This window comes from Salvelinus sp. IW2-2015, linkage group LG26 (genome assembly GCF_002910315.2).
Source record: "Salvelinus sp. IW2-2015 linkage group LG26, ASM291031v2, whole genome shotgun sequence".
NCBI lineage: Eukaryota > Metazoa > Chordata > Actinopteri > Salmoniformes > Salmonidae > Salvelinus > Salvelinus sp. IW2-2015.
Window position 1 is genome coordinate 12,648,655 of NC_036866.1, and position 72,089 is coordinate 12,720,743.

General features: G+C 43.2%; 3 protein-coding genes and 1 pseudogene across 4 annotated transcripts; 1 reads left to right on the top strand and 3 right to left on the bottom strand.

Annotated features, from left to right (window-relative positions):
* Positions 1 to 3,438: 3,438 nt before the first annotated feature.
* On the bottom strand, positions 3,439 to 26,592 carry LOC111952275 (cortexin-1-like). Its single transcript, XM_023970827.2, has 3 exons — positions 26,480 to 26,592; positions 18,702 to 18,856; positions 3,439 to 4,996 (listed from the first exon to the last, which is right to left on the bottom strand). Exon 3 carries the CDS (start codon positions 3,991 to 3,993, stop codon positions 3,724 to 3,726), a length of 270 nt encoding a protein of 89 aa, XP_023826595.1. The 5' UTR covers positions 3,994 to 4,996; positions 18,702 to 18,856; positions 26,480 to 26,592; the 3' UTR covers positions 3,439 to 3,723.
* A 16,587-nt stretch (positions 26,593 to 43,179) lies between these two features.
* LOC111952988 (mitochondrial import inner membrane translocase subunit TIM44-like) lies at positions 43,180 to 57,443 on the bottom strand (annotated as a pseudogene).
* A 4,255-nt stretch (positions 57,444 to 61,698) lies between these two features.
* Positions 61,699 to 68,867, bottom strand: LOC111952973 (heterogeneous nuclear ribonucleoprotein M). Of its 2 annotated transcripts, XM_023972017.2 has the most exons (15): positions 68,632 to 68,867; positions 67,386 to 67,561; positions 65,705 to 65,757; positions 65,001 to 65,008; positions 64,816 to 64,909; positions 64,439 to 64,699; positions 64,113 to 64,316; positions 63,942 to 64,002; positions 63,676 to 63,780; positions 63,549 to 63,593; positions 63,350 to 63,418; positions 63,160 to 63,261; positions 62,490 to 63,055; positions 62,292 to 62,343; positions 61,838 to 62,083 (listed from the first exon to the last, which is right to left on the bottom strand). In XM_023972017.2, exons 1-15 carry the CDS (start codon positions 68,670 to 68,672, stop codon positions 61,920 to 61,922), a joined length of 2,001 nt encoding a protein of 666 aa, XP_023827785.1. In that variant the 5' UTR covers positions 68,673 to 68,867; the 3' UTR covers positions 61,838 to 61,919. The 2 variants fall into 2 exon arrangements, with proteins under 2 accessions (XP_070291236.1, XP_023827785.1); XM_070435135.1 differs by lacking the exons at positions 63,549 to 63,593; positions 65,705 to 65,757; positions 67,386 to 67,561; positions 68,632 to 68,867 and having other exon boundaries at positions 61,699 to 62,083; positions 65,001 to 65,565.
* A 514-nt stretch (positions 68,868 to 69,381) lies between these two features.
* On the top strand, positions 69,382 to 72,035 carry LOC111952974 (ras-related protein Rab-11B-like). Its single transcript, XM_023972021.2, has 5 exons — positions 69,382 to 69,555; positions 70,905 to 71,100; positions 71,277 to 71,470; positions 71,589 to 71,669; positions 71,782 to 72,035. The coding sequence occupies exons 1-5, from the start codon at positions 69,516 to 69,518 to the stop codon at positions 71,922 to 71,924; spliced, it is 654 nt and encodes a 217-aa protein (XP_023827789.1). The 5' UTR covers positions 69,382 to 69,515; the 3' UTR covers positions 71,925 to 72,035.
* Positions 72,036 to 72,089: the final 54 nt, after the last annotated feature.

Consider the following 72,089-nt stretch of genomic DNA (forward strand, 5'->3'; position numbering starts at 1 on the left):
ACATACTGTAACAACCTCAATGGTACATAACAACGTTACCACAACAGACAGGTAACGTTTGGGATTTTTACAGAACACACATAAATGCGGGCACAAACACACAGGTGAACACCAAAACTCACTGAAAACAAGCATCCATCAGCTCACAATTCTTTTTTTCTCAGAGAAAAAGGTGCTAAATAATTCCGTCTCTTACATGATGTACAAAAAAATAGCAAAAACTGTCATTCTTACTAGGTTTTATGTTTCATGTTTGTATGTCTTTTGTAATGTCTTAATGCTGAAAACCAATATTATCGAACTTGCTTCTTGAAAATGTAATTGTATATTTTTAAGTGAAATGTAGATGTTTTTTGTGTTGTTTTTAAAAGCGTCAAGGCTGCCCAAGATTGAATGCCTTAAAGTGCTGGTGGCTTTGTTTGCACAGAAAAGAAAAGATCAAATCAAATCCTAGAGTGGCATCCATTTTGTGATCATGCAGTAGATTAGAACACTGTACCTATCATTGTCCTTCTCAGCTCATACTGTAGTCTCTGAGCTCATAATGCTGTCGGTTAGTGGGTGCGGATTGCCAGTAGCCTGATCCCAGATCAGTTTGTGCAACAACCATAGCACAAACAGATCTGGGACCTGGTTGGATTGAGTGTCAGAGACCAAAACACACTGCTATAGTAGCATTCCCACTCTACAGTTTGTCTCTATCGTGATGTTGACACTGTAACAAGCCTATAGGATCAATGCAAACTCAACATGGCCATCTATCGCTCACTCTGGCAGTGAGTGTCCCTAGCCCTGTTTATACCTGCCGCTAACATACATCCTTAGTCCCGATCTCGTCCCGATCCTGTCCTGATCTTGTCCCGATCTTGTCCGTTTACACTTATAAGATCTGATTAAAATCAGTTCACAATGAGTCTTTTGAATCACCTGTCTAAAATGTGGGCCCAATCAGAATGAGGACAAGATCAGAACAAAGGACGCATGTTAGAACCAGGTATAAACGTGGCTTCTGTCTAGTAACCTATCTCTGATGCTCAACTATGATTTTGCTCTCTGAACATCCAAGGTTACTGCACTGTTCCCACAGCCTGGGCTATATTTATGCATAACCATTTTTCGAACATGGGAACATTGTATACTTTATCTTTTTTTTTTGTCTGTCCATTATTTTATTTGCCAATACATGTTAAGAAAATAATGTGCGTGTGCGTACTGTATCTCAGCTTCAGTGTCAAACTTGAACTTCACTGGTATCGCTCAATCGGTCAGTTCTGATTTGAATTTGAGGGAAAAAAGAACTTGAATGTCATTTCTTTAGAGGTGCTCAGGAGGGTGTAGAGAACACAGACAGACTCAACACCTGGAGCTCTCTCTGAAACCAGCTGATGGTTTCCATGACAATCATTGAGCCATACCATACCTCTAACTGGGGCAAAACTGAACATCCCTGACAAACTAGTGTTTTCTCATTTTCCAAACTCTTATTTTATGCTGGAACGAATCTAACATTAATTGGGTGTACACATGTGCGATCTGTCAAATCTGAGTGATTCTCATCATTTTGTAAACTTTTGTCAGTGACATTTAATGGCAATAAAAGTATTGTGGGTTATATTTTTAAAGGATTGTCTTGGAGTTTCATTTTCCAGCTCGGTGAATGTCCCATTAACGCATTGTTAAGGTGATTAAAGTGAGTTAATGTGCTGATATGTTTTATTGATTTTACAGGAAGAGTTATCGGTAACTGCCAAAATAAAGGAAACACCAACAAAGTGTCTTAATAGGGCATTGGGCCACCACAAGCTGCCAAAACAGCTTTAATGCATCTTGGCATAGATTCTACAAGTGTCTGACTGGGCATTTTTATACATGACCCTAAGCATGATGGCATATTAATTGCTTAATTAACTCAGGAATCACACCTGTGTGGAAGCACCTGATTTCAATATACCTTGTATCCCTCATTTACTCACCTGTTTCCTTTATTTTGTCAATTACCTGTATCTACCCACTCCAACCGTTCCCCCCCACACAGGAAATTGAAAAAACGAATTGAAGAACCCCATTTTATTTCACAGAATGAAACTGCGTAGCAAAAACAAAGCCGTTAGGAAATATATCTACTTACAAATCTTGAAAACGCAAGCAAAGCTGCCTGCTCTGCCTCCCCTCGTCCCAAGACCTGGCTACCTCAAGAATCACAGTCCAACGATAAGATTGAGAGAGCTACAAACCACAGAAAACACTAGCACAAGGAAACGCCAAACTTGAGTCGGAATACAAAAATAAAGTATTTCTGGTCTTTCTAAAAGTCGCAGTTGTAGAGTTAATGTTTTCACCAAGCTTGGCAGGGTGGCTAAAGCCAACAGGTCAACCAAACAATATGTAGATATAGATAGTAAATATATGGCTTTGTTTCAGTTATACAGACACAAAACCCACTAATAATATTTCTATGAAGAGAAAATCACCAGTTTGGTTTCTTAAAGAGGTGACTGCATCTGTAAACACAGTTGTAATATAATAATAATCTGTCAGAGAATAATATTGGTTAAAAAGGTCATAACTGCTGAATATACTGTAACAAATCATCAACTGGAGGTACAGAAACAGGTGAGATGTAAATACTGCAAGATACTATTATGTCTAGGTTTATTCTGTAGTTAAGAGATCTTGTTTGTAATCCCAGATCACAGGATGTTTGAAATGGCTTGGTAGCTCTCCCCTGCATTTTAGCCAGTCTACAGGGACTACAGCAGGGGGAGATGCAGCATAGGGTTTTAAGGCAGCAGTGCAGTATAACCCCTTTCTACCTCTTGGTCTGAGTTTCAAGGAGGCTGCTCTTGAGGGTTCTGATCTCGGTCTGGGTCTTGAGGGTTCTGAACTCGGTCTGGGTCTTGAGTGTTCTGATCTCGGTCTGGGTATTGAGGGATCTGAACTCGGTCTGGGTATTGAGGGTTCTGAACTCGGTCTGGGTATTGAGGGTTCTGAACTCGGTCTGCGTATTGAGGGTTCTGAACTCGGTCTGGGTATTGAGGGTTCTGAACTCGGTCTGCGTATTGAGGGTTCTGAACTCAGTCTGGGTCTTGAGGGTTCTGAACTCGGTCTGGGTCTTGAGGGTTCTGAACTCGGTGTGGGTCTTGAGGGTTCTGGTATGGGTATTGAGGGTTATGAACTCGGTCTGGGTATTGAGGGTTCTGAACTCGGTTTGGGTCTTGAGGGTTCTGATCTCGGTCTGAGTCTTGAGGGTTCTGATCTCGGTGTGGGCCTTGAGGGTTCTGATCTCGGTTTGGGTCTTGAGGGTTCTGATCTCGGTGTGGGCCTTGAGGGTTCTGATCTCGGTGTGGGCCTTGAGGGTTCTGATCTCGGTGTGGGCCTTGAGGGTTCTGATCTTTGTCTGGGTCTTGAGGGTTCTGATCTCGGTGTGGGCCTTGAGGGTTCTGATCTCGGTGTGGGTCTTAAGGGTTCTGATCTCGGTGTGGGCCTTGAGGGTTCTGATCTTTGTCTGGGTCTTGAGAGCTCCAGTCTGACTACTTGTATGTTTCTACAGCAGGGCCAGTCAAACTGCCCCCTTTAAACCCTACCAGGGTCGTTTTCATTAGGGAACACCGTAGCAAAACGTTGTGCAACAGAAAAAACAAAAACAAGCCTTCCTTATTGGACAAGTTCTGGTAGTCCCTCTCTGTTTCAGTCCGTTTGGTGCCTAATGAACACGACCCAGGTCTAGACCAGGGCGTAGTCAAACTGCCCCCTCTCTGCACCCTCTTTGTGTTCGGTCCAGGAGGACGATGGCATGCGGCTGTAGGGGTCCAGCAGGATGCGGAAGCAGCGCACCAGCAGGAAGACAAGGAAGAGCATGAGGAGCCCCACGAAGGCAAAGGCCGTCCTCTGCTCCGCGTCACCCCCCACCAGAGGAGGACTGCTGGGGGCCCCAGGGAGGGAGGGCCCAGGGGACAGCAGCAGCTCATAGTCCAGAGTGGGGACATCACTCATCCTCCAAGGGGTCCGGCGGCAGAACTGGCACACAAATTGGATGGTGGGGGATTGGGCCACAGGGGTACGGAGGGACGGAGGGACGGATGGACAGAGTGATATGTTCTATTCAGCCTTTGTTAATCCAGGTTAGTCTCTTTTTTGATGAAGTGTCTTCTTCAAGAGAGATTTGATCTTGATCCCTTCTAACAGGGTGACAGACAGACAGTATGAACAGTACCAGGACCCATAGGCAGTAGTAGACGACTACAGAACATGTGTTTATCAGAGCCCTGTCGTATCCACTCTCTCACACAGACATCCACCTTGACAGACCGGACATAGCACAGGCACCTGCCAGTGTGGATAAACACAGCAGTACAGCACAGGGCAACAGCGTACTGTACTAGTAGTACTACCCAGCTTCCTCAATGGGAGCTAATTGTGTACAGATGGGATATACCCAGGTGTTGTCTGTAGTGGATGCTAATCACAGCCAGACGAGACGTAGATGTGTAAACAAGCTGACAGCAGCATGCGCCTGTGTGTGTGTGTATATGCATAAACAATAAGAGAGGCTAAAAGGCTAATCAGATCAGAGGGGGGGTCAGTGGATCAATGATGCTGAATGTGAAAGCAACGCACAGCATTAGATGCTAAGTAAGCCTTTTCTCCAGGGAAGGGACAGTTAGTGGGTTTGAAAAGCAGAGCTCTGTCTATAGCCCAGTGTGGGTCTAACAAGTAAACACTCTCACCCTGCGGTCTCCCTATATAGTGTGTACTTTTAGGATTAAATACATGGTGAAAGATGTCCGTCTGTCTGTGAATGGGTTTGAGCAGTCACTGTCACAGTCAAAGGTCCTGAGTCCTCGGTAGGTTATTACTGTGTTGAAGAAAAGGATCCTCTAAGAGAAGAGTTGGTTTCCTCTGGTGTACTAAGCCAAGCATTACTCCAGGTCTTTAACCCAAGACTAACTGCTTTTCCTCCACGCGACTTCACTGCTTCCTCCCCTTAAAATACAACCTGGAAGCACAAGAAACACAGTCAACATTCCCATTATGATCACTCTGACTAACATCAATATAATGTTGTATGCATTATTTATATGCGTTATGGGGCTTGATTAGGTTGAATAATGATTAGGTTGAAGGTTGATGCTCACAACCATGAGCCTTAATAGATCATAGCCAGAACAGAGAACTTTAAAACCCTGCAAACTCCACTAAATACTCAAATCAAATCACATTTTATTAGTCACATGCGCCGAATTTCCCCTTACAGTGAAATGCTTACTTACAAGCCCCTAACCAACAGTGCAGTTTAAAAAAATACAGATAAGAATAAGAGATAAAAGTAACAAGTAATTAAAGAGCAGCAGTAAAAAAGAATACATACAGGGGGGTGCCAGTACAGAGTCGATGTGCAGGGGCACCGGTTAGTTGAGGTAGTATGTACATGTAGGTAGAGTTAATTAAAGTGACTATGCATAGATGACAACAGAGAGTGACAGTGGTGTGGGGAGGGGGGAGGCAATGCAAATAGTCTGGGTAGCCGTTTGACCAGATGTTCAAGAGTCTTATGGCTTAGAGGTAGAGGCTGTTTAGAAGCCTCTTGGATCTAGACTTGGCGCTCCGGTACCGCTTGCCGTGTGGTAGCAGAGAGAACAGTCTATGACTAGGGTGGCTGGAGTCTTTGACAATTTGTAGGGCCTTCCTCTGACTCCGCCTAGTATAGAGGTCCTGCATGGCAGGAAGCTTGGCCCCAGTGATATACTGGGCCGTTCGCACTACCCTAAGTAGTGCGTTGCGGTCGGAAGCCGAGCAGTTGCCATACCAGGCAGTGATGCAACCAATCAGGATGCTCTCAATGGTGCAGCTGTAGAACCTTTTGAGGATCTGAGGACCCATGCCAAATCTTTTCAGTCTCCTGAGGGGGAATAGGCTTTGTCGTGCCCTCTTCACGACTGTCATGGTGTGCTTAGGCCATGTTAGTTTGTTGGTGATGTGGACACCAAGGAACTTGAAGCTCTCAACCTGCTCCACTGCTGCCCCGTCGATGAGAATGGGGACGTGCTCGGTCCTCTTTTTCCTATAGTCCACAATCATCTCCTTTGTCTTGATCACATTGAGGGAGAGGTTGTTGTCCTGGCACCACACGGCCAGGTCTCTGACCTCCTCCCTATAGGATGTCTCGTAGTTGTCGGTGATCAGCCCTACCACTGTTGTGTCATCGGCAAATGTAATGGTGGTGTTGGAGTCGTGCCTGGCTGTGCAGTCATGAGTGTTAGACTCAGGTCAATAAGTAACAATAACATTCTGACATTTCCCAGCTGCTGTAGTGAGTATTACACTGACATTCTGCTTGATTACACTAATTTAGTGGATGATTATAGCAGCATTAGAAGAGCATTAGCTGTAATGAATACACGCTTATAAACAATGATGGGTCGTTCCACCAATCCGGTACCTTTTGCGAAGTGTAACTTGGTATCATTTATTTTTAATTTTTTACATTCTGTCATAAAGAGCACATGTTCAACTTCATAAAAAACATGTTTCCCATCTCAAAAGGTTAAATAAATGTTAAAAAGACTATAGTAAGTGCCAAACAAAATAACAGGGTTGACGGTTTCATCTTAAATCAGCCATAAATCTCCTCGTGACAGGGAGAATGGAAGCGTGTTGTGTGCAACGAGGAGTGGCAATTGAATGAAAAAATATATATATTCAAAAAACAAACAAACGCTAAAACAGTTCTAGCCTGACTATCTATGGGTTGACATGTTATGCTAGACGCACTCAGTTTTCCACCACAAAACACCAGGAAATGGCCAAAAAGAGTAGAACCAGCTCACCTGCTTTTACAGTATGGTTTGACTGTTAAATGTTCAATGTTTCATTTCCAAAATATATTTTATAGGGACTGGTTTCACCACATTAAAACATAACAGGGTTGACCTTAACATGAGGGACAGATGTAAATGAATCACTATTCACATGAAATTAATTATAATTAGAAATTACTTTTCAAAGCAACAAAATAACTAGGGCTTTATAATAATTGTGAAACTTGGAGAAATGTTGGGATTATTCCTATTAGTGACACAGGGTTGACGTAGGAACATGTTAAAATGCTGCATTTTGGCACGTTACCGTGTGGTCTATATTTCATTTAATATAACAGCCTTTTAAAATTCAGTATTGGTGCACAATTTCGACTTTAAATATCAAAAGGCACTCTTTTTGTGGAACAACCCTGATAATGCAAATGTCATTCATTCATCAGTGCATTGTTTCAGCAGCTCATTTGCTCATTGAAAGAAAAATGTGCAATCAAATGGCTTCTCATGAATTATATAAATCTCCCTGTCGACCGGAACGGGTTTCAAATCAAGAGGGAGTGAGAGTGAGAGTGAGAAAGAGAGAGAGACAGAGAGAAAGATAGGGGGAGATGGATGGACAGAGCAAAAGCGCCTGCAGTGAATGAGCATAGGTATGGAGAATCGAGTAGAGCGTTGGACAGAGCCAGGTTAAAGTACAGTTATAGCATCCTCTACCTCTCCTCTAGCTAGCCGACCTTGGCCATGATTCACACACAACGCTGACACATTCCTGTATCTAGAAAGAAGTATGTAACATTGTACAGTCGTGGCCAAAAGTTTTGAGAATGACAAATATTAATTTCCACAAAGTTTGCTGCTTCAGTGTCTTTAGATATTTTTGTCAGATGTTACTATGGAATACTGAAGTATAATTACAAGCATTTCATAAGTGTCAAAGGCTTTTATTGACAATTACATGAAGTTGATGCAAAGAGTCAAATTTGCAGTGTTGACCCTTCTTTTTCAAGACCTCTGCAATCGCCCTGGCATGCTGGGCCACATCCTAACTGATGGCAGCCCATTCTTGCATAATCAATGCTTGGAGTTTGTCAGAATTTGTGGGTTTTTGTTTGTCCACCCGCCTCTTAGGATTGACCACAAGTTCTCAATGGGATTAAGGTCTGGGGAGTTTCCTGGCCATGGACCCAAAATATCGATGTTTTGTTCCCCGACCACTTGGGTATCACTTTTGCCTTTTGGCAAGGTGCTCCATCATGTTGGAAAAGGCATTGTTCATCACCAAACTGTTCCTGGATGGTTGGAGAAGTTGTATCAGTCTTTCCACAGCCATCCCTATGTGTGTGGGTGCGTGTGCATGATAGTGATATGAAATATAGTCATAGTTTCCTTTCTCATGATCACAAATCTTGTGAATCCCGAACCCTCCAAGATCCCCACACAGTTCCCCAAAGCTGTCCCTCAACCATTCGAGACCGCTTCCACAGTCCCGTCCCCCCCCCCCCCCCCCCCCGGAAGAAAAAAAAATTCATTAAAACCATTCCCCACCCCCAATTACCCCAACGCACCAACAACCAAGAGAATGAACTAAAGAGAAAAAAGGAAAAGACAGAAGAAAACAGTAAACAACAATGCAATTTTTTTTAAACAAAATAATACATTTAAAACAAAAGACATCAAGGACAACTGAAATCATAACACCAATGCCAACTGTATATGTTTGTGTGCATGTCTGGCACTATTACATGTATGTGTGTGTTCTTGTATGTGTTTATTTGAATGAGAGTGTGTGTATATGCATGTGTACAAACACCTGCACGGCATCAGCCTCAGGCAAACCGGCATTAGTTGTAAAAACACTGCCACTTAGTGTCATTCAAATGTACTTTTATTATGTTTAATTTTGACTTTTTTTCCCCTTTATCTTTTGACCATCATTCTCTCTCTCACACAGCAACCACTCCCACTTGTCTCCAATTCCACATACCAACCCTCAGCTTCCCTCAGCCCATCCCATCTATCTCTGCTGGCCATCCACTTCGTGTTTCTACGCAACACATATCTTTCAACTATGCTATGATTTTTAACATACAATTTCAATCTACCTAATTGAATAGAATCTACAGATTGCGTGTTGAAGATAAATACTTTTACTAAGAGTATTAGTATATTAGTAATTGACTGACCTGGTCTCTCCAGATCTCCTAACAGTACTATTTCTAGGGTCAATTTTAGATCAATGCTATGCATTTTCAGCCATTCCTGAAACTGAGACCAGAAACAGGCTACCTGAGGGCAATACCAAAATAAATGGTCTATTGATTCTGTATCCTCACAACAAAATCTGCAGAGCTTCGATGATTTTATGCCCCAAATATTCAACATCTTGTTGGTGGCAAGAATTCTATATAATCATTTTAGCTGAAAAGCACAAAGTCTTGAATCTGGTGTTGTTTTATATATCAAATCATACACATACCATGGAATCGGTACATCAAAAATCTCTTCCCAACTATTTTGCAATCTGTATGGCACAGTTGTCAACATCCTGGTCCTCAAATGAAACTGGTATACTTTCCTATTTATGCTATTTTTATTCCTCCGCCAGTTTTGATCCTTTATATTGGACAGACAGACCAGTTCCCTACCTCCTCCCGCTGCCACCCGCCTCCTCCATTTTTGGGGCAATGCTTTAATCAATTGGTTGTACTCTTGGATTGAGCAGACCTTCCCATACAATTCTGATAACTCCATGAAGGACATAACTCTACCATTACGATTTACAATATAATTTAAGAACAAAATACCCTTTTCAAACATCTTTCCCATAAATACAGGTATTTTATCAACCGGCACATTTGAGTTCAGCCATAATATTTGTTGTAATATTTGTTCTATCTTTTCAGGGGGATGAAATTGAAATTGTAGCCAGCTCTGCAATGCTTGTTTAAAAAAGACAGATACTTTGAAAAAAGTATCATTTTCAATTAATTGAAAATGAGACATGGCAATCTGCACAAAAGCAAAAAGGCCATTTTTAAACAATGGATGAGCTTTTCTTAGTCATCTACTTGAGAAACATTTAGGGTTCAAATAAAACTTTTGAATGAGTAAAGCTTTTAGAGAGAGGTTTAGTGCTTTTATATTTAATAATCTCAACCCACCCAATTCATATTCATTATATAGATAGGCTCGTTTTATTTTGTCTGGATTAGCATCCTAGATAAAGCAAAATATTTTTTGCTCATATGATTTGAAAAACGAATCATCAGCAGTAGGCAGCGCCATAAGTAAGTGAGTAAACTGAGATATGACTAAGGAGTTAATCAGGGCAATTTTTCCATAAATAGACAGGTATTTACCTCTCCATGGTTGCAGGATCTTGTCTATTTTTACAAGTGTTCTATTGAAATTCATTGTGGATGTCACGACTTCCGCCGAAGTCGGTCCCTCTCCTTGTTCGGGCGGCGTTCGGCGGTCGACGTCACCGGTCTTCTAGCCATCGCCGATCCACCTTTAATTTTCCATTTGTTTTGTCTTGTTTTTCCACACACCTGGTATTCATTCCCTYATTACATGTCGTGTATTTAACCCTCTGTTCCCCCCATGTCTGTGTGTGTAATTGTTTATTGTCAGGTTGGCACTCTTCCGTTTGGTTTGCGCCGGGTTATATTTTACACCCATGCTTTTGACAGCCTGTACTTTGTACCTTGTTATTTTTGTACTTAGTGCTGCCTCACTTGTTCTGAGGGCATTTGTTTTTTTGTGACGCCGTTGCATTCTATTCATATATTGCCTCAGTAAAGTGCCTTGTCCACTCATCTCTGCTCTTCTGTGCCTGACTTCCAATGCACCAGCTACACCCACACCTTGACAGTGGAGAGCTTATTTATATATTTTGTGATATGAATACCGAGTATGTCTACTTCACCATCAGCCCATTTTATAGGTAAGCTGCAGGGTAATGTAAAAGTTGTATTTCTTAAGGATCCAATACGTAATATTGTACACTTATCATAATTAGGTTTTAGTCCAGAGAGTACAGAAAAGTTATCTAGATCTTTAATGAGACATTGCAGGGATCTAGCTTGCGGACTTAACATAAAACTTGAGTCATCGGCATACATGGACACCTTTGTTTTTAAGCCTTGGATTTCTAATCCTCTAATGTTGTTATTGGATCTGATTTTAATAGCTAGCATTTCGATGGCCATAACGAATAGATATGGTGACAGCGGACACCCTTGTTTAAATCCTCTTGACAATTCAAAACTCTGAGAAGTAGCCGTCATTTACTATTTTACACCTGGGGTTGCTATACATTATTTTTACCCATTTTATAAGAGAATTACCGAAATTGAAAGAATCCAGGCTTACTTTATCAAATGTCTTTTCAAAATCGGCTATAAATACCATTCCTGGCTTCTTATATGTTTCATGATGTTCTATTATTTTGCTAGTATCTTTGCATCACAACATTGAAGTGTAAGGGGCCTCCAGTTTTTTAGATAGACTGGGTCTTTATATTTGCCATCTGGGTCTTTTAATAATAGAGAAATCATACCTTCCTGCTGAGTACCTGACAGATGGTACCATTCTTTATTCATGGCTGTTCTTAGGCAAAATTGTGTTCTTAGGCAAAATTGTGAGTGAGCCCACTCCCTTGGCTGAGAAGCAACCCCACACAAGAATGGTCTCAGGATGCTTTACTGTTGGCATGACACAGGACTGATGGTAGCGCTCACCTTGTCTTCTCCGGAAAAGCTTTTTTTCCAGATGCCCCAAACAATCGGAAAGGGGATTCATCAGAGAAAATTACTTTACCCCAGTCCTCAGCAGTCCAATCCCTGTACCTTTTGCAGAATATCCGTCTGTCCCTGATGTTTTTCCTGGAGAGAAGTGGCTTCTTTGCTGTCCTTCTTGACACCAGGCCATCCTCCAAAAGTCTTTGCCTCACTGTGCGTGGAGATGCACTCACACCTGCCTGCTGCCATTCCTGAGCAAACTCTGTACTGGTGGTGCCCCGATCCCACAGCTGAATCAACTTTAGGAGACGGTCCTGGCGCTTGCTGGACTTTCTTKGGTTCCCTGAAGCCTTCTTCACAACAATTGAACCGCTCTCCTTGAAGTTCTTGGTGATCCGATAAATGGTTGATTTAGGTGCAATCTTACWGGCAGCAATATCCTTGCCTGTGAAGCCCTTTTTGTGCAAAGCAATGATGGCGGCACGTGTTTCCTTGCAGGTAACCGTGGTTGACAGAGGAAGACAAATGATTTCAAGCACCACCCTCCTTTTGAAGCTTCCAGTCTGTTATTCAAACTCAATCAGCATGACAGAGGGATCTCCAGCCTTGTCCTCNTTTAGGAGACGGTCCTGGCGCTTGCTGGACTTTCTTGGGTTCCCTGAAGCCTTCTTCACAACAATTGAACCGCTCTCCTTGAAGTTCTTGATGATCTGATAAATGGTTGATTTAGGTGCAATCTTACTGGCAGCAATATCCTTGCCTGTGAAGCCCTTTTTGTGCAAAGCAATGATGACGGCACGTGATTGACAGAGGAAGGACAATGATTCCAAGCACCACCCTCCTTTTGGAGCTTCCAGTCTGTTATTCGAACTCAGTCAGCATGACAACGTGATCTCCAGCCTTGTCCTCATCAACACTCACACCTGTGTTAACGAGAGAATCACTGACATGATGTCAGCTGGTCCTTTTGTGGCASGGCTGAAATGCAGTGGAAATTCAGTTCATTTGCATGGCAAAGAGGGACTTTGCTATTAATTGCAATTCATCTGATCGCTCTTCATAACATTCTGGAGTATATGCAAATTGCCAYCATACAAACTGAGGCAGCAGACTTTGAAAATTAATATTTGTGTCATTCTCAAAACTTTTGGCCACGACTGTACATTGTCATCCCTGCTAATACTATTGTCTACCTCGTAGACTTGCTCTCTCTTCCTCCCTCTCCTCTCGTCCTCAATCACCATCTCCCCAGTGGTCTCCACTTCTGACACACAGCTCCCTACAGACTCTGGCTGGCTGCCTCCCCAGCTGTAAGGACTGGCTACACGTATGATTACACACAGCACTGTGGTCTTTCATTAAAGTACTACAACTGAGAGCATGAGTGATGGAACTTTAATATAAAGTGAGAAAGGGCAAATTGTGTGTGCGCACCACAGCAACCAGAGACAGATGGCAGCACCACACCACACACAACTATTACATCACAAAACAGTACAGGCATGCAGACTAGCCTGACTAGCTGAGTGTCTGATGCTACAGAGCCATACATGTCCCTCAGCATGGCGGTTCATCACAGACACGTGCACACCAGGGTTTCTGTTAGGAAAACGTAGCGCCAGACATTTGACCTGCAGCATTTCAATTGACCGGACATTTGAGAAATTGACCTGATCCATATGCATTGGGTGYGTAACCTGATTAGGGCGTCCACCCACRGTGCTCAGAATGACAGAAATCACATGCAGATTATGGTAATTCATGCAGAACATACAGAACATGCAACTCGAGGATGTAACGCATATGTCCTTCTTACCGAATTCTGATGTGCACTTTGAGATGTTACAATAACGATCCACATTTACTTTCCCTCAGCCAACAAGACGAGTAACGAACAGCAAAATCACAAACCTATGTCAATCTTACTATCCTCCATAGTAGAAAAGTATACCTATTCTATTGGTCAGCTTGTCATTCTGTGCGAGAACGAAATAGCCTACCTAAAACAGACTCTGGGACAGTTGTGGGACAATAGATCCCAAACTCATACAACCAGTAGACCTAGGCATTACAACAAACATCTACAGATAAAGGCTGATGCAACAGAAGAGGAAGTTTAAACTAAAATAAACTATTATTTCTTCACATTATAAGCACAGCAATGCCCACTAGGCAGTAGGCTACACTCCAATGACAAGAGGAACACCTATGTGGGAATGCTGTTCATTGACTACAACTCAGCGTTCAACACCATAGTCCCCTCCAAGCTCATCACTAAGCTCAGGACCCTGGGACTGAACACCATTTTTGCAACTGGATCCTGTACTTCCGGACGGGCCGCCCCCAGGTGGTGAGGGTAGGCAACAATACATCCGCCACGCTGACCCTCAACACGAGGGCCCCTTAGGGGTGTGGGCTTAGTCCCCTCCTGTACGCTCTGTTTACCCATGACTGTGTGGCTGCACACGACTCCAACACCATCATTAAATTGGATGACGACACAACGCTGGTAGACCTGAACACTGACAACAATGAAACAGCACACCTGGCAGTGTGATGCCAGGACAACAACCTCTCCCTCAACATCAGCAAGACAAAGGAGCTGATCGTGGACTACAGGAAACGGAGGTGCGAGCACACCCCCATCCACATCAACGGGGCTGTAGTGGAGCAGGTCGAGAGCTTCATGTTCCTCGGTGTCCACATCACTAAGGAATTAACATGGTCCACACACACCTACACAGTCGTGAAGAAGGCACGCCAACGCCTTTTCCCCCTCAGGAGGCTGAAAAGATTTGTCATGGGCCCTCAGATCCTCAAAAAGTTATGCAGCTGCATCATTGAGAGCATCTTGACTGGCTGCATCACTGCTTGGTATGGCAACTGCTTGGCATCCGAACGCAAGGCGCTACAGAGGGTAGTGCGTACAGACCAGTACATCATACTGCCATCCAGGACCTCTATACCAGGCGGTGTCAGATGAAGGCCCTAAAAATTGTCAAAGACTCCAGCCACCCAAGTCATAGACTGTTCTCTCTGCAACCGCACAGCAAGTGGTAACGATGCACCATCTGGAACCAACAGGACCCTGAACAGCTTCTTCCCCCAAGACCCTGAACAGCTTCTACCCCCAAGCCATAATTAGCTACCCGGTATATCTGCATTGACCCCTTTTGAACTCGTTTGACTCATCACATATGCTGCTGCCACTGCTTATTATCTATCCTGTTGCATAGTCACTTTAATCGCTATCTATATGTACAAATCTACCTCAATTACCTCGTACCCCTGCACATTGACTCGATACTGGTACCCTGTGTATACAGCCAAGTTATCATTACTCATTGTGTATTTATTCCTTGTGTCATCCTTTTTATATTATGAAAGAAAGTGTCCCCTCTGCATTGTTGGGAAGTGCCCATAAGAAAGCATTTCTCTGTTAGTCTACACCTGTTGTATATGAAGCATGTGACAAATAAAATTTATTTTGATTTGTATGTTCGTTCCATAATGCTATTAGCGGGAATACAATAGTCAAAAGTGCACCGTAATGTGAGAGAGCTCATGTGACAAATATGAAAATATCCATTAGATATGTTGAAAGAGGGGATATCTAAATATGCAACAACTAGCATAATATGACTAGGATTGTGCCTTTGTGTCACGTGTGCTCCCTCTCCGGCCTCTAGGTCACCAGGCTGCTCGTTATGGCGCACAACCGTCACCATCGTTACGCGCTCTTGCGCGTCGTCAGACTCACCTGTACGCCATGCCATCACTTCCTTGATTACCTGCCCTATATATGTCACTCCCTTTGGTTCCTTCCCCAGGCGTCATTGTTTCTGATTCAGTTTCATGTCTGTGCGTTGTTCGTGGTTATTTTTTTGTATTATGTTTCGTTTATTGATTAAATCACTCACTCCCTGAACTTGCTTCCTGACTGTCAGCACACATCGTTACAGAATGATGCCTTACCAAAGGGAAGCATCAGGGAGTGTTTTTTGGTTGTTTTTTTGGTTAGGTGGGAATGACGTTGGGCCCGGAAGCCGCTACAGGCTCTCATGCCTCAGCCGGCTCATCGGGTTTTCATGCCTTCGCCGGATCGCCAGGCTCCCCTGCTTCCACTGGCTTGTCAGGCTCTCATGCCTCAGCCGGCGACAGGTTCCCGCGCATCAGCGGGGGTGACCAGTCCGCTCTTGATCCCCGGGATCGTCCCTTGGCTGGACCCGAACTTTCCGAGGAGGGGGTACCATCAGTTATGCTCTCTCTCTGGCGCCATGCTCCTGTGTCTCAGCCGGAGTGACGGGTTTCCTGCGCCTATGCAGAGGTGACCGGTCCGCTCCTGTTCTCCGGGATTGTCATTTTGGTCGGTGTCCTGCGGCTGGAGCTGCGGGTCAGGGAGGGGGTACTGTCACGTGTGCTCCCTCTCCGGCCTCTAGGTCACCAGGCTGCTCGTTATGGCGCACAACCGTCACCATTGTCACGCGCACCTGCGCGTCGTCAGACTCACCTGGACTCCATCACTTCCTTAATTACCTTCCCTATATATGTCTCTCCCTTTGCTTCCTTTCCCAGGCGTCATTGTTTCTGTTTCAGATTCATGTCTGTGCGTTGTTTCGTTTATTGATTAAATCACTCACTTCCCGACTCTCAGCGCACATCGTTACATTTTGGCTAATAGACAATGAAATAAATTTGATTTGAAAAACAATAGAACATGAGAGAATAGGCTACTAGTTTCAATGGAAGTCTTTATAAAATAATTGCCTCCACATTTCTATGGTGGGATTTTGGCTAGGCTACTTTGAAGCAAGGAAAGACATGCCTCATATGTAGTAAAACGTTCACGTTTCAAACAATTAAGTAAATGTTTTCAAATTGCATGCTGCCTCCAGCTCATTGCAGGCTGTCCCGTGACACACTGAAGCCTGTATACCATTGTCTATGCACTTGAACAGTGAATGGGAAGCGCACTTCAATTTCCAGCTCAGAAATAAAATAAATACAAAATTTGCATTTAGAATTGTTGCTCATTGATTGGGCTTCTAAAAGTAAGTTTCACTCCAGCAGCAACAGGAGCTGTAGCAGAAAGCTAGGTTATGTATCTGTATGCTGTGCATGTGTGAAAAATAAGATATATAATGACTAACGAAAATACACAAGCGCCAATTTAATTCCACAAAATTATGCAAATTACCTAAAGACCGATAAGCATGGCCAGTAAAATGTACAGTGGGGAGAACAAGTATTTGATACACTGCCGATTTTGCAGGTTTTCCTACTTACAAAGCATGTAGAGGTCTGTAATTTTTATCATAGTACCACTTCAACTGTGAGAGACGGAATCTAAAACAAAAATCCAGAAAATCACATTGTATGATTTTTAAGTAATTAATTAGCATTTTATTGCATGACATAAGTATTTGATACATCAGAAAAGCAGAACTTAATATTTAGTACAGAAACTTTTGTTTGCAATTACAGAGATCATACATTTCCTGTAGTTCTTGACCAGGTTTGCACGCACTGCCAGCAGGGATTTTGGCCCACTCCTCCATACAGACCTTCTCCAGATCCTTCACGTTTCGGGGCTGTCCTGGGGAATACGGACTTTCAGCTCCCTCCAAAAATGTTCTATTTGGTTCAGGTCTGGAGACTGGCTAGGCCACTCCAGGACCTTGAGATGCTTCTTACGGAGCCACTCCTTAGGTGCCATGGCTGTGTGTTTCGGTCGTTGTCATGCTGGAAGACCCAGCCACGACCCATCTTCAATGCTCTTACTGAGGGAAGGAGGTTGTTGGCCAAGATCTCACGATACATGGCCCCATCCATCCTCCCCCTCAATACGGTGCAGTCGTCCTGTCCCCTTTGCAGAAAAGCATCCCCAAAGAATGATGTTTCCACCTCCGTGCTTCACGGTTGGGATGGTGTTCTTGGGGTTGTACTCATCCTTCTTCTTCCTCCAAACACGGCGAGTGGAGTTTAGACCAAAAAGCTCTATTTTTGTCTCATCAGACCACATGACCTTCTCCCATTCCTCCTCTTGATCATCCAGATGGTCATTGGCAAACTTCAGACGGGCCTGGACATGCGCTGGCTTGAGCAGGGGGACCTTGTGTGCGCTGCAGGATTTTAATCCATGACGGCGTAGTGTGTTATTAATGGTTTTCTTTGAGACTGTGGTCCCAGCTCTCTTCAGGTCATTGACCAGGTCCTGCCATGTAGTTCTGGGCTGATCCCTCACCTTCCTCATGATCATGATGCCCCACGAGGTGAGATCTTGCAGGAGCCCAGACCGAGGGTGATTGACCGTGCATCTTGAACTCTTCCATTTTCTAATAATTGCGCCAACAGTTGTTGCCTTCTCACCAAGCTGCTTGCCTATTGTCCTGTAGCCCATCCCAGCCTTGTGCAGGTCTACAATTTTATCCCTGATGTCCTTACACAGCTCTCTGGTCTTGGCCATTGTGTGAGAGGTTGGAGTCTGTTTGATTGAGTGTGTGGACAGGTGTCTTTTATACAGGTAACGAGTTCAAACAGGTGCAGTTAATACAGGTAATGAGTGAGAACAGGAGGGCTTCTTAAAGAAAAACTAACAGGTTCTGTGTGAGCCGGAATTCTTACTGGTTGGTAGGTGATCAAATACTTATGTCATGCAATAAAATGCTAATTAATTACTTAAAAATCATACAATGTGATATTCAGGATTTTTGTTTTAGATTCCGTCTCTCACAGTTGAAGTGTACCTATGATAAAAATTACAGACCTCTACATGCTTTGTAAGTAGGAAAACCTGCAAAATCGGCAGTGTATCAAATACTTGTTCTCCCCACTGTATTTACATCGACTGGTATTTACATCAATTAAAAGGCTAAAAAGCATTCTTCACAATGGTATTATTTTTCTTCTTAATACCGGCTAACAAAAACCCTTGTGGACACACACAACAAGCTTGCACGCACACACATGCACACACACAGGCACCTCAATTATTTCCTCTGACACTTGGATGGTAGGAAGACCAGAAATAGAAAAAGGAGGTAGGGATGTAGAGAGGGAACAAAGTAAAGTAAGCAGAAGCAGAAACAGACTCCTGGCAGAGAATGTCCCTCTTTGGGGAATGACAAAGAAACAGGAAACACACCTCCCTCCTTGCTTCGTGCCTGTGGCTCCTTGCTTCGTGCCTGTGGCTCCTTGCTTCGTGCCTGTGGCTCCTTGCTTCGTGCCTGTGGCTCCTTGCTTCGTGCCTGTGGCTCCTTGCTTCATGCCTGTGGCTCCTTGCTTCGTGCCTGTGGCTCTCTGTGTGTGACAGAGACAGAGTACCTATGAAACCGACTACTGTTCAATAGGATCATATTCACCCTGAGACAAACATTTAACTAATCACCTGTCACATGTCCCATTGAGCACAGACTCACCTCCACACCAACAATGGCTATGGATTCAATCATCCAATCATAGGTGTGTTCTCAACAGTCTCTTTCCTTTTACACTACAGTAGGAAAACTAACTATTGATTTTACTTAGAAATTAAAGTTTGCAAGGAAAATTTGGCAATTTGGCAAAACTGTTTGGAGAAACCTTACACACTATCCATTTGTACATTTCTGATAACTCGTTGCTTTGTCCAAAACTCGTTACAACAGACCTTGATAGTGTGCTAGATAGAGGATAACACAAAGATAGACTCTCTCTCTCTCACTGAGGAGTCAAGGGAAAGCATTATTCAGTGGCTGTCAGTGTGTGTGTGTGTGTGTGTGCGTGCATGCCTGCCTGCCTGCATGCATTTGTGTGTGTACAGTCACTCAGCCAGTGGGAAGCGGGGGAGGGGAGGGGTGAGGGGAGATTGTTCAGCTTATTTTCCTCCTCGTTAGTCCTCCCTCCAACCATCATGATCCATCACGCTCGCTCACCCACTCCATTACTCCATGAGGACACTTCCTCTCAGCCCTGCTGCTGGAACAAGTCCTCTGAGWGGTGCAGAGGGGAGACCTGCCTTATCACTCTTCATAGAACACCCGCATCTTAACACACACACACTCCAGGTCAGCCTACACAGGGCCATTGGTCACACCGGTGGTGACAGAGCCCATCAGAGTAAATGAAGAAATAGCTAAATGACATTTAGTTACCTTACTGGGCTCTGCTCTACCCTTTCCCTGCTCTCCAAGTGTACACACACACACACACACGCACACATGCACACACACACAACCTGCATTAACATGGCAGGGCAATGTCTTTTCATTAGGTCCAACACCATTATTGTATTATCAAACCCCCTCTAACTGCAGCACCTAACTACAGCCAAGAGAGAGAGAAGGAAAGATAAAAGAAAGAGCGACAGAAAGAGAAAGAGAGATGGTACAGAGAGAGAGAGCGAGAGAGAGAGAGGAAAAGAAAGAGAGTGTGGAGGAGAAGAGAGAGAGCGAGAAAGAGAGAGAAGCAACCCCCTCCTCTAAAGATCTAAATGTCCTCCAGTCTCACAGGACTGCAGAGAATTGAATGAACCCCTTCCAATGTTGTATTTATAAAGATGAATTGGAAATCAAATCAAATCAAATCAAATTTTATTAGTCACATACACATGGTTAGCAGATGTTAATGCGAGTGTAGCGAAATGCTTGTGCTTCTAGTTCCGACAATGCAGTAATAACCAACAGTAATCTAACCTAACAATTCCACAACTACTACCTTACACACACACACAAGTGTAAAGGGATAAAGAATATGTACATAAAGATATATGAATGAGTGGTGGTACAGAACGGCATGGCAGATGCAGTAGATGGTATAGAGTACGGTATATACGTATGAGATGAGTACTGTAGGGTATGTAAACATAAAGTGGCATAGTTTAAAGAGGAGAGGAGAGAAGCCAGTCAACAAAACTCAGGTTATATCCAGACCCTAAAAAAACTATGTTATTTGTAGGAAAAACATATGCTGAGGAATAACAGAAGAGGCAACACAGTATGGTCCATAGGAAATCATATTGATGCCATCCATCATGGCCCTTATTGATGTGCTTCTTTGATTTTAGCCGTGTATAGATATATATAATAGTGTTTGTCCTCTACCATTCATCCCAGCACGAGGGGACTAATTAAGCAATAAGTCCCAAGGAGGTGTGGTATATGGCCAATATACCACGGCTAAGGGCTGCTCTTATGCACAACGCAACTTGGAGTGCCTGGATACAGCCCTTAGCTGTRGTATATTGGCCATATACCACAAACCCCTGAGGTGCCTTATTGCTATTATAAACTGGTTACCAATGTAATTCGTTTTTTTTTCATACCCGTGGTATTTGGTCTTATATACCACAACTTTCAGCCAATCAGCATTCAGGGCTCAAACTACCCAGTTTATAATGAGGAGTATAGCACCAGGTCACCTTGGGCTCCCAACAACAAACCAACCAAATTCCAACCGCATCCAAGCCTCTCAGCTCGTTAGCGCCAGTCTATATAAAAACACTATACGCTCACCCACCTCTGTTTATGAGGTATTTTTAGAGACAACCAAAGACAAATGGGCAAATTGGCATTTCCCTTTACAGTAAGCGTTCCTCTCAGTCTCAGGCCAGGCCCTGGTCTCTGATCCTCACTGTAGTTAATGATGCCTGCCGGTATTCAAACACTACTGTAGAGATCAAGTTGAGCAATTAAACATACAGCTGTTCCATCTTGAAGTGCCTGTTTAGCCCTTTGCCATCCCCTTCTAGTCGGCCTGCCACTTTAGTGAGAAGAGAAGCACAGTCTTCTTTTGCTGAGTGTGCATGTGTTGGTGCCGGGGCGAGCAGGGGGCGAAGGGGTGGAGCACTTTGAGACTGCTGACCTTTTAAAACAACGCAGCGAATAAAACGACAGCGAGATGAATTGTATATTCATACATTCTCCAGACATGTCGACTCACATATATAAATGTACTTTTCTCCTATTCACCCTCATAATGTTGAAGTATAAGCCATTCAGGCTATTCTAGTGAGGAAAGGGTGGCCTTTGGAGGTTATAAATTGTCTGTGGGTTCCCTGGAAGACATTCCTCACCGTGATACAGCCCAGGCAGAGAGAGGAGGACAAATCTGTTCTAGAAAGGAGCACAATGGCTAAGCGTTTTCCTTTTACAAAGTCCACTCTGTTATCCCACAGATGCATCATGCAGACTACTCGAAGCATAAACATGATCAGTCAATTCCAATTAGTGTTTGGATCAGTTATGAGACAAATGTATTACAACATGAACATATCCCGTGCTGGGCTGGTGTTGTGCTAGACTCAGGGTCATCTGGTGAGAGAGGACAGCAACACACTACAACCCAGCGGGGGAGATAATCTAGTTCAGAACGGCTGCTTCCACTCCAGGATGCTTATGTAATATTACTGATTGTCTGAGCCGTCAGTGTGTGTCGCACCGCAGGGAGCCTGTGGCCTTCCATAAAGAGCCCATGCTGCTGATGAAGTAATATTACACTCTTTGAGGTTACTCCATGCTGGCAGAGAAAACAGCCACCTCTAARAGGGTGGGATGCAGGCACTACAAATTTAGAAGTCTCTCATTGGCACACACACACAGCCTACAGTAAATCAACACACACACATAGACACTAACACTCAAATTCTTTCTTTCTCTCACTTCATCCATTCTGAGTTTCTATTCATCTCAATTTCACTGTGAAAAAGCAGAACAAGACCCAGAAAAGACTCTGTCACTCCAACCCTGCGTACCTACGAGACTGCCAGGGTGAAGGGCAGCCTTAGAACACCCACTCTCCCCAGCAGTCACAGAGAATAAGACTCAGTCCAGTCAAACCCACCTGGAATAAATCTTTAATTTACATCCCAAATCACACCATGAAATATTCAGTGAGACGAGGGCTTTCCAAAGTGGCAGTGAGTGAGGTAGCGTCCGACAGGGCTCCCTCTGCTGGGGCCCCCAGCCACTCATCACAGACCCCCCACGTCAGCGGAACTGCCAGACGTGTGTATGGAGCTGAGACACCACTGAGGAAGAGGCGGCCGGAGGCGGGGCGAAAGAAGAAGAGCTGAATGCTAATCCCTGTGATTCACGTCTGTATTCATGAAGGAAAGCGGACGATAGTCGGCCAGGCAGACGAACATCAATCAGAGGTATCTAGGAGGGAGCGGGTGGCAGGGTGGGCAGGAATATGAAGATGTCAGCACTCCCAAAGTCAGAGGACAGCACTTTCCTCTGTTCTGGTCCGCTGTGGGGATCAGGGAATATCAACACATATATTACACGCTCTGCAGAGCACCAACAATACAGAGTCCGCAAAGTCAAAACTAAAAATGTCCAAAGGAAAGGTTGGTAAAGGTTAGAGCAACTCTAAGACAGGATATCATACAATACATTTCAGTCTGTGATAAGAAGACGTGCTGACAGACTGGGACCGGAATGTCCCTCTTTTCTTATCTCTGGCCACAAAGTTACAAAGTCTTTGAAATGAAATTAAGTGAAAGGGCAGTTGAGGACTAAAAATGCTAATTGTCCGGTCAAACTGGTAGCTGGGCTATACAATACATGCTAACTGTCCAGATCCAATTCACAACAGAAGGCATAAATTGAGCACTATAGAATGGATTAAGCAAGGAAGTGAAGTCCCCAAACACAGGATGTTGGTAAAGTCAGAGAGTCAGTAAAACTGATCTCTGGGCTAGGGAAATCCTCAAGCATCTCCGAATAATATTTCTCAAAGAAAAGCAGCCCAAACACATTTAGAGAAGAAAGGGAGAGTTTAACAGAATATCTCCTAACTGTCAGCAGATTCTAGTCCAAGAAGGCATTGTGCCACAACACAAAGGCAAGTTTAATAGGTCCGGTTTGAGAGGTTAAAGGGCTATCTGTAATGGTACTCCACACGCTCAGATGAAGAGAGGAGATCATAAAACCTGTCCCAGTGTCAATTATCAAATGGCTCCAGAATATAGGGACGATGAATATTTGAAGAGCGATCTCGGCAGGAAATCGAAACCCTGTGTTTGTTTCCCAATCGAGGTTAGAGTTCCATGACCGACGGCTCTGTTCTCTTCCATTCAAATAACTGTAGATGCAGATACGGCTGATGGAAACAGTACGTGCAGCTGCTGGCAGCTACGGCCTTTTGGGAGATGCCAGCTTCTGTTCGAAGGAATAAAGGATGTTAGACATTCAAAACGCAGTGTGTGGCCACATCTGAACTGGCACTAAAATTGAATCCCACCACAGCGTGACATTTTCATCATGTTAGGGGCTAGCAAGCTACTGTAAGGCAGGTTTACTCTATAACACAGTTCCTATGTATACATAAGCATTGAGAGCAATAGTGAGAGATGATAAGGGCTATGAAGTGGATAATAGCAGGAGTTTGGTCACCCTGTAGCACTTGACAAGGACATGAGTGCTTTATTAGTGTTAATCCCACAGGTTTCCTCCTTGTCGCTCCTCAGATTACTGGTGTAGATCATCATTACCATATCAGACTAAAGAAAAGAAGCCTCTGATTACTCATTACAGTSAACCAGCTTCATAATAAGCCAGGAGGATGGTAATACAATGCAACACAATTCAGATAAAGCATTGGAGGCTGTAGGTCACTCACACCCAGCACAGATTTCCTCAACTCAAATCGCTCTTGGACTCCGGCAACACACTGAGGCAATAGATGTCCGTTCTGTATGCACAGCGGGGATAGCCAATAGCACTTCCCTGATACAGCTGGCCATGCTGTATACAATAAAACACAGAGGACAAAATGAAAGATACAGTATAAACATAAGCAGCTGCTCCTAGATCAGTGTTGGGGAGTAGTGAACTACATGTTATCAAACTAGAAATGTAACTACATGTTGCAATAGCTTGGATTAAAATCTAGGTAGTGTTTTGAGTAGTTAATTACTTGTTTTGCCATGTAGCGTTGTAGCTAACTATTGAAACTACACACTACTTTTTTGGCTAAAATAAAATATGGGTGAATTAGGCAATAATTTATTTTCATTTTCGACATCAGACCTGCTTAATTCTCACTTGAAACATAGTTTTTGTGTTTAATAGGCTAAATGACACATTCTGTTCACATCTGACTCCAGTGATCTGTTCTGAAATTTGGAGTTTATGACATTTCAGATATAGATCATTTATCACTAAGAAGTTTGGTTTAGCTGTAGTGTATCTTAACTTCTTCCAGTGTGAAGTAATTGGTAGCTTGGTAAACTGTATTTTCCGAGTAGCTTACCCAACACTGCTGCTAGTGTTTCCTATTAACATCAATTATGAACTGGGCAGAGAGCATCAAGCTGGACATAATGAGGTTCAAATGAAACACGTAGTCTTATTGCCAGTTCTAATCTGTTGGTTTTGATTGGTCAAACCACACCTAATAGCTCTTTGGGAGGTGGATTATCTTTATAGCACCATAGATATCTACAAATATTCATATCATTCAGGTTTTCTATTCTGGCTTGCCTGAAACAAAAAAGAACCTGGAAAAATGTCTAGTTGCTAACACACGCTGTCATACAATTTCCTGACATATTGGTCCACCTCATATGGGAAGCTGCAGGTAATTGCATGGTTTCAAATAACTCAAGGCTAACAGTGTTGGAAAACAGTGTGACTGTTGTTGTTTTTTGTTAGTGTGCTCACTGCTCCCTAACAGTCAAGTTATACACTTGTTACATGATGTATTACAGAAATATGACATTGTTGGACATTGTTATTCAGATGAAGTCTGTTATTCAGATGAAGTCTGTTCAATGTACCTGTGAATATCCAAATAGATCCCTGAATCTAGTGTTCTCTTTTTAAACTCGAAAATGAACCATGCTCATTACTCTGGTGTGATATTAAATCATGTTTAATCACCTTGACACAAAACAATGATGTACAGTTTGTTAGGTCCAAGAAAGCATACTGCTTTTACCATAATGAAAAAACATAATAATCCAAAAAGCAATGTATAAACAATTGCACATTATTATCATAATAAATAATAATGACTGAGAGTAACATTTTGTTTTGCTGAATAATATTGTGCCAAGACAGTAGGCTATTTCTAGGGAGTTTTTCCTAGCCACCGTGCTTCTACACCTGCATTGCTTGCTGTTTGGGGTTTTAGGCTGGGTTTCTGTACACCACTTCGAGATATTAGCTGATGTACGAAGGGCTATATAAAATAAACTTGATTGATTGATTGATTGCTATTCCCAATATTCTGCTCCAGTCAAGAGCATTCACAGAAATGTTTATTGCAGCACTTTGGCAAAGGTAGGCCTACTATGAGTAGCTAATGTGTCTTGGCATTTGGTTGAATTCACATTCTGTATTGACTATTGAGAACCACATTGACCGATTGACGAAACACGGTAGAAGCGATTTTTTTTTGCATTCGTTTTGTGGAGAGAAACAGCTGACTATATGGCGCGTAATCTATTGTAATCTATGCTTTCTTGGACCTAACAAACTGTACATCATTGTTTTGTGTCAAGGTGATTAAATATGATTTAATATCACACCAGAGTACTGAGCATGGATCATTTTCGAGTTTGATGCAACACGGCAGAAGCGAWTTTTTTTTGCATTCGTTTTGTAGAGAGAAACAGCTGACTATATGGCGCGTAATCTATAGTATCATATAAATCATTAAAAATACTGATACATTTTTTTGTTTTTTTATCTGTAAAATGTTCAGTATTATTTTACAAAAGATGGACACTTATTGACATGCAAATGCATTTATAACCCTGTGCCTTAACATTCATTTCCACATTACTACAGTATTTCCAAAGTCACTTCGGAAACACAGACTGACATGACCTGGTAAACTACTTTTACGCGCGCCTCAAAACCTTGCCTAAGCAAGCTGATAAGAAACAATGTCACGAAAATCATTCCTCAAAACTGTATGGTAATAGTGTTCACAAACCTGAGTTCTTGAGGGGTGACAACACGTCGTTCTCGTTAGAAGAGACAGGGTTGGTCAAACTTCGTGCTCTATGATGTGCGCTCTTGCTGGTAGCATGTGTTGCTCATGCGCTCTCCCGCCGGGGCGACTATTTGATGAGGGGTATTGCGCGAGTCTCTTAAAGCACCCCCACCCTCCTCTCTCTCTGGGAGACAGTCATCCAATCAGAAAAAAATACAACATCACACAATACAGTAACACAAGTAATGCCTATGATAGTACTGTAATTCGAGCATGTACTTTATGTGCACATCATTTTTTATACAATAAAAATAGGCAAACTATAAACAATGTTAAATCTGATTATTAATGTATAGGTCTACAGGTGACTTTGGATCTGATGATGATACATCATACTAAAGTGTGATGACAAATGCATGTTTTCCATTCCATGGAGCACACYAATGCCAGCAGCTGCGTTCCTTTGACACCTCATAAGGATTCAAAACATAGAGGTGTAATCAATGTACTTAACCCTAAGCCCCTTTAGCATCGAAAATATTCACATTACTCCAGCCCTCTATTTTTAGGACTCCCCCATGAGTCATTGTATAATTTGAACACTGCTTGCATCATTCCACTGCCCTGTAAAGCTGGTTGGATGCCCTGCCCCACCCCCTCCTCCCCCTAACTGTTCACTACTCACCTTTAACCTTTTTCAACTGCCTTTACTACAGGGAACAGCCCAATGCCCAGTCAAAAAAATGTACTGGACTTGGCTATTCCATAGGATGAGAGAGAGTAGTTAAAGTGAAGCAGATACTCAACTACAGTCTCTGCTGTGTCTCTGCCAGATCTCACCTCCTGCTTGCAACCTTCCACCATTTTGGCAGGCAAAAGAACCCAAAAGAACCCGATTTTTGTGAGTTTCCATGATCAGCTTGGTTCCCTGGATTCTAAACCCAGTCAGTTTAAATTAAATGGATGACAATAATTTGAGGACAAATTTCCCAACAATATCAAGTATTCCCTCCAGATTCATCACTGAGGAGAGCTATGAGGCCTACACGCTATTCCGTTCAAACCTTTGACAACCCAGCTGGATACACACAAATTACCAGGACTTCAATTCTGATGAAACCAAAAAAATGTGGGAGCCAAATGCAGCTTCCCTACTGTGCTAAAATGTCCTTGACCATTGGCGAGAGGAGAGAGAGAGAGGAAAGAGAGAGGAGAGAGAGAGGAGAGAGAGGAGAGAGAGAGAGTGCCTGCCTGTCTGCCTGCATGTGCATGCATGTGTATATGCTTGTTAAGCTCTGGGAACCAAGTGTGGTTCCCATCTCTCCCATGGCGTGTGTCTGTCTGACTGTCAGTGAGTGAATGAGTGAAAGTGTCACCCATGTGTCTGATGGGAGGTCTATGGAGGAGGAGGAGGAGGGGGAGAAGGAGGAGAGGAAGATGAGGTTGAAGTTGAGGAGGCTGGAGTGGCAGTCCCAGGGCGGCCCAGTTGGCTGACTGGCTGGCTGGCGGTCTGGCAGCTGTGAGCCTGTTAACCAGGGTGAGTAGCTGAGGCCAGAGAGGCAGGCAAAGACAGGGGGAGGTAGGTGGCCCAAGCCAATCAATAACCTGGATAATGAGAACTGAGGGGTGTCATTATGGTCGCCCCTCGGGCGGAGAACGCCTCCTCGTCCGTAAAGAGCACTGCCTTCTCCTCGGAACACAAACACACCTCATTAACCTTTAGAGCCTGCCAGTCACTGAGGATGCACTGCTTTGTTGTTTTTCCTCATAAGCAACATGGCTTTTTCCTCGTTTTAATGAAGAATGAAACATGTACAAATTCTCAACAAGCTCAAATGAAGCCCAGTGCTCATTTAATATTAGTGTGTGTTCACATACAGTATGCTGTGGTTTAGGGCAAATTTCCACTTCATATATGGCAATAGGCTACATTGTGAAAAGCAGCCCAATTCTGATATTTTTTCCACTAATTGGTCCCTTGACTCTTTTTCAGAGCTGATCTAATTGATCAAAAGATAAATTACTGAAAATAAATTATCAGAATTGGGCAGCCTGTGTAAACGCAGCCATACAGTGGAAATACAGAGTCCAGGGGCTTCATTTATCAATCATGCATAGGTACAAATCTGTGCATGGGATCATTTCCATGCAAAGTGTGAGATGTATCAACAGAAATGCCGGTTCAAATGCTAGTCGGAACTAGGAAACTCAGAAATGTCTGACTTGCTGATTCGTTGAACGCGGCACGTATATAACTACAACCAGTTAGCGAGTCGAAATGTCCGAGTTTCCTAGTTCCGATTAGCACATGAACGCGGCAATACGCGTGCTTGAGAGTGTACGTAAATGTACGCAGAGCCATGTCTACACAGTGCCAAGTGTTGGAATAATGAAACTAAATTCTTGTCAAGCATAGAATGGGGGAAAAATACATTATATGTTGAAATTGTCAGAAATTGTGAGAGTAATAACTAAATAATTTTTCGATTTCATTGTATTTCCATTGTGAATTCATGCAACATATCTTGACAGGCATATCATTTGACCACATCAGTGCATTTCTTACGATAATAATCCATATAAAGTACAGTAATGTTACACGTGTTGTTAAAATAATTGTTAAAATACTATAAAGACTGAGATAATGTGAAATCGAATGAGAGGCTGATCTTGCTCTGTTTGAAGATTTGGCATATGCTGAATTTCGCAGAAAGCGTTTTTAGAGACAGGTGGACCTTTTTTATGGGATAAATTACAGATTGGCTCATCAAATTTCATTTCCCAAAACGAATCTTATAGTATTTTTTGCAAGGACTTAAGGCCTACTTTAAAAAAGCAAACACTTGCCATTCCAGTGCAAATCCAAGTACTATCCAGCCTGGGTTTTTTGGCAGCGGGAGCTTGCCGATCGTTTTTAATGCAATCATCAACAAAACGAGCTGTTACATACAATTTCCATAAATCATCGCACAAAAGGTTGAAGTAAAGAGGGGTTTCTTTGCCATCAATGGGTTCCCAAATACGAACGGAGCAATAGACGGCACCCACATCGCCATAAAAGCACCGTCCCAAAACCAGTTAAACTATGTGAACAGAAAAGGTTTCCACTCTTAATGTGCAGGTGATAGGTTATGTGATCCGCAAAAGACCCTGCTGAATATGGTGGCAAGCTGGCCAGGTGGTAAGGCGCGTCTCATTCATTCTGCAGAGCATCAATGTTGGCCTATACGCCTACAGGAAGGAGCCGTTGAGGATGGATGGCTTATTGGTGAGTGTTCCCTACCCATTTAATGTATATTTGCCATTGCTATAGCAACTCATTGTCTTAATAGTCCTCTCTTTATAGCTATGTTATTTACATTTTTTCTTTATTTTTTAAATCATTTCCAAGTGATATTGATAAATGAGGCTCCAGGAATGTCTGATAAATCACACTTTTTCTATGCATATGAACATTCTAAATTCCATTCCTAAATAGTACTTTAGAATAGTTTCTATGCAATATTGATAAATGAGGCACCAGGGATTTACACTAACAGAGGGAAGTAGAAGTGTATTTTTCTAAATATCCTGTGAAAGCCAGATATTTTGTCCTGACAGCTCAAAACTGGAGCTCATACAATTAACCATTGCTCATATAGAGACAGGATTAGGTGTTACATAATGTGCACATGTACAGTACATGACAACAGAGACATATGTTTGAAGGCTTTTTTGTTGAGCTTAACAACTCTCCACTTCCCCAAGTCCAACATCCCTAGCCTAATCCTTTTCTAGCTCAACACCAGGCTGCACTTGAATAATTGTGGATTTGATTACTATAACAATAAGCACCAACTGAACAAACTCCCTCTTCAAAGTGATAAAACCACATGTCAAAGTCAGCATTACCATAAGGAATCATACAGTAATGTGTCCAATCTCCTTCAGAGGATTACAATATATGTCTTTCCTTATGTATGTTTCTCAGCTCATTAGTGTGTGTGTGTCTGTGCGTGTGATCAGTGATCAGTGATAATGGTTTAATTGTTCCTCCAGTGACCTACATGTTGTGGAGAAGCATACATCACGCTTTACATTACGGCCACTGACCAGTCCAAGCCCAAGCCTCTCCTGGCTGACCCACACTGCATTGACCATTAACTATTTCATTTTCATGTATACTGAACTAAAATATAAACGCAACATGTAAAGTGTTGGTCCCATGTTTCATGAGCTGAAATAAAAGATCCCAGAAATGTTCCATACACACAAAAAGCTTACTTCTCTCAAATGTTGTGGACAAATTTGTTTACATCCCTGTTAGTGAGCATTTCTCCATTGCCACGATAATCCATCCACATGACAGAAGCTGATTAAACAGCATGATCATTACACAGGTGTACCTTGTGCTGGGAACAATAAAAGGCCACTCACAAATGTGCAGTTTTGTCAAACAACACAATGCCACAGATGTCTCAACTTTTGAAGGAGTGTGCAATTGCCATGCAGGAATGCCCACCAGAGCTGTTGCCAGTTAATTTAATGTATATTTTTCTACCATAAGCCACCTCCAACGTAATTTTAGAGAATTTGGCATTACGTCCAACCGGCCTCACAACTACAGACCACGTGTATGGCATTGTGTGGGCGAGCGGTTTGCTGATTAACGTTAACGTTGTGAACAGAGTGCCCCATGGTGGAGGTGGGGTTATGGTTTGGGCAGGCATAAGCTACAGCAAACAAACACAACCGCAGTTCATCGATGGCAATTTGAATGCGCAGAGATACCATGACGAGATCCTGAGGCCCATTGTCGTGCCATTCATCCGCCGCCATCACCTCATGTTACAGCATGATAATGCACGGCCCCATGTCGCAAGGATCTGTACACAATTCCTGGAAGCTAAAAAAGTACTAGTTCTTCCATGGCCTGCATACTCACCAGACAACGTGTACGACAGGGTGTTCCAGTTCCCGCAAATATCCAGCAACTTTGCACAGGAGTGGGACAACATTCCACAGGCCACAATCAACAGCCTGATCAACTTGATGCGAAGAATATGTGTCGTGCTGCATCTGGCAAATCGTGGTCACACCAGATACTGACTGGTTTTCTGGTCCACTCCCCTACCTTTTTAAAAAGTTATCTGTGAGCAACAGATCCATATCTGTATTCCCAGTCATGTGAAATCCATAGATTAGGGCCTAATTCATGTATTTGAATTGACTGATTTCCTAATATGATCTGTAAGTCAGTAAAATCTTAGAGATGGTTGCATATTGCATTTATATTTTTGTTCAGTATAATTATCCCAAACTAGCTGGCCAGCTCTCAGGCTGCACACTTCTGGGTACACTCTGCCTCAGAGAGAGGCCTTCTCTGGTCCATGGACATTACCTAGCACTGTAACAACTCGAGTACAAGTACAAGGCCCAGGGTGCTAGGCATTCAGTACTATGCAGTCTATGTATGGGAATGATGACTGCCATTCACTATCCACTTCTAAAGAGCCAACAGGTACAGATCAATACAGTGAAGGCATTCATCCTGATATTCCAATGGGACAGCTCTCATGATGGCAGAATGAGAATGTGATGTGTGATGGGGGAATATAATGTCCCTAATGACCTTGGAAATTGGAGTTCTACAATTTATGTTACAGCCTGAGAACGCAAGGTGTGTTTACCGATAGAGTTAGGCAGAAATGCATTGTAGGCCATAGTGAGAATACTTTCATATTCATAAACTGTTAATTATGCATAGCTCTGTAATGGAAGGAAACAGTCTACACTGAGTGTACAAAACATTAGGAACACCTTCCTAATATTGAGTTGCACCCCATGTTGACTCCAATGCTTCCAACAGTTGTGTCAAGTTGGCTGGATGAAACCGGTGCGCCTGGCACCCACTACCATACCCTGTTCAATGACACTTACATATTTTGTCTTGCCCCTTCACCCTCTGAATAACACACATACACAATCCATGTCTCAATTGTCTCAATGCTTAAAAATCCTTCCTTGGGGCCTCCCGAGTGGTGCAGCGGTCTAAGGCACTGCATCGCGGTGCTAGTGGCGTTGCTACAGACCCGCGTTCGATCCCGGGCTGTATCACAACTGGCCGTGATCAGGAGTCCCATAGGGCGACACACAATTGGCCCAGCGTCGTCCAAGTTATGGGAGTGTTTGGCCAAGGGGGCTTTACTTGGCTCATCGCACTCTAGCGACTCCTTGTGGCAGGCCGGGCGCTTGCAGGCTGACCTCAGTCGTTAGTTGAACAGTGTTTCCTCCGACACATTGGTTGTTGGGTGTTAAGAAGTGTGGTTTGGCGGGTCATGTTTCGGAGGACGCATTATTCGGCCTTCGCCTCCCGATCCCGTTGGAGAGTTGCAGCGACGAGACAAGGAAAAGGGGGTAAAATACAACAACAAAAAATCCTTCCTTAACATGTCTCCTCCCCTTCATCTACACTGATTGAAGTGGATTTAACAGGTGACATCAATAAAGGATCATAGCATTCATCTGGTCAGTCTATGTCATGGAAAGAGCAGGTGTTCCTAATGTTTTGTACACTCAGTGTATATCAGTGTTTACAGAGGTTGTGTTGGTTGGCTGGTCGGAGATTTCTGGGGATGTCTGATTGATGTAGGCCTACTCCTTGTGTCATGAACTTGATCATGAGGAAAATGTGCCTGCAGTAACCCTTATACAGTATACTGTACAACTCTCTCAGCTTCTTCTACCATCAATGTTCTGATTCTCTCAATAACCTCTCTCAATAGCCTATCGCAGAACAAACTGCTTTTGCCTACAAGTCCAGCCTGAGGGTAGAGTCCCAAGTGGCATGGATACAAACCAGCACAGTCTTCCTCTTTTCTCACTTGAAGTTGCAGAATGAAATGAACCATCCCTCATTTAGCAAAGTAGCTACAAAATATAGTCTTTCCACATTACAATGATGGACAACGATAGGGTAGGTCCATAACATGCAGCATGATGGAGTCAATTGTACTACATAACCCCTCTTGACATAGAGTAGCTCTTTCTGTGCTGACTGCTCTGGCTGTCACTGAGGAGGGCTAGGTAGAGGAATGGACTGAGATGAGAGAGGACAGTTTGCACAGATAACTATGACCAGACCAGCTGACTGATGACGCCCAAGTTAAAAATTCTCCACCCGATTAGCATCACCAGATGATTCATTCTGGCTACATTTAAAATGATTGATAATTTTCATAAATTAATGAAAAAAAGAATTAATATATTAATAAGGAATGAGGGCCGAGTCACGTCAGAGGCAGCCAGCCGCGCCGATGCCATGAATCACTTTCAAATGTGTTATTTTCCCCAGTTGCCAGTGGAGAGAACCTATCCCAGTCCCTCATGCACGCTCGCTCAAACCCACCCACACACACAGGGCCTGGCTAAAGGTTGCTCTCGGAAAATGTGTTTTTAACCTCAAATGTATTAAATAAGGGTTAAAGGAAAGGACGTCTAACCAGGTTATGTCTCCAGTGGTTTGACTGGATGGCCTCTGCTCTGGATTTAACCCTTGATCACCCCCTCCAGTTTAATGAATCAATAGTCTATATAGTTGTCTATATACTGTGATTAACAGCAGACTGGGTTCAATATAGTTTAATCACAGGCTTGTCTGGTGTCATTAGAAAGCGGTGACAGGGAGCCTCCCTCAGATGAAGATATCAGCAGAGTGATTGAGGTCTTCAGTCCAACCACAGTCTGGATCTCCAGTGACCCAGGGAGGAAGGAGGTGAGGCTTCCCCAGGCAAGGTGAGACCAACCAGGCAGGAAATTACATGTTCAGGCCCCCGAACCAGCTCCCACCAGCTCCACCCAACCACTGATGAAACAAGTTGATGTCGATGCAAAATTAAAGCCCAGCAAAAAACAATTATTTGATAGAGCTTAAGATGACAGTTAACAAATTAAATTGAATTTTTTCATAATTACTGCCACTTTCAAATGAAGCGTTACCAGCCGAGGACATCAATAATGGAAAATGTTAATTATGAGTGAAGGAGTTCTGGAGGTAATTATGTTGGGCCAAATGGATTTCTGCAGCCAACTAAAGTGTGCTTTTTTATTGATGGGGACTCTCGTGATTGCATGGGGGAAGTCACTGAGTCGAGCAGAGTTTGTGGACCTTTAGTGATTTGTCTCTCGGAATTCACAGTTTCTTGGACAAAGTCTCAGGAAAGCCATAAGAGTTCTCCAACCAAAACAAGGGTAAAGTTCAGATGGACAGTTTTTTTTACATGATCAGGTTACATGGCAAAGGAAAACTCTTGGCCCTATTAATTATTTTACAATATGTGACCTGATCGGATTAAACATCTAGCCCTGGTTGTTTTTTGTGAATATTTGATCACAGTTGACTTGACCGAACACGGTGAATTAAGTTTAGTCGTGCTGAGGTTCGCATGTCAAGAGGAAAATCTCTTATTACCCCTGGGAACCGACCTGACCTGGATAGTGTTAACTGAAGCAACTGCCCAAGAAGCTTCAATGGAGCCATGAAGGTATTCACTAGACCAGGGTGGGGTGGAGAGAGGGGTGTGGTGAGAGAGGAAGAGAGGAGGGAGCGATTCAGTGCTCCCAAGTGGCGCAGCGGTCTAAGGCACTGCATCTCAGTGCAAGAGGCGTCACTCTCTCTTTATCAGTCACAAGGGAGGTGGGGGGAGAAGCTAGGCTGATTTTGATATATTTAATTTCCTCCTTTTACATATTTTATCAAAATCTTCCCCTGCTTCCTGAATCTCCTCCTCCTTCCCCCCGTCCTCTTTACCTCATCCTCCCCTCCGTCTGCTATCCATCATATGATCTGACTTTATTATGCTTTAGCGAGGAATATAAGCCATTCATCACACAGGTGAGGCCCAGGCACTGCCACACGGCACATTTCATAGGCCAGTAAGCGGCAGCGGAGGCCAGCTGTAGCTCCGCTAATGCTGCTATTTATTCCGGCAGGCAGAGCCGGATCCATCCGTCACTCCCAACCGTCTCACCAGACACCCCCGGCCACACCTTTTATGGAGCCATGAGCCGCTCCTTAGTTAACATCATTTTATCTCTTGATTGGCCTTTTGTATGGGAGAAAGGGAAGAGGGTAGAGAGAGAGACAGACAGATGTTATATACAAAGTACAGAAAGTACTGCAGTTTTTTAAAATAAAACCATCAAGGTTTTAACCTTCTTTCCTCCTTGAGGGAAATCAGGGCTGGGCTCTCCTATAGGGGTTCTGGCAGTATGACACTATGGGACCTCAATATTCCAGGAATAATAAGTCACTTATACCTCTGTGGTCGTCAAGGACAACAGTCCTTGCCCTGTGCTGAGCCAGGGCACTGTGGATCACTGGTGCACAGCAGTCTACGGGAATTAACTCACAACAGAAGGAAAGAGTAAATTATTTGTAGTTGTTAATGACTTCAATTACTCTTTGAAGTCTATTAGACCATATCGTCTTCACATGGGAACAGTGAGGTCAAAAAAGTTAAAAGTATATATTTTTTAATTAAATGAGGGAAAACCTGATGTAAAAAACATCTGGAATTAGCATGCATAATTATGTAAGTCACAGTGCAACTTAGTCATCTTTAATAAATGAAAAGACACCATGACTGTTAATTACTGTCCCATATTATTACAGTACTATGAATACAATGAATACAATTTTGGGTTCAGTTCTTTAAAGTCATTCCATATACAGTACTTCCCCATAACTGATTGTGTGTAGCAGATAATTGTTTTGTAACAAATAGACATGCTCAAAACCCCTGATCAGTAAAATGCAAATACTGTATGACCTTTGCATTAGTCCCCTTTTCTGAGCAAAGCCAGCTGTAGCTAATTGTGGTGAATGGTTGCCTTCCTAGTTCTTGTAAAGTCACTCAAATGGTCTATAACTGTGACTAAAGACCTGACTATCAGCAGTTGTTGTTCTACCCTATGGTTTGTCTCTATTTGATCCACAACCCTTTCCCTTTCCCCCCCTCCTCATACTTATTCTCCAGCTGTCAAATTCATCTGGCACACTGCTCACTATAACCCTGATCTCCATTACTATTGATGGGACCTCCATATTTTATCCCTCCGGTCATTTCACAGTCATGCTAATAGTGCAGTACAGTAAACCAACCATACTAAGGGGAAATGGCTTGAACCGCTGTAAATTGAATGAAAAGCAGAAAAAAATAAGTAAATAAGAGCTACAGGCTCGAAGTTCCAGCCCAACTGCTTCAACTTGTTCAATTGTATCCAGAACCATGATCGGGTTACCCTTCTATCTGCATCTCCCCATGGTTTCTCTATGGAGGGGATCCTCCTGACCCGAGTTACCCTTCTATCTGCATCTCCCCATGGTTTCTCTATGAGGGATCCTCCTGACCCGAGTTACCCTTCTATCTGCATCTCCCCATGGTTTCTCTATGGAGGGATCCTCCTGACCTGAGTTACCTTCTATCTGCATCTCCCATGGTTTTCTCTATGGAGGGGATCCTCCTGACCTGAGTTACCTTCTATCTGCATCTCCCCATGGTTTCTCTATGGAGGGGATCCTCCTGACCTGAGTTACCTTCTATCTGCATCTCCCCATGGTTTCTCTATGGAGGGGATCCTCCTGACCTGAGTTACCTTCTATCTGCATCTCCCCATGTTTCTCTATGGAGGGGATCCTCCTGACCTGAGTTACCTTCTATCTGCATCTCCCCATGGTTTCTCTATGGAGGGGATCCTCCTGACCTGAGTTACCTTCCATCTGCTTCCGCATGGTGATGAATGCCTGGTGGTGTCGATGGCCTACCCTGTTGCGATTTAGTGGGTTTTTGTAATAACTGATAGAATGTCTGGGTGGTGAGGAAACTTAGGGTCCATTCTCATTCACTAGAATTAAGGAGAATTACAAGAGAATCGAGAGGTATCGATTCTCAAGAGACATTACTGTAATGTAAACCTGTGTATTTCTCACGTCTTGAACACTACCTCCGGAAGTCGCGCACGAAACTCTCCCGACTGTTGCCCCCCTCTAAGCAGGACAATGTGAGCTAAATTGTCTCATTGAGCCCAACGATCATACAGTAAAAATACTAATAGCAGAACAATGTTTTTGAAACATCTGAAATGTAGACATTTTCAAGATATTTGAAATTTTAGTAACAGCTACAGTTTTGTTCTCCCCTTCGCTGTTCTGAGACACCATCCAGGCAAGAAGCATGCAGCAAGAAGCTAATCAACTCAAAATCCAATAGGACCTTCATCATCATTACGGTTATTGATAGGGCGTTGAAAGCAGGACTGCCCTGTGGCCCACTCCATGCTCTGATTTACTTTATGGATTAACTGTCGCTAGACCAGAGCAAACAATCGCTTGAGGGAAGGGGAGAGGGGCCTCCACCACGAGTCTAAGGTGAGTCTGTCAGAGCAGCAGCATAGGTGTTGGGAGGGGAGTGTATACTGTATATACACAGCTTGTGTATGGTTCTCTGTTATACCAATAATTTTTATACTATGGCAGCCCCCAACACAGACAGGGCTTCTCTTCTCTCAGTTCTTATCTTCCCTACTTCTCCTTTTACTCAAACTCAAAGACCATCCATTCCATTAGTCTGTGTGGTCGCTCACTTTTCAATGGGATTCAATTTCCATACTGAAAGAGAAATACAGCCTAACTGTTGGCACGTTAGTGATTTCAATCACTAACCCATCACTTTGTCAGTCATACACTAACTTATACAGACAGTATGCGGTGTGCAATATATATACTGTAATCCCAGGTACACTGTCTGGGGCCTCATTATGAAGCCATTGGTGACTGGTTGAGACAGGAAGTTGTATTTACAGCCCGGCCAATTTTGTACTTTTACAGAAATCATCCCTGTCTCCCTCCCTCCCGACAAAGGCAGATATGACTGGCCACTAAATCTTCTGACAAATGGCCGCCCTATACAGCACCAACGGAGGCTCAGGGGGGGAAGGAGAAGCACTACGATCGATACAAACAGGGTTTGCCATCATTTTCCTTTTACACAGCAGAATCATAGATTCCCGTAAAGAATCCACCCTTACAATTAGACGAGTGTGTGTGGAGGGTGATTACATTTGTGGAGAGTGAGCGCGAAAGGAGAGAGCRAGGAGAAGAAAGGTTGTGCCTCCTCTTGGCTCTTCTTGCCCTCCTCGTCGGCCTCAGGCGACCTGAATCAGTCTGTGTTTATAAGCCCATTGTATGCAGGCCCAAAGAGCGCCTGTCAGCGGGCACAAACTGTAAATACCCACAGATGTGACACTAATGTGCGGGCTGTGAGTTCCGGCACAGTCCCCTGTACCCTTCGCCTCTCCGTCGAGTTGTGCAGGGACAGAGAGGAGAGTGGTCAGAGCACAGTCCTAACACATTACTATGACACACCATCCCAGCCCCTCATCTCCAAAGCTAAACAAATAATCAGAACAAAAAAAAATGGCCTCTATTTGATTAGTGGTCGATATATTCATGACACGTGCCCACGTTGGTTTTTCCGCACATCTGATATCAACGGCTTATGTTGTGGGAGAGAAGAGGTATGAAAATGAGATATGGTTATGATTGGAGTGAATTTTATGAGGAAGAAATGTAGCGATCTAAGCTGGAAGGTCCTGGACATCATCACTCACTACAGCAATAACAACAGAAGCTTTCGGAAAAGATAGAAAGATAACCTTTAAGAAAAGGTCATTTTAAAATCAGAAGCAATATCCCCCCCAAAAATGTGAAAGTTGCAGAGGAACATTGATTATAATACTCTCAAGACCAAGATAATTCCACTGCATAGTAAAGTATTAAAAGATTGTGATTGAACCATGACGGTGTATTACAGAACAATACCCAGTAAGACCAGGGGATTAACGAGACACTGAACCTGGAGACTCTGGGGGATAACAAACACAGTGAGAGGAAGATAGAATGACTGAGTTAGTCTCTCAAGCCCAGACAGACACAACAACCATCGCAGTCCCATTATGGTAACTCTGGTGTACAGCACACTGCCTTGTTACTGTACTCCATTCCGCACACAGCCATCACCGCACTCACCCTCTCTCAGAAGCACTTCAGTTAGGCCCTGGTTCACTCAGAAGTGTGGTCCACTCGAGTCAGACAGATCAACAGCCCCGTCTCTAACACTCTCTCCCCTGGACACATCCTGACCTTTACCATGACTGTGACACACACACACTAATAATGGCACAGTGCCCCACTGCAACACACACACTAGAGAAAAATCCAATGAATTGGCAGAACTGATGCAATAAAGCCAAATAGAATGATACGTTTATAACAATGTGCACCACAGTTGTTTTTTATGACCCTTTAAAAACTACTACTACTGGTTTGATTGTAGCCATCCATTGTCCCATTAACAATCACCCATATTAGAAAACTTATTTCATTTCAAACTTCACATTTCTTTAGTATAGATACTTATCGTAATGATTGATATCAGCAAAATGCCTACAGTAAGTGGTCGGTATCGATCATTTTCGGTTATTGTCCTAGCTCTAGCACCCACACGTTGTGTGTTTAATGAACTGCCCGAATCAGAGGCTCTTTTCTAGAGCCAACATCAGATGATGACAACTGAGAAACATTCTCCTGGTACATACCCCAAGGGTAAGGGTTTCTTTTCACTGGTTCCCTCACCTCTGTCAATTCATCAATTAGAGACAGAGGGATTGAAGATGGGGTGATGCTGGATAGGGAGAGGGTGCTGGGGGAACTCAATGACAGCCAAGTCAATGGAGCATCAGAAAAAGAGGAAGAGGGTGATTAAATAAATAGAAAGACGACAGGCATGAAACACTTGACCTCTCACTCAACGTCAACAAAACAAAGGAGATGATCGTGGACTTCTGGAAACAGCAGAGGGAGCACCACCCCATCCACATCGACGGGACAGTAGTGGAGAAGGTGGAAAGTTAAGTTCCTCGGCATACACATCACGGACAAACTGAAATGGTCCACCCACATGGTGAAGAAAGTGCCTCTTCAACCTCAGGAGGCTGAAGAAATGTGGCTTGTCATCTAAAAAAAAAAAAAAACTCAAACTTTTACATAAGCACAATTGAGAGCATCCTGTCGGGCTGCATCACCGCTGGTACGGCAACTGCACCGCCCTCAACCGCAAGGCTCTCCAGAGGGTAGTGAGGTCTGCACAACGCATCACCGGGGGCAAACTACCTGCCCTCCAGGACACCTACACCATCCGATGTCACAGGAAGGCCAAAAAGATCATCAAGGACAACATTCACCCGAGCCACTGCCTGTTCACCCCCCTATCATCCAGAAGGCGAGGTCAGTACAGGTGCATCAAAGCTGGGACCGAGAGACTGAAAAACAGCTTCTATCTCAAGGCCATCAGACTGTTAAACAGCCAACACTAACATAGAGGCTGCTGCCAACATAGAGACTAAAAACTCTGGCCACTTAAATAAATGGACTTAATAAAGGTATCACTTGTCACTTTAAATAACGCCACTTTAATAATGTTTACATATCCTACATTACTCATCTCATATGTATATACTGTATTCTGTACCATCTACTGCATCTTGCCTATGCCGCACAGCCCCTGCTCCTGTCTCTTATACACATCTAGATGTGTATAAGAGACAGCTTCATATGTATATACTGTATTCTATACCATCTACTGCATCTTGCCTATGCCGCACAGCCCCTGCTCATCCATATATTTATGCACATATTCTTATTCATCGCTTTACATTTGTGTGTATAAGGTAGTTGTGAATTTGTTAGATTACGTGTTAGATATTACTGGAACTAGAAGCACAAGCATTTCACTACCCTCGCATTAACATATGCTAACCATGTGTATGTGACCAATAAAAATGTGATTTGAGGTGGCCATGTGTCAGAGAAGACCATTTTCCTGACTATAAACATTAATACTGAATATATCTATGAAATAATATAGCTTTGCTGACAAGAGGTAGTGAAATGAATACTAGTTTGATGGCACTCAACTAGGGAAGTTTACCGTAAGGGAAAATACCAGCCAACCTACACAATCTCAACAATTCAGTCATGCATGGCCTTCAGTGGAACCGTCATGTGTTCTCAGGGTACTTCACTGTACATGAGGGGAAAAACAAGGTTCCTTTATAAGGCCTTGGTAGAGGAAGTCTTTTAAAGCTCTAAAACATTTATTAAATGTGTGAGGTTTAGAGTGGTGTGTGTGTATGTATGTGTTTGTGTGTGTCACAGGTCAATAAATCCTCTAGGTAGGAGGGTTTCCTTATTACATTTACATTTTAGTCATTTAGCAGACGCTCTTATCCAGAGCGACTTACAGTAGAGTGCATACATTTTATTACATTTTTACATACTGAGACAAGGATATCCCTACCGGCCAAACCCTCCCTACCGGCCAAAACCTCCCTAACCCGGGCGACGCTATGCCAATTGTGAGTCGCCCCACGGATCTCCCGGTTGCGGCCGGCTGCGACAGAGCCTGGGCGCGAACCCAGCCCAGCCTGGGCGCGAACCCAGAGACTCTGGTGGCGCAGCTAGCACTGTGATGCAGTGCCCTAGACCACTGCGCCACCCGGGAGATTGAGCATGTCACTTAGTGCGTGTCACAGCCCACCTGCCAGCCAGCGTGTCGGGCTGATTGTGTGTTAGCACTTATCTGTCCAACGAGGGAGAACTCCCTCTCTCTGGGTCTTGGCAGGGCAATGTGTATGTGTGTGTGTTAAAGCAGACCTCAGCTGGCATGTAAAGGCTGCTTACATAGCAATGAGTAATAGTATTCATATGCATTTGTATGTCAGGTCCTCTCCAGGTCAGTGTGTTTGTGGCTGACTTCTCTGACAACCATGGTCTGTGGGGAATTCTCTGGGGTGGTCTGTGGGGAATTCTCTGGGGTGGTCTGTGGGGAATTCTCTGGGGTGGTCTGTGGGGAATTCTCTGGGGTGGTCTGTGGGGAATTCTCTGGGGTGGTCTGTGGGGAATTCTCTGGGGTGGTCTGTGGGGAATTCTCTGGGGTGGTCTGGATGCATTTTTGCCTCTTGGTGGACTGTGTGTGATAGACCCCCCCCCGGCTGTGTTGTGGAGGTGCAGTGTGACCGATGGGCAGCCCAGTAGGGAGCTGCAGCCTCCTCATATGCCACCAGCTAGGGGGATCCATTATCACAAACAGCCCTGGAATAGTGCGGGTGACTCAACAGGCAGGAGGTGGGCTTGTTCATCAGTCTTCCCTCACGTTCCAAAGGCCCGAGTAATCAATCCTGGTGCATCAGAGCTGGGAGCATCCACATGCACACAGTCATCATCAGGCCCTGCTTCTCTATATTCTACTCACTGTGCTGTCCGCCCTCACAGAGGTAATGGGTGACATCAGTCATGATAACGCCACCTGGCCACCTATCGTAGCGTGTAGTCAGTCAGGATCTCACCTTAGGACAGGAGAGGACAACTAGGGACACCAGTTTTTGGGAGAAAAACAAGAATACCGTTAGTGAATAAAATATACCTTAACCACAGCCTCAGTAGTGAAACTTTTACAATCTACCCATGTTGACACTCAATTTACTGAAGTAGAACCTTAAGACAAAACAAGAAGTTTGCCATTATGATTTGTTTTCTATGAACAAATACAAAATGGTTGGAATTCAGACATTTTTATTCTTAAGTTGACTCCTTTTGGCGAGTCTCAACTGTGGGGGGTAACAGAAAATCACCATAAAATGAGCTTGTCAGAATAGTGGAAGATCCACATGTACATAAACAGCTGCCTCTAGAGATCTGACTAGGCCTGTGTGTGTGGCACCACTGTGTTAGGACTGTTAAGCAGTATAGCGTAAATTTTTTCTTCATAATAAATAGATTAAATTCAACAATTAGACTGGGCTATCATACAAATGTGGGTTTATGACACGGGTGGTCAACTGGCGAGCCGCGGATACATTTGTAGTCCTGCAGATCAATTTCCAAACGATAGATAGAATATCTGAAATAAAATAAACGCAACATGTTGGTCATGTTGGCCAACATGTGTTGGTTTCATGACACAGGTGTACCTTGTGCTGTGGACAATAAAACGGCCACTCTAAAATGGGCAGTTTTCATACAACACAATACCACAGATGTATCACGTTTTAAGGGAACATGCAAATGGCATACTGACTGCAGGAATGTCCACCAGAGGTGTTCATTTTATGTACATTTCTCTGACATAAGCAGCCTCCAACTTCATTTAGAGAATTTGGCAGTACGTCCAACCGGCCTCACATGTAACCACGCCAGCCCAGGACCTCCACATCTGGCTTTTTCACCTGCGGGATCGTCTGTGACCAGCTACCCGGACAGCTGATGAAACTGAGGAGTATTTATGTTTGTAATTTAAAGCCCTTTTGTGGGGAAAAACTAATTCTGGTTAGCTGGGCCTGGCTCCCCAGTGGGTGGGCTATGCCCTCCCAGGCCCACCCATGGCTGCACCCCTGCCCAGTCATGTGAAATCCATAGATTAGGGCTTAATGAATTCATTTAAAATTGACTTATGAACTATAGCACAGTAAAATCGTCAGAATTATTGCATGTTGTGTTTACATTGATTTGATGTAAAGAGAAAAAAAAAGAAAAAATCACACACACCATTCAAAAGTTTGGACACCTACTCATTCAAGGGTTTTTCATTTTTACTATATTGTAGAATAATAGCGAAGACATCAAAACTATGAAATAATACATATGGAATCATGTAGTAACCAAGAAAGTGTTAAAGAAATCTAAATATATGTTATATTTGAGATTCTTCAAAGTAGCCACCCTATGCCTTGACAGCTTTGCACTCTTGGCATTCTGTCATACAACTTCATGGAGGTAGTGCCCTGGTATGCATTTCAATTAACAGGTGTGCCTTGTTAAGTGAATTTGTGGAATTTCTTTCCTTTCGTAATGCGTTAGAGCCAATCATTTTTGTTGTGACAAGGAAGGTGTGGTATACAAAAGATAGCCCTGTTTGGTAAAAGACCAAGTCCATATTATGGCAAGAAAGCTCAAATAAGCAAAGAGAAACGACAGTCCATCATTAATTTAAGACATGAAGGTCAGTCAATACAGAACATTTCAAGAACTTTGAAAGTTTCTTCAAGTGCAGTCGCAAAAACCATCAAGCGCTATGATGAGACTGGTTCTCATGAGGACCGCCACAGGAAAGACCCAGAGTTACCTCTGCTGCAGAGGATAAAATCATTAGTTACCAGCCTCAGAAATTGCAGCCCAAATAAATGCTTCACAGAGTTCAAGTAAAAGACATCTCAACATCAACTGTTCAGAGGAGACTGCACAAATCTGGCTGGTGTGTTTTGGGTCATTGTCCTGTTGAAAAACAGATGATTGTTTTTCAACAGGACAATGACCCAAAACACACCTCCGGGCTGTGTAAGGGCTATTTGACCAAGAAGGAGAGTGGAGTGCTGCATCAGATAACCTGGCCTGCACAATCACCTGACCTCAACCCAAATTAAATGGTTTGGGATGAGTTGGACAGCAGAGTGAAGGAAAATTAGCCAACAAAGGCTCAGTGTATGTGGGAACTCCTTCAAGAGTTTTGGAAAAGCATTCCAGATGAAGCTGGTTGAGAGAATGCCAAGAGTGTGCAAAGCTGTCAAGGCAAAGGGTGGCTACTTTGAAAAATCCTAAATATATTTATTTGGTTACTACAGGATTCCATGTGTGTTATTTCATAGTTTTACAATGTAGGAAATAATAAAAATAAAGAAAAACCCTTGAATGAGTAGATGTATAAATAAACACAATTTTTTTAAAGAATCTCAGTTGGGGGTCTCAATTTACTGTTGAGTTAGAATAGTACAATGCACAAAGTGCAATTTCAAAATTTTGTTGTGCAGCAGTTTCTCTTGCTATGTCAGACAGTAACTCAATTAGCCCATCTTACCTAACATTTTTTGGATTGGTAAATTTGTTTACATAGCTGGGTGATAGACTATCTACCGACCGGGGAGGCCCCCATTGATTTTGTTAGTCACTCAGATATCATTAAAAAATCTATTTTAAAAAATGTATCTCTGCCCAATGGCAAACTATGTAGAATTGCAGGAAATGAACTGGCTCTGACTTCTTGTGTGGGTATAGATGTGGGTACGTAGACTTGCATGAGGAGTTCAGATTTTCTGTGGCCCCCACCAAAGTTTCCCATCCCTGGTCTCGGGCATTGGCGGACCACATGGCATCCAAGATGTCCTCCCCAAACTGGGAAGGGATTCGACAAAGGCATTAAAGACACCCTTCACTTCATCCTCTCGTGAACATAATGAAGTCTAGGAGAGGAGGAGGACAGTATCAACTTGTCAAACCATGGTGTGAGACAGCCAGACACTGCTTGAGTGGTCTACTGCCTCCAGTGTCATCCTGGTGGAAACACAGGTTCATCCAGTCTGGGTCTCCTCTATCCTGGTCTGTGAACACCACCAGTCTGGTCCATGAGGGACAGCCAGACGAGGCAGTCCACAGCAGGCCACCCAAAGCCATGTTAGGGGAGGAGATCGCTGGGTTGCTGACAAAGCCAGCACTGCTTGTTCATGTCCCTGTGGTAATTCCATGTTCCCCTATCCAGCCTGCCTCCCCTCTCCTCCTCGGTCTTCCAGCCGTGTGTGTGGGCCTATCAGAGGACCTGTTCAGTGCTGGAGGCAGAGATGTCCAGGAGTCTCCAGGCTGCATAAAGGTTGAGCTCCTCCTGGTCTCGACACAGGGCCCATACGTACATCATCCTCAGCACCTTGTCCTGTTGGCAAACACAGACAGGCAAACACATAATTACGATCAGAGGGATTGGCAAATTGCACAAACGAAATCCATTTTCAATCCTTTGGAACGTGTGTTGAAAGTGTACACTGTACAACCCTGGCTAGCCTGTTCTCTCAGACCAGAGACAAAGTGTACAAACCTGGCTAGCAGCCTGTTCTTCAGACCAGAGACCAAAGTTGTACACTAGTACAACCCTGGCTAGCCTGTCTCTCTCAGACCCAGAGACAAAGTGGTAAACTGTACAACCCTGGCTAGCCTGTTCTCATCGACCAGAGACAAAGTGTACACTGTACAACCCTGCTAGCCTGTTTCTCTCAGACAGAGACAAAGTGTACACTGTACAACCTGGTCTAGCCTGTTCTGCGTCAGACAGAGACAAAGTGTAACTACTTGTACAACCCTGGCTAGCCTGTTCTCTCAGACCAGAGACAAAGTGTACACTGTACAACCCTGGCTAGCCTGTTCTCTCAGACCAGAGACAAAGGGCAACAAAAGTTGTCTCATCAACAGTACAGGACATAACAGCCCAGCCTCCATAAATCCCCTGGCAGTGCCCTGCACCAGACTGAGGGGTTGCCAGCTTCCTGCGGCTGCCCATCCATTATTAGGAAGATGTTCCTGATGTTTGGTATACTCGGTGTATAGAGACAAAATACAGACAGCCTACAAGTAGCAAAACAGAAAAATAGCTTGAACATTAAAATGTATTCCAATATGATTGAAATAGGCCTATAGCCTATACTGTTTATATTAATGCAGTCGTCTCGGTTTTCATTTGAAGCATCTTTATATATCGCTTGTTTGTATCAATTGCCAAGACATTGGTAACTTTGTATTTTCTAGTCAACTTTGTTCTGAGGTTATTGGTGGTCACAGAGAGACAGATGAACCATGTGTTTCTATGTTTAGCGGAGATCTTCTGTGTATAAAGTGATGCGGGAGGGCAAAAAAAAAGCATCGAACAACGCACTTAGCTGTTCTACGAGTGGTCTGGGGCAGGTGTTAGATTATGAACATATTCAAGTGCAGCGTTAATAGCGATGGTTTTGGGAAACAGCTCAGAAATTGAACGATGCTCCTACAATGGTTCTAACGGGCACTGGATGACAGTCAGCAGGGCTCCATTGAAAGACGAGGAAGCCACTTTAGACTATTGAAATGCACCCTGGGTCTGAAACATTGCCTTGTCTGATTGGACAAGCTAAGAGACAACAATATCCCTGTTTTAATACTTTTACAATGCAATCCTTATTTCCAGAGTAGAGATGGAGGGTGTATTCTACTCACAGGGTCTCCTATGACGTCGCCTTTAGTGTTGCGGATCACCATGACCAGCTGGGCCTSGAAGGTGATGATCAGCACTTGACCCTGCTCCATCACCTTCCCCATGGCCAGCTGAGAAAACACGATAAAAAGACACTATTAGAAAAGAACATCCCATAAACCAATAACAGGAAGTGTTTATTGCAAAGATTAACTCACATCAATGTTGTCTATGTCCAGGATCTTAGAGTGGAACTGCAGGCCCATAGCCTTGGCCTGTTGGATGGGGTGGGCCAGCTGGTTGTACGTCTATGAACAAGACAGAGGTGTGGCAAACAGCAACGGCAGGAAAAAAAATGTACAGGTCACCATTTACAGTACTTCAAAATAATCAATTAATCTTCTGCTGGTGTACAAATGACTAGCCGATCCATTGGTCAATAAAAGTGCTTACGGCTTCATAACACCAGTCCTTCAGCACCTCAAGCTCCCCTCGGATCATGGCCTACAGACAGACACACAGAGAGACAGACACACAGAGAGACAGGTAAGGCAGGTAGGTACAGTGATATCCACACCTCATGAGACACTGCAGATAGACAAAAATGGCAATAAAATGTATCTGGACAGTAAAGAAAGAAGTGCTCCATTGATTTTACAATTCATCTGGATATTCACCTGATTTAAATGAGACATCTGGATATTTACCTGATTTAAATGAGACGTGAGACTAATGTTGAAGGTCGCGGACCGAAACATTTAACTGCAGTGACATACATGGAAGGGTTCATTCCCAAGTGTCTTCAGCTCGAAAAGAACAACCTGTGTTCTTCCTGTATACCTTCATCACGATTTGTACCACAATATCAGAGGAAATATCTTTCTTCACCTCCAGTACGTTGGGTATGATGTCAAATTCACACTGCTTGAGGAAGACATCCTTGTCGAACAACGGGTCCACCTTCAGAATCTCTGTCAGCACCTCTGACATCTCTGTCTTGGAGAAGAGCCCACCTGACCAGACACACACACAAGTTAGACAAGAACAAAGACAGAGCCCACCTACCAAAGGCTGATGTGATTGGGGTGGGTGGAATGGAGAAGTCAATAGGTTACCTAGGACGTCGGTCATTTTATCTGTGACGGCACGAGACGCTCTGAGGGCATTCTCGCTTTCATCATACTTCATCTTCATCTCAAAGAACCCTGGGAAGAGAGGGCAGAGTAAGTAATTTAGTCACAGTGCATCAACATCACACAAAGGGTTACAGGGTGGGAGGGGGTTGGACTCAGCATAAGTACAGTATTTCCTCAAAGCCAGGACATCGAGTTGGACCATATGGATCAAACATGGGGACTGAGCTGTGGGTCAATGTACACCATAGCTCTGCTGTGTGATTGATGACTGGGTTGTGACTGATGCTACAAAACGAAAGTCAATACCACAGCATTTCTATAGACTTTTCACAATGTCATTACTGTATATCATTCATAGCTCCTTTTCACCAGTCAGAAACATTTTGTCAGCACTGTTTCTTTGGTAATACTCAATTGCTTGTTCCATGTATAAGGCTACAGTGTAAACCAGGGGTACTCAAATACTAAACAAAAATATAAAAACGCAACAAATGTTGCTTCCATGTCCATGAGCTGAAATAAAAAGACCCCAGATCACACAAAAAGATTCTCGCATTTCTCCATTGCCAAGATAATCCATCCACCTGACAGGTGTCATATCAAGAAGCTGATTAGACAGCATGATCATGGACACAGGTGCACCTTGTGCTAGGGAAAACAAAAGGCCACTAAAATGTGCAGTTGTCACAACGCCACAAATGTCTCAAGTTGAGGGAGCATGCAATTGGAATGTCCCCCAGAGCTGTTGACAGAAAATATGTTAATTTCTCGAACGTCGTTTTAGGGAATTACATSCAAAACAGCCTCACAACCGCAGACCAGGTGTATGTTGTCGTGTGGGCGAGCATGTTGCTGATGTCAACGTTGTGAACAGAGTGCCCCATGGTGGCGATGGAGTTATGGTATGGACAGGTATAAGCTACGGACAATGAACACAATTGTATTTTATAGGGGCAGCAGGTAGCCTAGTGGTTAGAGCGTTGGGCTAGTAACCAAAAGGTTGCAAGATCAACCTTTTGGTTCTTACTGGTTGGTAGGTTTCTGTACCAAATATTAAGTTCTGCTTTTCTGATGTATCAAATACTTATGTCATGCAATAAAATGCAAATGAATTACTTAAAAATCATACGTGATTTTCTGGATTTTTTTTTTTAGATTCCGTCTCTCACAGTTGAAGTGTACCTATGATAAAAATTACAGACCTCTACATGCTTTGTAAGTAGGAAAACCTGCAAAATCGGCAGTGTATCAAATACTTGTTCTCCCCACTGTATGCGGAGCACTTGTTGGCTGCTTTTCCTTCACTCTGCGGTCCAACTCATCATAAAACCATCCTAGCCACCGTGCTTCTATACCCGCATTGCTTGCTGTTTGGGGTTTTAGGCTGGGTTTCTGTACAGCACTTTGAGATATCAGCTGATGTAAGGGCTATATAAATACATTTGATTTGATTATCCTGTTGAAAAATGAATGATAGTGGGACTAAGGTCAAACCAGGTGTGATGGTGTATCGCCTTGAAATAAAATCACTGTCAGTGATTCTAAATAAAATCMCTGACAGTGTCACCAGCAAAGCACCATCACACCTCCTCCATGCTTCACGGTGGGAACCACACATGCAGAGATCATCCATTCACCTACTCTGTGTCTCACAAAGACACAGCGATTGGAACCAAAAATCTCAAATTTGGACTCATCAGACCAAAGGACAGATTTCCACCGGTCGAATGTCCATTGCTCGTGTTTCTTGGACCAAGCAATTCTCTTCTTACTGATGTCCTTAGTAGTGGTTTCTTTGCTGCAAATTGACCACGAAGGCCTGATTCACGCAGTGTCCTCTGAACAGTTAATGTTGAGATGTGTCTGTTACTTGAACTCTGAAGCATTTATTTTCTGAGGCTGGTAACTAATGAACATATCTTCTGCAGCAGAGGTAACTCTGGGTCTTCCATTCCTGTGGCGGTCCTCAAGAGAGCCAGTTTCATCATAGCGCTTGATGGTTTTTGCGACTGCACTGGAAGAAACTTTCAAAGTTCATAAAATGTTCCAGATTGACTGACCTTCATGTCTTAAACTAATGATGGACTGTCATTTCTCTTTGCTTATTTGAGCTTTCTTGCCAGAATATGGACTTGGTCTTTTACCAAATTTCTGTATAACACCCCTACATTGTCACAACACAACTGATTTGGCTTATGGAAATAAATTCCACAAATGAACAAGGCACACCTGTTAATTGAAATGCATACCAGGGCACTACCTCCATGAAGTTGTATGACAGAATGCCAAGAGTGCAAAGCTGTCAAGGCATAGGGTGGCTACTTTGAAGAATCTCAAATATAACATATATTTAGATTTCTTTAACACTTTCTTGGTTACTACATGATTCCATATGTATTATTTCATAGTTTTGATGTCTTCACTATTATTCTACAATGTAGAAAATAGTAAAAATGAAAAACCCTTGAATGAGTAGGTGTCCAAACTTTTGAATGGTGTGTGATTTTTTTATAATTTTTTTTTATACATCAAATCAATGTAAACACAACATGCAATAATTCTGACGATTTTACTGTGCTATAGTTCATAAGTCAATTTTAAATGAATTCATTAGGCCCTAATCTAAAAAAGTTTAAAAATGATTCCATATGTATTATTTCATAGTTTTGATGTCTTCACTATTATTCTACAATGTAGAAAATAGTAAAAAAGAAAAACCCAAGAATGAGTAGGTGTGTCCAAACTTTTGACTGGTACTGTATATATACACAAAAGTAAGAGGATACCCCTTATAATTTGTGAATTGGGCTATTTCAGCCACACCTGTTGCTGACAGGAGTATAAAATCAAGCACACAGCCATGCAATCTCCATTGACAAACATTGGCAGTAGAATGGCCTTACTAAAGAGCGGTGACTTTCAACGTGGCACCATCATATGTTGCCACTTTTCCAACAAGTCAGTTTGTTAAATTTCTACCCTGCTATAGCTGCTCTGGTCAACTGCAAGTGCTGTTATTGTGAAGTGGAAACGTCTAGGAGCAACAACGGCTCAGCCGGGAAGTGGTAGGCCACACAAGCTCACAGAACAGTGCCACTGAGTACTGAAGCGCTGGTTGCGACACTCACTACCGAGTTCCAAACTGCCTCTGGAAGCAACGTCAGCACAAGAACTGTTCATCGGGAGCTTCATAAAATGGTTTTCCATGGCCGAGCAGCCTCACACAAGCCTAAGATCACCATGCGTAATGGCAAGCATCAGCAGGAGTAGTGTAAAGCTCGCCGCCATTGGACTCTGGAGCAGTGGAAATGCATTCTCTGGAGTGATGAATCAAGCTTCACCATCTGGCAGTCCAACGGACTAATCTGTGTTTGGCGGATGCCAGGAAAACGCTACCTGCCCGAATGCATAGTGCCAACTGTAAAGTTTGATTGAGGAGGAATAATGGTCTGAGGCTGTTTTTCATGGTTCGGGTGAAGGGGAATCTTAACGCTACAGTATACATTGACATTCTAGATGACTCTGTGCTTCCAACTTTGTGGCAATAGTTTGGGAAAGGCCCTTTCATGTTTCAGCATGACAATGCTCGCGTGCACAAAGCGAGGTCCATACAGAAATACATTTGCCGAGATCGGTATGGAAGAACTTGACTGGCCTGCACAAGCTCGTATTGTTCCCGTTCCGCTGTCCACCTATTGAGGATGACTGGTGTAAACCTAAGACAGAAACACTGTTTTCAAGGCAGCTAGTCCCCAGCCTCTCGTACCTTATCCCTTGGTAGTCCCTGGCCTCCCATTACCTGCTGCTCGTTAGTATTGGGGCCATTAGCTCTAAGATTAACAAGGTTAATAGAAGCAGGACAGTGTTCACCAGACTGGTATAGCAGTCAATCAGCTAGCAGAGGGTTTCCTCATATACACCTTGCTGCTCACCCCACAAACAACTCCAGGGCTAGGTTTAGATCCCTTAAAGACTGTGATTTTGGAGCCCGGGACATTTCTGACTAGCAAACATGACGATAGTTCGAATTTGGCAATTAACAAAAAAAGTAAATGACACGTGGTCAAGTTTACAAACGCACCTGCACCTCAGAGCAACAAGCCACTGTATATGAGCATGGTTCCCACAGAGCCTGAGTCACAGCACTAAGCCACTGATTGGTAGTTTTACACTTGAACTTAGCCCCATCTACTGGACAAACATATTACAGCAGCAGACATTCATTAAAAATGTTTTGATAAAAGCTCACCAGCCAGTTTACACCTCCATCTAGTACCTGGTCGGACCCCCCTTTGCCTCCAGAATAGCCCGAATGCCTCTGGGCATGGATTCTACAAGTCGGAAACTTTCCACAGGAATGTTGGTCCATGCTGACATCACGCAGCTGCTAGAGATTGGACGGCAGTACACCACCGCCACCAGCTTGTACTATTGACACTAGGCAGGATGGGTCCATGGACTTATGCTGCTTACGCCAAATCCTCACTCTGCCATCAGCATGACACAACAGGAACCAGGATTTATTCGGACCAGGCAATGTTTTTCCACTGCTCAATTGTGTAGTGTTGGAGGTCACGTGCCCACTGGAGCCGCTTCTTGTTTTTAGCTGACAGAAGTAGAACCCGGTGTGGTCGTCTGCTGCAATAGCCCATCAGGTGACAAGAATTCGAGATGCCGTTCTGCACACCACTGTTGTGCTGCACCGTTATTTGTCTGTTTGTGGCCCCATTGTCACACCATTCTCTGGAAACTCTAGACACTGTTGTGCATGAAAAGCCCAGCCGTTTCTGAGATACTGACAATTATTCCACACCCAGAGTTCGCTTACCTCACTAGTTTTACCCATTCTAAAGTTCAATCGAACAGTAACTGAATGCCTCGATGCCCGTCTGCCTGCTTTATATAGCAAGCCACGGCCACKTTACTCAATGTTTGTTGGAGCGATACATTCAGGTATGTAAACTGGTGAGGGCCCCMAAAAAWWTTTTTTTGCACTCTCCCCCGTCTCCGTGGTCAGGCTTCTCACCTAACGTTGCCACTTTGTTATCGTTCAGGGGACGCGCTGCTGTAACTGGCAAGCTGCCTTCCCAGAGTGCGCGCTGATGCTGTAACTATTAAATTGGTTGCCTCGTCTTTCTTCAGTCACGTGTTGCGCTGAATTCTGTTGTTACGTAAACGATTGGCTGAGCCTTGGATACAGCCAGTATTGCTCCAAACGCGCATCACTCGTTCGCTTACAGCCAGTAGTGATCCAACCCCTCCCCCATTTTTTTTTTTTTTTCATCGGATCTACACAAAACACGTTTTTTTGGATTCAAAACAGCGAATTTCACCGAAAGATGACTAGTTTGCATCGCTGTACATTTTCGTGAACGGGTGGTGTACCTAATAAACTGGCCGATGAGTGTATATTTTAAAGGAATAGTTCTGTACTCATCATAACATATCATCCTACATTATGATTCAGAAGGGTGATACTTAGAGACGACAATGAAAACTAAAGACACCAGACAGGTGAAGAAGAAAAAAAATGATGAGACATGCTCACTGTTGAAGACCATTTTGTTGTCCTTGAAGTCCTTCCACTGTGCGGCACCACTCCCATGGCCTCCCTAGAAAACAGATCACTGCTCAGTGCTCACGCACATGCCACCAGACATAGTACAGCAGAAAGTAAACAGTTATCTAGACTAGAACTGCATTTCACTGTGTCTGTCTATCCAATTTACACCCAAAAATTTGGGCACTGAAAAATGTGTTGTGTTATTGAACACAATTCTACTTGAGTAATGATCTAGAGATCTAGCGATACTGGGAGACTGGCAGCACGTACTCATTAGCCTCGAAGACCTTGTTCTCATTTTCTGCAGCCTTGGATGAAAAGTCGCTCCTCTTCCGTAGTGACTTGGGGGCCCGGTAGGGCCCACTGATTAAGATCATCAATCTCCTTCTTCACACTCTCCATACCCTGTGTGAGCACATACAGCAGGCCTAAGAGGAAATGCATGGGCTGTTATGATAAGCTACCTAATCAATGGGTTGATTCTGCACATTCCCTCCTGATCATTAGACTTACTTGGTTTATGCAGTGACAATAAAAAAACGGAGCCAGTGGTTGCTATTACGCAGTGAAAATGACCAAACCCGGTATTTGACTTTGAAGTGCTGGATTGGTCCTTTTTGTACCTTGTCCCTGACTATTTAGGTCTCACCTGTGATATTGCTCTGAAGGCACCAGTCTTTCCCAGTTTCCCTCCACTCTTGGACACAGACTCTGCAGATGTCTTGGCTGTCTTTGCTGCTTCCTCCATGCCTTCCTTGATCTTCTTCCCTATATCTGTACGACTGACCTCTTCCAGACCCTAAAAACAGACACACAGAAACATGAACTTCTTATGTCTGACTGTTACGGATACAAGTATTCGGTGTGTATTTCTTTTCTCTCCTTCTTCCCTACTCACAGGTGACAATCATCATTCCCCAATCAGTCATCAATCAGTCGCTAATCGGAAGACACCTGCTCCTTTTCCCTTACCCAATCACAGTCCCTTTCCCTTAGTTTAAAAACCCTATCAGTTGTTTTCTCTGGAGCTCAATCTCTCTGGCAATGCCATCTGTCTGTAGAGCTCTTGTTTGGTTTGCAAATACATGTCACTTTGTCCCCACCTATGAGTATTGGTTTTGTTATGGTGTTTGTTTGACGGTGGGAAAAGGGGGTAACCAGGCAGGTTGCCCATGGGCATACATTACCCGTAGGAATACTTTGTATATAAACACTAGTTAGAACTGGGCGGACCACCCTCTGTATTTTTGGTTAGTTAGTTAGCTGTTGGTGAAGTAGGCTAGTCTAGCTTAGGGGTGTTTTTGGATACTTATTCTTTCTTTCCTTGTGTCCAGCTCAGCCCCTTTTCCTGCTCCCCCATTACCGTGTGTTTTCAAATAAACCATGTGTGTTTGACGGTAATTTAGTTGTCTGTGGTTATTTCGTTCTCACTCTCTTTTTCACTATTATAATTTGCATGAGTTATGTTACGGGTCTCGTTACCATCCACCCTTGACTGTCGGGCCAAAAGGGATTCGTAACACTGACACTCACACCCTTTCTGTTGACATGACAAAGGCCTACTGATGTTATTAATGTCCATGTTGACATTTAATTGACAACATTCAGCACTACATTTACCATACTCAAGTTCAGTGATCAAAGCTGATGACAGTGACTACAGCAGACAATCCATGTACAGTACCTCTTTCACAGTCTCTGAGAAGGTCCCTAACTTCTTCTTCAGAACTTTGGACGTCTTCACAGTTTCAGACTCTATGGTTTTCTGAGGAAGAAAGTGAAATGGCATATATTATAAATAGTGTAGACAAAACAAATAATTGTCCAATCCAACCTGCCTAACAACATTCTTTGTCCGATGTGACAACGAAGCAACGTGTGACACGCGCTTCAATATTATTTGCTGGGCCACAGATAAATATAAAGGAATGAAGCTGTTAATTTTTTGGGGAGTATTCACATATTTCTGCCGAGTTTGATTCAGAGCTTCCGATTCTTCCAGCTTTTTGGCCTCCTTGCGAAACTTCTTGATGTTCTCCTTCATCTCCTTGTTCTTGCTGAGCTCCTGCTTGAGGTTATCCAAGAACCCCCCCAAGAAGCCTTTTCGGTCACCTCCCCTGTCTGATGCATACCGCACCTAGAGCAAGATATGGTCATTGTATTAGTTAGAGAGAGGAACACTTTTCTGCATAAGAATAAAATAATGTTGGTTATCTGACAAATTCTGCATTCAACCACACTACATTGCAGGACAAGGCCAAGTTGGCTAAAGCAGAAACTGATTTGATACACTGCTGTCTAAGCACTTTGAATGTTAAAACTAAGAACTTAATGAACTGTAAAACAGAAAGGAAGGTACAATTCAAATTGTATACAATTAATGATTAGCATGATTACTGGTACCACAAGTGGAACATTCACTGTTACCTGTGAGGAACTTGTGAGGGACCCACATATCCTGTATACATGAGGTCTGTTGTGTAGGAGCAAATATGAGGGGCTGGACACAAGCAAACTTCTAACACATTGCTGGAGGATGAAATGCACAATAAGAAAAACTCAAAACATTACAAAACATTTTGTTCTAGCCACATGATTGGCCAAGATGCTTTGTTAGGCATACAATAAATACCTAAAACAAGTGCTATTGCCAACTCATGAGATTTTGATAACAAAAACTGTTACAGACAACAAAGCCTATCTTGCTTATGAAATGGACAGTTTCCTCCTACTAGATACAATTGTGAACTAACTTTGGCCTACTAGATACTGTATGATTTTCAAAAATAACAGTTTTCAGAGTTACAAAAAAATTCACTTCAGATCATCTGGTCATACTCAATTACTGCACAAGATGTAATTTGTCTATGCTATGGAAATACGTACGCAAGTGTAAATAATGCAATTTCAAAATGTGTATATTATTTTAATGACAGCAATAAACTTCCGCTTGGTGCACAAGTTCTACTGTTATGAATCAAGCCCCAAATACCGACAAGTCTTGCTGCTAAATTAGCGACCTAGTCTGGTTCAGCATTTTGCAGTGGAGCAGACACTTCGAGTATATGTGTTTCATCGCTATTTTCAATAATGGGTAACCTTAATTATTGAAGATTAAAAGACAACTTGGAAAAATATGTTTAATGAGAACTCACCTGGTAACACAAACACAAGGAAGCCGACATCTTGCTTGCATTGCATGTTTTAATTATTTATTATTATATATATATATTTTTTTATTAACAACAAATCAATACATAAAGTGCATAAGGGAACACAAGTGTATATAGATCGTCCATTATATATAATCGAGCTAGGGGGTACAAATATCACATTACAATTACACAAGGACCTTAAGGGACATACATACACTTACAATTCTAACAGCTTTTTTGTTAGTAGAGTATTTAATAGTCTTAAAATACATTCCAATTTCTTTTTGTAGGGTAARAAAATGTGTTTTTTCGTTAGTAAATTTACATTTGTGTATATGAAATTTGGCCAAAAGAATAATGAAATGAATTACATAAAAATGTTTCAGCTTATTTCTATCGAATGTAAAGAATCCAAGCAGTACATCTCTCCACAATAGTGTAAAATCTTCATAAATGTGTTCAATTATAAATCTACTGATGTCTTGCCACAGTTTTCTTACATGTATACAATGCCAAAAAAGATGCAACACTGTTTCTGGGTGGTCATTACAAAAGGAGCAATTTTAATTTATGTTTTCCTTAAACTTCTTCATATATTACATTTACATTTAAGTCATTTAGCAGACGCTCTTATCCAGAGCGACTATATAGTGGTTGGCAGGGTAATATTTATGAATAATTTTAAAGGAAACCTCCTTAATTTTGTTACCCAGTAGGTATGTGTGTGGCAACATCCAAACTATTTTCCAACAGATATTATCAATAAATCCATTCCAATAAGGCATGACATAAGGTATAGATACAACATCCTGCTGAAACAAGGTTCGTATCGCTCTGTTGTTGAATGGGCCAAAAGAGAAACAAATCTTTCCTACTGATGAGTCAACAGGGTCAATAGCTTGCATTGCATGTGACCTTTTCCGATGATGACCTTCTGACGTGTATGTGGAGGAGGAGCCTGAAGGTGGGCCATTTAGCCATGGACGCTTGTGTGTTGTTCATATACCGCCGTGGTGTGGCAGGTAAGCAAGAAATACATCCTTCGATTTGTGATAAAAGCACCAACTTTGTTACAGATGTAGATTCACGCATCATCGTTACAAAAAAAWTCAAAAACCATTTCCAGACCAGGAGGTGGCAGTAGCACCAACTAAGGATCGGATTCCTCAGTTTAAATAGAAACCGAAGACGGTGAAACCTGGGAAATTATTAAAACAAATTTACAGAACCCAGGCCCACAGTCAACACAAAAAAGAAGCGAAAACATAGGTAATGCACAAGTATCAGTGGGTTTTCAACGCTGGTCCTTATGCTGAATAAAAAATAAGTGGTGGTTAAATCAAATCAATCAAATGTAATTTTCCACGTACTGAATGGTGTAGAGTGGTGCAGCGGTCTAAGGTACTGCATCTCAGTGGTAGAGGCGTCACTACAAACCCAGGTTCAATTACAGGCTGTATCACAGCCGGTCGTGATTGGGAGTCCCATTGAGCAGCGCACAGTTGGCCCAGCGTTGTCCGGGTTAGAGTTTGGCAGGGGTAGGCCGTCATTGTAAATAAATAATTTTAACTGACTTGCCAAGTTAAATAAAGGTTAAATAAAACATTTAAATAAATAGTGAAATGCTTGCTTAGGAGCCCTTCCCAACAATGCAGAGTTTAAAACTGTAACACAAGAGGAATAAAATACACAAGAATGAAGCAATAATCAGGGAGTACCAGTACCAGATCAATGTGCAGAGGTACGAGGTATTGAAGGTCAGTATGTACAAGAAGTCAGGGTAAAGTGACTAGGCATAAGATAATATAATAATGAGAGTAAAATAAAGAACAGTAGCAGCAGCAGCAAATGATGAGTGTGAATGTGTGTTTGTGTTGTCGGTATCAAATCAAATGTTATTTGTCACATGCGCCAGGTGTAGACCTGACAGTGAAATGCTTACTTACAAGCCCTTAACCAACAATGCCGTTTTAAAATAAATAAGTGTTAAGAAAGTATTTACTAAAATAAAATGAAGTAAAGAATAAATAATAAAATAACAGTAACTAGGTAATATACAGGGGGTACCGGTACAGAGTCAATGTGCGGGGGCACAGGTTAGTTGAGATAATTGAGATAATATGTACATGTTGGTAGAGGTGTAAAGTGGCTTATGGCTTGGTGGTAGAAGCTGTTAAGCAGAGAGAAGTCTATGACCAGGGTGACTGTAGTCTTTGGCAATATTTAGGGCCTTCCTCTGACACCGATAGATGTCCTAGATGGCAGGAAGCTTGGCCCTAGTGATGTACTAGGCCGTACGCACTACCCTCTGTAGGGGGGCGTGCTCGGCTCTCCTTTTCCTGTTGTCCATGATCATCTCTTTTGTCTTGATCACGTTGGGGGAGAGGTTGTTATTCAGGCACCACACTGTCAGGTCTCTGACCTCCTCCCTATAGGCTGTCTCATCGTTGTAGGTAGGTGATCAGGCCGACCACTGTTGTGTCGTCGGCAAACTTAATGATGGTGGTGTTGGATATATAATGGCGCCAGAGATGGCTGCCATTTTACGGTCCCCTAACCAACTGTACTATTGTGTTTTTTCGCATTATTTGTAACTTATTTTGTACATGTCTCTGCCACGGTCTCTTATGACCTTAAAGAGCCTCTAGATATCAGGACAGCGATTACTCACATCGTACATGAAGATTTTTTCTTTAACGAGTCGGACGTGAAGGATTTACTCCAGACAAGGCCCTTATCCCCATCATTCACAGGAGAAAGAGACGGAGATATCGGGGACGTAGGTCTGGGTGCCTTGTAGGAATCCGCCGGTGAGTGTGTAATCTGCCTTTAGCATTGGTCCTATTAGCCAACGTACAATCATTGGATAATAAAATAGACGAACTATGAGCACGTATATATATACTGACACACCTCCATGCTTCACGGTAGGAACCACACATGCAGAGATCATCCATTCACCTACTCTGCGTCTCACAAATACACGGCAATGTCTATTGCTCATGTGTCTTGGCCCAAGCAAGTCTCTTCTTATTGGTGTCCTTTAGTAGTGGTTTCTTTGCAGCAAATGGAGCCATGAAGGCCTGATTCAGTCTTCTCTGAACAATCAAATTTATTCTGGCTGTGCCGGGTGAAGATTATAACAGAACATGGCCAAGATGTTCAAATGTTCAGATGACCAGCAGGGTCAGATAATAATCAGTGGTTGTAGAGGGTGCAACAGGTCAGCACCTCAGGAGTACATGTCAGTTGGCTTTTCATAGCCGATCATTCAGAGTATCTCTACCGCTCCTGCTGTCTCTAGGGAGTTTAAAACAGCAGTCCAGCAAGCGCAGGAATGGCAGCAGGCAGGTGTGAGTGCATCTGCACGCACAGTGAGGCAAAGACTGAGGATGGCCTGGTGTCAAGGGCAGCAAAGAAGCCACTTCTCTCCAGGAAAATAAATCAATCAATCAATCAGGGACAGACTGATATTCTGCAAAAGGTACAGGGATTGGACAGCTGTAGGACTGGGGTAGTCATTTTCTCTGATGAATCCCGTTTTCCGATTGTTTGGGGCATCCGGAAAAAAAGCTTGTCCGGAGAAGACAAGGTGAACACTACCCTCAGTCCTGTGTCATGCCAACAGTAAAGCATCCTGAGACCATTCATGTGTGGGGATGCTTCTCAGCCAAGGGAGTGGGCTCTCACAATTTTGCCTAAGAACACAGCCATGAATAAAGAATGGTACCAACACATCCCCCGAGAGCAACTTCTTCCAACCATCCAAGAACAGTTTGGTGATGAACAATTCCTTTTCCAGCATGATGGCGCACCTTGCCATAAGGCAAAAGTGATAACTAAGTGGCTCGGGGAACAAAACATCAATATTTTGGGTCCATGGCCAGGAAACTCCCCGGACCTTAATCCCATTGAAAACTTGGTCAATCAAGGGGCAGGTGGACAAACAAAAACCCACAAATTCTGACAAACTCCAAGCATTGATTATACAAGAATGGGCTGCCATCAGTCAGGATGTGGCCCAGAAGTTAATTGACAGCATGCCAGGGTGGATTGCAGAGGTCTTTAAAAAGAAAGATCAACACTGCAAATATTGACTCTTGGCATCAACTTCATGTAATTGTCAATAAAAGCCTATGAAATGCTTGTAATTATACTTCAGTATTCCATAGTAACATCTGACAAAAATATCTAAAGACACTGAAGCATCAAACTTTGTGGAAATTAATATTTGTGTCATTCTCACAACTTTACATGTCAGTGGCAAGGAAGACAGAAAACAAAATTCCATTGTTGATATTTATTATCAAAACACCTTATAGAACAAAGGCAATGAAGTGAAGCATTACAGGTAAAATATAAAGAAATTTAAATTTGGTCACAAATTATGCAGGGATGAGAACTAACTAAAAATACACTTGCGCAGTTACAATTGCCTAACAAACAAGAAATGTGGGAAGGTCGATACAGGGCGGCAAATATCAGGGCCATAATGACACTGGACGTTTACGCATTTCTGTCGATTCTGACATCGATCTCTCTTCCATTCAGCCTGTAGCCATTCATGGTGCGACAGGCTCTCTCTGCAGTCTCCGGGTTGTCAAAGCGAACCACGCCACAGCCCTTGGACTTACCATTCTCCATCTTGATGTCAGCATATTGGACAATACCTACAGTAGAAAGCACATTGAAGCAGTTAGAAATATTTTGGCTGAAGTTCCAATTGAATTTTGGGTCAGAAAGACTTCCACGGTGCCATTACCTAATGAACTTAAACATTCCATTTGCATGCTTCTCAATTCTGTCAAATTACATTTCTGATAAATTTGTGCGCAAGGAAGTCCCCACATTAATGAAATGAGTGGATTATGTTCCTACCGCATGTATTGAAGTTATCCTTCAGCATTTTCCAGGTGAAGTCAAAGGGCAGCTACAAAAAGAGTCAAATCAATAAGTTTACAAYGGTCTGTGTTGAATACAACCTTCAAGATGAGTCTTAATAAAATAAATATTCTGAATACACTCCAACCACATGTTTTGGGGACAGTTGATCATTATTTCTATAGAGAAGCTTACATTTCTGACAAAGATCTGACAGCCCTTCCTGGCGTTGGCTCCAGGACCTCCGGCCCCCCCAAAGCCATTTCCTCCAAAGCCCCCACGCTCCATCTCAGCTGGCCGGTCAAACTGGCCTCCAACACCAACAGCGCCCATGCGGTCCATAGTGGAGCCCATGCGGTCGAGCCCGGTGGTCGGGAAGCGGTCGATGCCAGCAGACCCCATGCGGTCAAAGTTGGTTCCCATCCTCTCCATGCGGTCCGACATGCCCATGGGAGAGGCGAAGTCCAGGCCAGCAGGCATGCGTTCCAAACTGGACGGGCCCAGGCGGTCAAATCCAGCTGGGCCCAGGCGGTCCACGCTGGAGCTCATACGGTCTAGCCCAGAACCAAGCCTGTCCATACTGGGCCCCAGCCGGTCCAGCCCAGAGCCCATCCTGTCAAAGCCAGACCCCCCTAGCCTGTCCAGATCAGACACGCGGTCCATCCTCTCCATCCCCATGCGCTCCATTCCACCCAGACGGTCCATTCCACCACCCAAGCGATCCATGCCAGAGCTCATGCGGTCCATGCCCAGTGAGCTACCTGTAAGTCAAGGAAAAACTAGTGAGACATTTTAGGTCCTGTGAGAAATCAGCGTCAGGCATGTACGTGTTAGGAAGAATTGCGCAAATCCTAAAAGTACTAACCCATTCCTCTTTCAAAGGATTCTCCAAAATTATTGCGAGACATGCCCATATCATTTCGACCAAACTCCCGGTCAAAAGAGCCACCAAGCCCACGGTCCATCTCTGACAACGCAAGAGATTAAACTATTAGAAGACGAACTAATGTTTCTCGAACACGTGAATTTGTGTTGTGTGAATTTAATTTCTTTACCATTCATCCTGCCCATTCCAGATGGTCCAAAACGCTCCATGTTGTTCATTCCACCAAAGTTATCCATTCCTGGGAGAAAATTATGGCCAGAAAGTTAAATCTACAATATAGTGTATTAGGGGAAAAGGGCAGAAAAAACACCATGCAAAAATATGTTAAACTATACCCATTCAATGGACGCAGTACAAAAAGTACATACCTCCCATTCTACCCATGCCACCACCAAAGCCCATGCCATCCATGCCTACAAACCAAACAAACAGTGAGTGACTGAACCAAGCCAAATGAAAAGTCCACTGCAGAGGATCACAAAGACAGCTCCTCACCCCCAGGTCCCATGTTGCCCATTCCTCCACCTCCTCTGTTCAGTGCGGTGGCATCGATGGGTTGGCCACCAGGCCCAAGTCCCAGCCCGATGCCACTAAGGCCACCTGAGGGAAAAGAAATGGATGATTGAGAGAAAGAAACACAACCGACCCTTCTATTGAAGATTATGTGGAAGCTAGCCTTGAACATACTCAAAATGTGTTGGACAGAGTATTTCCATTAACCTCCCTTTACATTTCGGGGGGGGGGGGGTAATTGTACATATGGGGTAGTGCTGGGGGTCTCTCAGGTGGTGCAAAGTCTCCTTTTGGCAAGGACTTCTCATCCTGAAATATCCAACAAGCAACAAACATCAGTTAAAATACATTCAAAAATGTGTACAAGGAATATAACATTTGTTAATATTAGTGTGTGCACAATCTAATATGTTGCTTACGAGCTTGACATGCATGACCCGGTTGAAAAGCAGTTGACCGTTGAACATACTGACGGCTTGGACAGCTTCAATAGGCATGTCAAAGGTGACGGTGCCCATGCCCCTGCTATTCCCATCTTTGTCCTCCAGGATGTCAGTACGCACCACCACACCTGCCATGCCAAACACCTCCTTCAGCTTCTTCCAGCCAACCTTGTAGTCCAGCTGGAAACAAAACATGGTGTTGACTTGGTTAAAATACTTGCAATATCATAATTTCAAATGATATCAAAAAACAATGTATATTGGGCATACACTATATAGACAGACTACAATCTCCAACTGACGTTAGCTACAAASACGGTGCTTCCAATCTTGCCAGCCTGCAGCCCGTGGATGATCTCATTGGGGATGTTGGAGTTGTTCATGAGGCTGGGGGGGATGTTGACCATGGGTGGGGCACCCGGTCCTGGGCCCATGCGGTCCATGTTCATTCGCTCCATGTTCATGCGATCCATGCCCATGTTCATTCCACCATGGCCACCGGGGGGTCCACCACCACCCTGGGACCTGTGGGCGTCCCTCTGGGCAATCACACCATCTGGGTCCTGAGGAAGAGAGACATGGACAATATCACTAAACAGGGAAAAAAGGCTTAGTGGTAGATTTTGTTCTTCTGGTGGTAACAAGTGCCAGTAGCATCTTTAAAAAAAAGACTGCTCACCTCTTTGACCTTCAGGGGCCGCCCATTCAGGTTGTGCTTGTTGACCTTCTCCACAGCCTTCTTCATCAGTTCCTCAGTCCTGAACTCAACAACCCTGTTCACACAAACATTGTGATGAACACCAGGAACTTAGAATAACCTTCAGACACCTATTAGAATGAAGACAGAACGATGAAAATACTCACGCGCAACCCTTGGTTGATTGAAGACCACACAACAGCATCATTGAAGTAGAAAAACAACATTCAAGTTAGTAATCAGTTGTGGCACAGTAGAGAACAATGGTATTCAGGGGCCTGAATTACTCTTATGAAAGGCATCGAATGACCTTCATACATATTCAATAACAGGGCCAAACACATTCTACTCACTTGTTTGGTTTTAGCCTTGAACAGTCAATTACTCTTTCAAAATTATTAGACCGCTTAAAAGCAGGTCACCAGACAATATAGCAAATACAGAGGTTGTCTGGTGAATCTAAACCCTAAACATTGTACACAAAGGCAGAAGTCCCACAGACAAAATACACTCCTTTGAAGGAAATATCTGTTCCACATAAACAATTACATGGATTCAAATCTATTACATGTAACAGCCATGTTACAACCTCTTGGGGGGATGTGCCCCATTTTAGATTAAGTCCCAGATGAACAAATCCACAGCAAACGGGGACTTTCCCAGCTACTGCAATCACATGGGATTGGCTACAGAAACCCGAATTCCCAATCAGACACCAAGATGACCTTTTCAGTGCCACAGACTGCACCATGTTCTGTCCAGTGTCACCCACTTGACACGTTCATCAAAACTCATCCAGGTTTGAACATCCCCCACAATGAAAGAAAAGATAACTCAAGCTGACAAACACAGGTTCGTCTATTGCACTTACCCTCGATTTGCCTTCTCCGTCCATTAAGTGTTCCACGTACGTTACCTCACCCACTACAAATCAGATTCCAGACGACACACACCAGGGGAGAGAAGCCGAGAAAACAATGGGGGTTTAGAGCAGACAAGCGGTTGGTGACCGTGAGCTCGGCCTGCTACTCCAGAGCCTCCCCCCCAGCACCTCAATTCTGGTACAGGTCTACAAAAGACAAGCTCTTACTGTATCTTAAAATGACTTCTTAGCATGTCCTTGTAGAGTCCCCAAACACCAAGAGCAATAGATTATAGAGAACAATCGTCAAATAGCTAACAACATCTAAATCGGATGAGTTATCATAAAGGAACCATTTTCGAAGTGAGGATAAAGTTGACAGAATGACAGTTAAGTTTGCAGAGTTATTTGAAACCACGAGTCCACCCTTCCAAAATCCATGTTCCTTGTTAAATGTATTTGGAACCACTGACTGATACAACTGTTCAGACGCACCTTTGAACATAAACTACACTAAAAACTAAATTGTACCAACTCAACTAACGCCAATGTCTGAAGAACATTAACATTTTTGGAAAGCTGTACATACATTGGACCTGGAGAGGCACAACAGTGTCCAAATGTGTTTTTAACTAACAGAGGGACAACAATGAGTGCGCCATAAATGGACAGGAACGAATCCTCAGCTGAAACAAGGACAGCCGTGAGAAGCTGCTTCATTTTGTAGACCTGTACCCCAAGAAATCCCAAGCACACATCTGTAATTGGTACAACATGGAGATCTGCGGAAACGACAAACCTAAAAAAAGAGAATGCAATTTAACGCCACATTCAATTATTATATCCAAACACTAAAAAACTGTTTCTGAAAGGCATTGGTAACCTCTCAGAACACCCATGCTTTATCATGATTAAAAGCAGGTGCTATTTATTACATTAGTGCTAACATATATTATAGCTTTGCCAAAGCCATGTAAACCACCATTTAAACTTCGATAAATACACCGTTCCTTTTGTTGCAGGACTCAATTTGAAGACAAAAAGAAGTTGGACAACTAGCCCATGCTGCAAATTAACATTAAATAGAACCAATTAAACAATTCTTATTTTGACACAATTTCCAAGAAAATGATAACGCAAAGAACATAAGACCAGCTTTAATAATTGTAGTATGGCCACCTGAGAGAAATTCAGTATGTCTCAAGGCAATGCAGACGGTTTTCCCTTTTCAGCTATATACACACACAAACCACAAGACCCAACACAACAGTGCAATTGATGGCCCATACACTATAAGCCCTGTACTTAATTCGAAGACCTCCCTTCAGTTTGTATATTCCCATTGTTCAAGCAAGTGTGGCTGCAGCGATCAAGGACTCCAAAATGAAGTACAAATTCATAATGCTATTCACAGCACTATAAAAATGACTAGCCGAAGGCAGAAATCACAGAGAGAATTATTCTGAAATCTAAACCATCCAAGACTTAGAACGCAGGCCGATCCATGGAAAGGCCACTCCCATAGTCTGTATACCAAGAACCTCATAGCTATGCATTGCAACCTAGGCCCTTTACAGATTTGCCAGATGCCTTCCAGTGAACAAGGTGAAGTGGTTCAACGCAAATGACCTGTTATGGGAGGTTTTATTAGCCTTGATGGACTCGGATCTAACTTAACTTAACACCATACCTTTTTCTTTCATTAGGTCTTTGAGTGCCTGCCATTTCACATCATATGGAATGTTGCTGACAAACACACGGTATCTCTTTGATGGGTTTCCATAGGGTTCAAAGCGACCACCTCCGCGCTTCTGGGGCCTTTCCTTCCTGACACTGGGTTCATGCTTGACCTTGCCGTTAATTTCCCTTTGGGAAAAAAGAACGGGAAGTGATTAATGGAGTAACGATAATACGTCAGTCTGATGGTGAAAAAAGGTTAACGTCCACTAACAGAAAAATACTTGGCCAAGTAAACGTTACATTTCTAGACTGCAGTACAAAAGGGTAACTATCATTCCAGTGTTTTACTTGCTATATTGTATTTACTTTGCCACCATGCCTTTTTTTGCCTTTACCTCCCTTATCTCACCTCACTTGCTCACATTGTATACAGACTTATTTTCCTATTGTATTATTGAATGTTTGTTTGTTTTACTCCATGTGTAACTCTGTTGTTGTATGTGTCGAATTGCTTTGCTTTATCTTGGCCAGGTCGCAAGTGTAAATGAGAACTTGTTCTCAACTTGCCTACCTGGTTAAATAAAGGCGAAATAAAAAATAAATAAAACTAACATTTGTTGTAATTTACTAGCTAGCTTCGTTCTGCAACTAACTTTGGGCATGTATGTTACTAGCTATTACTTTGTTTACAGATCGTTTAATATAGCTAAATGTTAACTAATACAAATGCTTAGTTACCGGAAGAAGCTACACCAATCCAGAGTTTGGCTAAGACTAAGACTCCCATATTACAAGCCAATTTGTATTAACGTTTGCTAACTTCACTTTCTCCCATTTTCAGACACGCGATATATCATAACGTTAACAATAGCTAGCTAACGTTATTCCGTATTTTGTGAATAGTTGGCCAGTACACGAGCTTAGTTAACCAAAATAGCAAGTGATGGCGTACTAAACAAAAAAATGGAGGGAGAGGACAAGTTAGGTAACGTTAGCAGGCTAGCTAATTCGCTAATCTCATGCGGTGTGGTGCACTGGTGCACGCAGCTCACATTGTGGCTAGTATAGCAAGCAGAATCCATTGTTTAGCTATTTTAGTGATTAACTAGGTAGGTATCAATTTAGCTGTTAACGTCTCAAAACAATACAGATTAAAAATATACGAAACCTTGGCGATCGGAAAATGTAAAGAAAGGTTACTAGGTAGCTAGCAGCCAGCCCAAAAAAAGAATTACTGAAATAAATAAAAACGTTACCCCTGGCCTGGTTTCTCCGGAGCAGCGGCCTCGGTCGACATCTTCTTGCGCAGTTAGCTAATCCTGTTTTGTTACGGAATGAGTTTTTGGTCAATAGAATACCTCACCAACGCTGATAAAATATTGCCGAAATTTGGCAGTGTTGCTTCACTTTAGCAGTATCGAATAAATCAATTTTTGAACGTATTACTTTGGCGCGACGGGCTGCTAGTCAACAAGCTAACGTTGGTGAAATGGCGGAAGAATACACCCGTTTCTATTTATTCACTGGGTTGCTCAGGAGAGTGAAGCATGCTGGGAATTTGGCTCTGCGACCGACGACCGCTCAGAATCAAAGTACATTTTTTTGTACTGTACTACATGAGCCCTGGGGCGGCAGGTTAGCCTAGTGGTCAGAGCGTTGGACTAGTAACCGAAAGGTTGCAAGTTCAAATCCCCGAGCTGACGAGGTACAAATCTATCGTTCTAATCCACTGTTCCAAGGCCGTCATTGAAAATAAGAATTTGTTCTTAACTGACTTGCCTACTTYAAATAAAGGTAAAAAATTAACATTAACACATTTGCTACTGTCTTATATTTTGTGTAATGTAAGTGTCTTGATGCGTTTGGACCCCAGGAAGAGTAGGCATTTGCTAATGGGGATCCCTAATAAAATAAAAATACTGTAATGAATCTCATGAATATTGTAGTTTACATGGGCGGCAGTGAACTCCTCCCCTTCTGCAGAGTCAGGAAGATTCCGTGTTCCTGCAGTCAGTCCGGGACTGAAAAACCAGCGCATTGTTTCACACATTGGGCTATAGAGAAAATACTGCAACTAACTTCAGAAACGCTAAACCAAGAATATATCGCAATTAAATCGGAATCGGACTATTTTTAAGACATGGGCAACAGAGATGATGAATACGATTTCTTGTTCAAAGGTAAAATAACTATCAATCTAGCTGTAGCCAGCTGCCTCTTGGTGGTAGCTACAACAAATATGATTTGTGTCTCATTCTATCAATTATGAAGGTACCTTGTGAAGCTCCCACAATGTATTTTATTCTAACAGATCGCTTAAGAATGTCCAGATAGATTAGGAATTGATAGCCTCCATCTGATCTGGTGGCTTGCTAAATACAATGCTGAGTATAATGGGTTTGTCGCATTGTGTAGAGCAATGCACAGCTCTAACTTAGCTAACAACAGAGGTTTTCTTAGGTTGCTTTATAACACCAATACCAYCATTCTCAAAGGTCCTGGTTTATAGCCAGCAACATGTCGGGTTTTATACAATTAATATAGCTAGGAGGATCCTTCAAACAAGTGTACCAAAGGGTCAAATCTGAAATAATTCACAGTCATTTTTAACTAGTTGTAGCCTACAATTAGCCTGCAATGATTCATAGGTAGACCTAATACTCATACAGAATTAGCCTAATATACATACTCAATCATAAACAGTTGTTTACATTATAATGTGACTTACGTTATGATCAATAATAGCTGAACATGCCCATAAAATACTGCCCTAATTGTATCAGATAAGGATGGGATAATGAGCAGGAAGGAAGTTCCCAGTGGGTCACCCTCTTGATAGTCTGACGCTCTGACCATTCCATAATCTATTCCACTCAATATAACACAAGAAAACACATTTGTCAAAATCTTACAGATACCAATTTATAACCCTACTGATGAGCTACTGTTAGATGTTGTGTTTCAAATCAATCCCACAGAAGCACACCTCACCCGTTACCCAATCTAGTTTAGTGTACAGCAGTCTATAAAATACATTCCAAATGACACTTCAAACATAACAGAAAATGTGAAAAAGGGGCAGTGTGAGAACAAAGAGGATTTCCAAGGCAGAATGACTGAAGGTGACGATAGGAAGAGAGGCCCTCTGAAAAGTGTCAACTCAGGGTTCCCAGCAGGAGCAGGTTCTCAGCTTCCTGCACCATGACTCCAGAAGGACAAAGGTCAAATCCTTTTCCCCCTCTGAAGAGGCAGAGCAGCACTTTGTACTCATATAACCACTTTATTTCTGAGTGTTTTTCTGTTGTCTCAGTCTTCAGCAGTATTCAATCAATGAAAATATTGTCTTTCCAAAGCTTTAAAAAAAGTCAGACATGCAAACCTCATAGGTTATGATAAGTAATCCACTTGGTATACCTGTAATTGGTTTACTGTACTATATGTGATCTCATATTTTTGACTGTACTGAACTGCACATACAATGGCAGCCTTTCATTGCAGTGCTAATGTTGTCTGTGTGTTTTGTTGCCAGTGGTGCTGATCGGAGACTCTGGTGTGGGGAAGAGTAACCTGCTGTCCCGTTTCACACGGAATGAGTTCAACCTGGAGAGCAAAAGCACCATCGGTGTGGAGTTTGCCACCCGCAGCATTCAGGTGGATGGCAAGACGATAAAGGCCCAGATCTGGGATACAGCTGGACAGGAGCGTTACAGGGCCATCACCTCAGCGTGAGTGGAGTAATGAAATGTACCAAGCAATCAACAACTTTGTAATACATTTGTTATAATGTGCTCATAACGCCCCTCTGAAACCTGCCATGAACCATAGAAACTGTTATGAGGTACTTCTCTGTCTTAGTCCTACAACCTTTGACATCCTGTTCTCCTTGCTCTGTCCCAATCAGGTACTACCGGGGGGCAGTGGGGGCTCTCCTAGTGTATGACATCGCCAAGCATCTCACCTATGAAAATGTGGAGCGCTGGCTGAAGGAGCTCCGGGATCACGCAGATAACAACATCGTTATCATGCTGGTGGGCAACAAGAGTGACCTGCGCCACCTCAGGGCAGTGCCCACAGACGAGGCTCATGCTTTTGCAGGTAAACAACAACCACTGCAACAATACCACTGGAGATGATAGCTCACTGTGGGGACAGAGATGGTTAAAAAGCCACCCATGTTTCTCTCAATTCAATCTTTTCTCTTTTTCTCCCTCAGAGAAGAATACGCTATCATTTATTGAAACATCAGCTTTGGATTCCACTAATGTGGAAGAGGCATTCAAGAACATCCTCACAGGTAAGAAGAGGGATCCACGACACACCTCACATTACTGGAAACTAGCTAGTCTTTAAATTATGTATTATTGCCACATTTTCTTTTCAGTAACTGTCTCTTCCTTTTCCTTCAGAAATCTACAGAATCGTATCACAAAAGCAGATAGCTGACAGATCAGCACATGACGAGTCTCCAGGCAACAATGTAGTGGACGTCAGTGTCCCCCCCACAACCGATGGGCAGAAAAACAAACTACCGTGCTGTCAAAGCCTGTGACCCTTACAACTCCTGTGACCCCCTTCACCCAACCCCCCTCCACTTCCACCATCACTCTGTCTTATCCTGTACCGCCCATTCTGTCTTTGTTCCCATATGTGACGACGCCCTGCTTTCCCCTCCCTGTCTGTATACAAAACATCCTTTTTATTTCATGTGCTCTCC

Coding starts and splice junctions, on each gene's coding strand:
- LOC111952275 (XM_023970827.2), bottom strand. CDS start 3,993: ATGAGTGATGTCCCCACTCTGGACTATGAGCTGCTGCTGTCCCCTGGG.
- LOC111952974 (XM_023972021.2), top strand. CDS start 69,516: ATGGGCAACAGAGATGATGAATACGATTTCTTGTTCAAAG. Junction 69,556..70,904: donor ATACGATTTCTTGTTCAAAG/GTAAAATAACTA, acceptor TTTTGTTGCCAG/TGGTGCTGATCGGAGACTCT. Junction 71,471..71,588: donor CGAGGCTCATGCTTTTGCAG/GTAAACAACAAC, acceptor TTTCTCCCTCAG/AGAAGAATACGCTATCATTT.